At 48.7% G+C, this 71,720-nt stretch overlaps 1 protein-coding gene and 1 long non-coding RNA gene across 5 annotated transcripts in view; one reads left to right on the top strand and one right to left on the bottom strand.

Moving 5' to 3' along the window:
- LOC140421858 (uncharacterized) overlaps positions 1–793 on the bottom strand; it is a 2,049-nt gene extending 1,256 nt beyond the window's left edge. Inside the window, exon 1 of the long non-coding RNA XR_011947133.1 lies at positions 692–793. This is a non-coding gene — a long non-coding RNA (uncharacterized lncRNA). The remainder of the gene's footprint in view (positions 1–691) is intronic.
- Positions 794–27,109: 26,316 nt separating this feature from the next.
- On the top strand, positions 27,110–55,724 carry LOC140421830 (uncharacterized). 4 transcript variants are annotated; one of them, XM_072506793.1, is made up of 5 exons: positions 27,110–27,383; positions 34,622–34,776; positions 48,401–48,507; positions 50,685–50,798; positions 54,515–55,724. In XM_072506793.1, exon 5 carries the CDS (start codon positions 54,631–54,633, stop codon positions 55,582–55,584), a length of 954 nt encoding a protein of 317 aa, XP_072362894.1. In that variant the 5' UTR covers positions 27,110–27,383; positions 34,622–34,776; positions 48,401–48,507; positions 50,685–50,798; positions 54,515–54,630; the 3' UTR covers positions 55,585–55,724. The 4 variants fall into 4 exon arrangements, with proteins under 4 accessions (XP_072362894.1, XP_072362897.1, XP_072362893.1 ...); XM_072506796.1 differs by lacking the exon at positions 34,622–34,776; XM_072506792.1 differs by lacking the exons at positions 27,110–27,383; positions 34,622–34,776 and adding an exon at positions 47,577–47,638.
- The last annotated feature ends 15,996 nt before the right edge of the window (positions 55,725–71,720 follow it).

Below are 71,720 nucleotides of genomic sequence, written 5' to 3'. Positions count from 1 at the left end.
TTCTCCCCGTGTGTGCGTGGGTTTCCTCCGGGTGCTCCGGTTTCCTCCCACAGTCCAAAGATGCACAGGTTAGGTGGATTGGCCATGATAAATTGCCCCTATGGTAGATGGGAGTTGCTGGGTTACAGGGATAGGGTGGAGGTGTAGGCTCGTTGCAGACTCAATGGGCCAAATGGCCTCCTTCTGCACTGTAAATTCTATGATTGTACCTCTATGATTATTGAACATGATGTGGAGATGCCGGCGTTGGACGAGGGTGAGCACAGGACGAAGTCTTACAACACCAGGTTAAAGTTCAACATGAAGAACCTGAGGAAGGAGCAGTGCTCCGAAAGCTAGTGTTTGAAACAAACATGTTGGACTTTAACCTGGGATTATTGAACAATCAGTGAGTCAGCCTGAAATCTGCCTCAGAATGCCCAGGTGATTGATGGCAGCTCCGGACCAATAGGACGAGGAGGGGGGGAAGGGGGGACTGGAGGACCGACCAGGAGTAGCTAGTCTTCCAACCAATCGGAGTGAATGAGGGGCGGGCCCGCGGTGATTGAAGCATGCGCAGTGTGGGTAATGGCGAAGGAGAAGGACGTCTTTTTCAGATCGGAAATTGGTAAGAGGCGATAAACAATATGGAGGAAGCGAGAGATCGCGGGGGCAGGTGGAAACGTTGTGTAAAGTTGTTGAAATCGCAAACCTCGGAAAAGTTTGACCCCGTTTGGACCGAGCGGGGCTGAAGCTCCTCATCTTCGGCTCGGGTTAACGGCCACCATCTTTATTGGATGTGCATCAGGGCGCATGCGCGTTTGCCGTCTTTGCCGGGGCGATCTTTCAATGAGTGGGAGGAGCTTGTTCCCCATTGTCCAGAATGGAGAGAACTTGTCCATCAAACTGGATTAGTCTTTGAGTCCCAATTTCTTATTGATGATGCAAAGTGGTGGCAGAGGTGGAACGAAAAGGAAGCCAATCCTGGTCTCCGGATTTCACTGCCTCATTGGACATTCTTTCCATTGTGTCGAAAGCTCTGCGGCTCTGTTCAGTCACATGAAGACCCAAGGTAGAAATTCACAACCCTGAGTAGACGTCACCCTCAAATCGACGGGCTGCTGTTGACAAAAGGGTCAGTGTGCAGCGGGGGGCATGAGCGGTCATCCTGGACCCGGGAGCAGGAGGGGAGAATGTTGTGAATTTCTATCCTGGACTGATGGTGATTAATTTTGGAAACTCCTTTTACAGGGGATTAGTAGGGGAGGATTTACACACAGCAAACTCAAACCATGAGAAATGTTTATCTTTTCCGAATTTCATTTCTGGACTGACAGTGATACCTTTGGAAACTTCTTTCACAGGGGCTTAGAAAGGGATTCGCAGACAAGAAACTCACGACCAATCCTCACATCAAATTCTAACACCACTGTTTGAGTTACCAGGACCTGGAGATTATTAACCTTTGTGTGTAAGCATTGAGTTCCATATCATTATCACTCACTGCATAAAATGTCTACCTCCTATCTCCCCTGTAGATCTTGTTCACAATCTTAAATCTGTGTCCCGTAATCCTTTTACAATCTACTGATGGGAATAGTTTTTAAAAATCTTTTGCTGGGTTTGCCGTTGTCGTTTCTGGTGCCTGGGTCGATGCCGGGTGGTCCGTCCGGTTTCATTCCTTTTTCATGTTTTTGTTGTGGTTGAATCAGCTTGGACCAGTCCATTTAGGATCCAGAACACAATTGAAGTCTCCTCCAAGAATCAATTGATCTGTATCCAGGTCTGGGATGGATTCCAACAATTTATTTACAAATGTTTCTATGAAATCCCCTCATTTAAAAAAAAGATAGAGAAGCAGAATTAGGCCATTCTGCCCATCGAGTTTTCGAGTTTGCTCTGCCATTCGATCATGGCTGATATGTTTCTCATCCCCATTCATCTTGTATTGTAGCTCTCTTGAAATGAATGCGAACATTGCATTTGCCTTTCTAACTGCCAACTTTCCTTTATTTGTTCTTGGGATGTGGGTGTTGCCTTGGCCCAATGTTACTAATCGTAATCAGTTCGCAAAGCATAATTTATATCAAAAATATCCATTTCAATGGCGGGTTTGTTACCCAACATGTGTAGCAGCTGAGAATGTGCTCTATCCACATGACAGAAGCTCCTTGCACATGCTGTGACTGGAGCATGCGCTGTTCAGGCTGTGATTGGTGCATGCACAGTTCAGGTTGTCGCTGACGGTGCGAGGAGCGGGAAAGAAACAATCAAGCGACTTTCAGAATTGGAGCCGGTGGGTGGCCGGGGAACGATTGAAGCTGCGGAGTGAGCCGGGAGGCTTCATAAATACCCCGTGGAGGCTTCAACTCCCGAGTAAAATGTTAACGGTCCCGTCTTAAACAGCACCGAACAGAGTGAGAGCTGAGCGGTGACAGGCCCGGGTTACCGCCCGCCATCTTTACAGAGGACAAGGTGCCGCTGGGAAGGGGCTGGTTTAGCACAGTGGGCTAAGACAGCTGGCATGTAATGCAGAACAAGACCAGCAGCGCGGGTTCAATTCCCATTCCAGCCTCCCCGAACAGGCGCCGGAATGTGGCAACTAGAGGCTTTTCACAGGAACTTCATTGAAGCCTACTTGTGACAATAAGTGATTATTATTATTATTTTGCGCTGCGAGTCTGGACCGGATGCCAACTCTCCCAGATTGACTGGCTGGAGTCTCCAGGATTTTATTTGAATCATTTGTGGGAGTCACTGGCTGGGCCAACATTTATTGCCCATCCCTAATTTCCCTGGAACCGAGTGGCTTGCTCGGCCATCTCGGAGGGCATTTAAAGAGTCAACCACATTGCTGTGGGTTGGAATCGTGTCGGCCAGACTAGGTAAGGATGGCAGATTTTCTTTTCTCTTCATTCAGGGATGTGGGTGTCACTGGCTGGGCCAGCATTCACTGCCCAGCACTAATTGCCCTTGAACTGAGTGCATCTCAGAGAGCATTTTAAGGGTTAACCAGCTGACTGTAGATCTGGAATCACGTGCAGACCAGACCAGGTAAGGATAGAAGATTTCCTTCACTGAAGGACAGGAGTGAACCAGATGGGTCTTTGCAACAATCGACAATGGTTTCATGGTCATCAGTAAACTTTCAATGAATTCAAATTTTACCTTCTGCCTTGGTGAGATTCATACCTGGGTGTCTGGAAAATCATTGGGACAGTGCAAAACATTTTTGTGACTCTGGAACATGATTAGGAGAACGCTGGAAAATCATTTGGACAGTAAAAAAGATTTTTGAACAATTCTCTTAAGTAGATATAAAAATATTGAAAATGGGATGAAGGTTGATTGACTGACTGTCAATCACTGTCCTTTTTTAAAATAAATTTAGAGTGCCCAATTAATCTTTTCCAATTAAGGGGCAATTTAGCGTGTCCAATGCATCTACCCTGCACATCTTTGGGTTGTGGGGGTGAAACCCATACAAACGGGGAGAATGTGCAAATTCAACACAGACAGTGACCCAGACCCGTGATCGAACCTGGGACCTCGGCGCCGTGAGACAGCAGTGCTAACCACTGCACCACCATGCTGCCCTAGTCAAACACTGTCCTGTAAGGTAATGAGTCCTTTTGCTTCCCAGTTGGCCGAGGAAGGCAGTGTGTCACAAGGATGGATGCGTTGACCGATTAATGACTGGAGAATGGGGGCCAGGTCATGTGATCAAACCTCCAGGAATACATTTAATCAAAGTTGGCGAGGAGAGAGTGTTGTGAATTTCTATCCTAAACTGACAGTGAGGTATCTGTAAATTTACAGGACACTGGAAGTGGAGATTTAACAGACGGGAAACTCAAACCAAAGTCACATTGCAATCTGACAGAGTCACTTGATTCATTAGAACCTGAATATCAGCAGCATCTGGGTGTGGAAGGTAAAAGGTTTGTCTGTTCTGTCTGTGAGGGAAGATTTCAGGTCTCAGTGTGACTGGAAAACCCCCCGAGATTCACAAACTCTGGTTAGACCAAACCTGGAGAACTGTGTTCAGTTCTGGGCAACAAACCTGAGGAAGGAGAGAATGGCCTCGGAGGGAGTGTGACACAGACTTACCTGAGTGATATCTGAACCCCCGGGGTTAGATTACAAGGCGAGATTAGACAGAAATGTCAGAGTCAGCTGGCAGCACGGTGGCATAGTGGTTAGCACTGCTGCGTCACAGCGTCGATGTCCCAGATTCGATCCCGGCTCTGGGTCACTGTCCGTGTGGAGTTTTCACATTCTCCCCGTATTTGCGTGGGTTTCGCACCCACAACTTAAAGATGTGCAGGCGAGGTGGATTGACCACGCTAAATTGCCCCTTAATTGGAAAAAATGAACTGAGTACTCTAAATTTATTTTAAAATATATATTTTTTAAATAAAGGGCAGAGAAGGGCATTCGGTTCATGCTAGCTCTCTAATCGGCACGGTGGTTAGCACTGTTGCTTCACAGTGCCAGGAACCCAGGTTCGATTCCCGGCTTGGGTCACTGTCTGTGCGGAGTCTGCACATTCTCCCCATGTCTGCGTGGGTTTCCTCCGGGGGCTCCGGTTTCCTCCCACAAGTCCCGAAAGACGTGCTTGTTAGGTGAATTGGACATTCTGAATTCTCCCTCAGTGTACCCGAACAGGAGCCGCAGTGTGGCGACTAGGGGATTTTCACAGTAACTTCATTGCAGCATTAATGTAAGTCTACTTGTGACACTAATAAATATTATTATTATTATCTGCAACAATCCAGTCAGAGTCATTCTCCTGCTCTGTCTCTGTATCCTCACAGCTTCATTTCTCTCAGGGATATATCCAATTAAAAAAAAATAATAATTTATTGTGTCTATTTCCAAATTCCGTCATAGGCAGCAAGTTTAAGGTCATTGCCACTGGCTGTGTAAAAACATTCTTCCTCATACCTCCTGGACCATTTACATGCATAGATACAGAGCAACGTAGAAAATAGGAGCAGGAGGAGACCATTTGGCCCTTCGAGCCTGCTCCACCATTCATTACGATCAGAGCTGATTCGGCTCAATAGTCTAATCCCGCTTTTCCCCCATATCCTTTGATCCCCTTCACCCTAAGTGCTGTATCTAACTACTTCTTGAAAACATGCAATGTTTTGGCCTTAATTAGTTCCTGTGGCGACAAAATTCCACATGCTCACCACTCTCTGGGTGAAGAAATTTCTCCTCATCTCTGTCCAAAATGGTCTACCTCGTATCCTCAGACTGTGATCCCTATTTCTGGACACTCCCACTATCAGGAACATCCTTCCTGAATCTACTCTGTTTCGCCCTGTTTTTTTTTAACAGTAATTTGGTGTGCACAATTTTTTTTTGCAATTAAGGGGCAATTTTAGCATGTTCAATCTACCTAACCTGTACAATTTTGGATTTGTGGGGGTGAGACCCACGCAAACACAGGGCAAATGTGCAAACTCCACACAGACAGTGACCTGGGGCTGGGATCGAACCCGGGTCCTTGGCGACATGAGGCAGCAGTGCTAACCACTGCACCACCCATTTTGTATAGGCTTCTATGAGATCCCCCCGGATTCCTCTGAACTCCAGCGAATACAATCCTAACCGATTCAACCTAACCGGCACATCTTTGAACTGTGGGAGGAAGCCGGAGCACCCAGAGGAAACCCACACAGATACGGGGAGAAAGTGCAAACTCCACACAGTCAGGCTGGGAATTGAACCCAGGTCCCTGGTGCTGTGAGGCAGCAGTGCTGAGCACTATGCCACCCCCTGTCTTGCAATCCAGAGAGTATAAAAAATCCTCATCACCATCTGAAATGGGTGACCCCTTACTTTGCAACAGTGACGCCCTTGTTCCAAATTCTCCCACAAGAGGAAACATCCTCTCCACATCCACCCTGTCAAGACCCCTCAGGATCTTATATCGTTCAATCCAGGTTTTACCCCAAACTTTAAATCTGTGTCTCGGCTGCTTGTACGATCAGTGAATGGAAACAGTTTCTTTGTCCACCCGATGGAAATCCGGCATAATCTTGTGTCCCTGAATCAAATCTCCCCTCAACCTCCTTTGCTGGAACCATTCTGGTAAATCGCCTCTGCACGTTCTCAAGAACCTTCAGATCCTTCCTGAAGATTGGTGACCAGAGCTTTAGAAAGATTCATAGAATAGAATTAGAACCATAGAATTCCTACAGAGCAGAAGGGGGCCATTCGGCCCATCGAGTCTGCATTGATTCTTTGAAGGCCCACACTCCTACCCTATCCCTATAAGCCCACAGCCCCACCAAACCTGCACATCTCTGGACACTAAGGGACAATTTATCAAGGCCAATCCCCCACCGAACTTTCCCTTCTTTGGACTGATGGAGGAATCATGAGCACCGGGTGGAAATCCACGCAGACCCAGGGAGAATCCACACACACAGACATCAAGGGCGGAATTGAACCGAGTTCCTGGCGCTGTGAGGCAGCAGTGCTGACCACCATGCCACCAGGAGCGTAGTGTTGGTATCGATATTACTGTTTATGAGCTCAAGATCGAATTTGCTTTGTCAACATATGTCTTGTAGATATACAAAATCCCTCTTCGCCTCTTTCTCTCTCCTCCCAAAGAGGCCAGTTGGGTTTTTATGACAATCCAGCAGTTTTCATGGTCACTTTTTCTTTGATTCAGATTAGTTTCAGATTCCAGCATCCGCAGTAATTTGCTTTTATCCAGCATTTTCTCTTTCACTTTTTCCCAGTGCCGGCCCCACAAATGACCAGATTCATTCAGCTCAATTTCACAACCTGCCTTTGTGTTTTTTTGGGTTCTCTCTCACTCCCTATTTTCTGTTTTAAATCCGTTTCACAGGGTGTTCAAAGGTGAGGCTTCAAAGTCCGGAGACTCAAACCAAGCATCACATCAGGATCTGACAGAGTCCTCAATTTATCATATCCTGAATATCATCGTACTTTGAACATGGAAGGAAAAAGCATTGTTCACAGTGGGGAGAAACCGTACACGTGTTGTGTGTGTGGACGAGGGTTCAATCGATCATCAGGCCTCACGAGACACAAATGCAGTCACATGGAGGAGAAACCGTGGAAATGTGCGGACTGTGGAAAAGGATTCACTTCCCCATCCAAGTTGGAAACACATTGACGTAGTCACACTGGGGAGAGACCATTCACCTGCTCCAAGTGTGGGAAGGGATTCACTGAGTCATCCACTCTGTCCACACACCAGCGAGTTCACACTGGGGAGAGACCATTCACCTGCTCCAAGCGTGGGAAGGGATTTACTATTTCATCCCACCTGCTGAGACACCAGCGAGTTCACACTGATGAGAGACCGTTTCAGTGTCCAGACTGCGGGAAGTGCTATAAAAGTTCTGGGGATCTGATGAGCCATCAACGTATTCACACTGACGAGAGACCGTTTAGGTGCTCTCACTGTGGGACTGGGTTCAGACAATCATCTGACCTCATTGTACATCAGCGAATTCGCACCGGAGAGAGACCATTCGCCTGCTCCAAGTGTGGGAAGGGATTCACTAAGTCGTCCCAGCTGCAGAAGCACCAGCGAATTCACACTGGGGTGAGACCATTCGCCTGCTCCGACTGTGGGAAGGGATTCACTTGGCCATCTGCTCTGTCCACACACCAGCGAATTCACACTGGGGAGAGACCATTCGCCTGTTCCGAGTGTGGGAAGGGATTCACTCAGTCATCCCACCTGCTGAAACACCAACGAGGCCATAAGTAACCACAGTGACTGGATTTTGCTGTTAACTCACATTCAGGACTGAACCATGTTCATTTGTGTCTCTTTCTGCTGATAACAAACTCCAGACAATTTACAGGGGCTAATATTCTGGCTAAAAGTCAAATAAATTAGATTTGTGTTAAATACGCTGTGTGTTGAAACTTTCTAATATCTCTGACACAAGTTAGTTCCTTTTGAAGTTCTCTCGCTCTCCCCTATCTCTTCCATCCTCACCTCCAACAAGACGTGTGAGGAGCTTGTGGAGCTTCTTTGTGACTGAGATTGAGTAAATCCGATCAGCTGCCTCTGCTGCTTCCCTCCCTTCCACGCTCCCACCGGACCAAACGGTCTCTAAATTTCAACCTTTCCCGAGCCCTGAACTCACATCTTTCTCTAGCTTCTCACCCATCTCCCCTCATGCCCTCTCAGAGCTCATCTTGTCCATGAAACCCAGCTGCTGCTCCATCGACCCTATTCCCACTGAGCTGCCGATCAGCCAACTACGCGGTGTCCATGGATATTGTCAATATTTCTCTCTCTTCAGGTACTGTCTCTCTGTCCTTCAAATCTGCCATCATCACCCCCTCCTCAATAAAACAGACCCTTGACCCTGCCATCCTTATAAATTACTGCCCCATCTTCAACCTCCCTCTCCTCTCCAAACTCTTTCAACAAAATCCTTGCCCATCTTTCCCAGAACTCCCATGTTTGAATGTCTTCAATCAGGTCTCTGCTCTGTCACAGTGAAATACAAGAGACAAACAGAATCTTACCCGGAGAGAAAGACAGACAATCCGGGAGCTTGGATCCAACACGGATATGTTCATAAGACCAGAAGCAAGGGTAGCAGCACCGTCATTATCGAGAGACAACAATACCTGCTGGAGACAGACAGACAACCAAACAACACGAATCACAACACCAAGCTACCTAGACCCATATACCCGAGACAGGAAGGGAATTGGAGACGGAAGAACTCAAAGACACATTAACCACAAACAGATGGAATATCTGAGGGCACAACCAGGAGAACCAAAAAGTTACACCTGCTCCTTAAAATACACAAACACATAATAATAATCTTTATTATTGTCACATGTAGGCTTACGCAATGAAGTTACTGTGAAAATCACCGAGTCGCTACATTCTGGCACCTGTGTGGGAGGAAACCCACGCAGACATGGGGAGAATGTGCAGACTCTGCGTAGACAGTAACCCAAGTGGGAATCGAACTGGGGACCCAGGCGCTGTGAAGAAACAGTGCTAACCACTGTGCTATTGTCACGGAATTACCACCAGACACCAATCGGATGAGATTGAGAGAGAGAAAATTCGACTGAATGATAGAACTAACAGTGCGAAAGGAGGCTATTCGGCCCATCAAGCCTGCACTAGCCCTTGGAAAGAGCACCCCACTCAAACCCATGCCTCCACCCTATCCCCATAATCCAGTAACCCCACCGATCCTTTATTTGGCCACTAATGGCAATTTAGCATGGTCAATCCACCTAACCTGCACATCTTTGGACTGTGGGAGAAAACTGGAGCACCCAATGGGAACCCACGCAGACACAGAGAGAATGTGCAAACTCTACACAGTCATCCGAGGCCGGAATGGCTGAAGCATCAACACACTGCTCCTCGTAGTTGATGGTATAGTGGTTCAATAAATATAATTAGTAGATTAAAAAGGTGCGTAATGTCAAGTAAAAACAGAAAATGCGAGATTAACTCAACAGGTCTGACAGCATCATAGAATCCCTACAGTGCAGAAGGAGACCATTTGGCCCATCGAGCTTGCACCAACCCTACAAAAGAGCACCCCACCCAGGTGCACTTCCCCCCGCCCTCTCCCCGTAACACCACTTCATCTTTGGACACTAAGGGGCAATATAGTATAGCATATCCACCAAACCGGCACATCTTTCGACGGTGGGAGAAAACTGGAGCACCCGGAGGGAACCCACACAGACACGTGGAGAATGTGCACAGTTACCCAAGGCTGGAATTGAACCCAGGTCGCTGGTGCTGTGAGGCAGCAGTGCTAACTACTGTGCCACCATGCCACATCTGTGGCAAGAGAAACAGAGGTAACGTTTGTTGTTCCTTGTTGTACCAGTTCTGTAGAAGGGTCAATGGTCTCTAAAAGAGTCCATTGAAGTGAAAATAAAGTGTTTTACTCAGCGGTTTGACACAGGAAGAAGATTCAGTCTGTGTGAAGCTCAAACTTCATTCACACAAAGCCCGTAGACTGTTTGGCTGGAGCACAAGAGTCCATCAGGTCCTCCAAATCTTCCCATTGGTCAACACCTCTCAGGCAGGAAATGAGGTTTTGGAACCCGCGCCCACGTGGCCAACGGGAAAAACTCAAAATGATGCAGAATCTCAGCCAATGAGGGAGATCCGGGATCAGCACCGCCTCTCATTCACTCCGATTGGTTGGAGGACCAGCTATACCCACTCGGTCCTCCAGTCCAGCCCCCTCTTCCTGTTGGGCCGGAGGTGCCGTCAATCACTCCCCGGGCATTGTTTTGTGGAGCATGCGCAATGCGGCACATAGAACATACATTGCAGAAGGAGGCCATTCGGCCCATCGAGTCTGCACCGACCCACTTAAATCCTCACTTCCACCCTATCTCCGTAACCAACAACTTAAGCCCTCACTTCCACATTATCCCTGTAACCCAATATATCCTCACATTACTGGTCACTAAGGGCAATTTAGCAGAGCCGATCCACCTAGCCTGCATGTCTATGGACTGTGGGAGGAAACCGGAGCACCCGGAGGAAACCCACACAGACACAGGGAGAACGTACAGAGTCCTCACAGTGACCCAGCAGGGAATCGAACCTGGGACCCTGGTGCTGTGAAGCCACAGTGCTATCCACTAGTGCTACCATGCTGCCCTGATGAACCGGCTCATGTCCAGGGACAGACGCTAGTTTGTCTCATCTTCAGGCGGGAAGGAGGCGGATAAGGAGGCAGCGTTAAGGACAGTGGGTGGGAGAGGAGGCTTCACAAACACCCAGTGGAGGCCTCAAAGCTAAAACAAGAAAATTACCGCTTCCGAGTTTGCATCGAGCGGGAAGGTTTTCCTGCAGAGCCATTCCCCAGTTAACCACCACCATCCTCTGAGGGGGCAGTGTGCAGCAGGGCGCATGCCTGCAGCAGGACTGACAGTGATGGATTCTGGAAACTCCTTTTACAGGGGGTTACAAGGGGAGGATTTAAACACAGCAAAGTGAAATCAAACAAGACATTAAGACCTGAGAGAGTCACTTTATTAATCAGAACCTGGATATTATGGCTCTTTGAGTGTAAGCATTGAGTTCCAGGTCAGTACCACTCTCCACGGGGGTTCACTGTACCAGCAATCCACAGACACAGGCTAGTGTTCTGGGGACAAGGGTCCAAATCCCATCATGGCAATTGATGGAGTGTAAATTCAATTAAAAACCTGGAATTCAATGTTCATCTCCATATTGGTGACCGTGAAATCATTGTGGTGAGTTTGTGGGAAGAGTTAGCATGAGTATGGGACTGGGGTGTGCACCTTTGGGAAGCGAGAGCAATAATTATGCTCCGAGAACTAGAATTATCTGTTCTAAGTTTCTGTCCTGGACTAACCTATGCAAATTGGTTTTACAGGGTCTCAAGGAGTGGATTGGCAGACAGGAAACTCAAATCAAACATCACATCAAGATCTGACAGAGTCACTCAATTCATCAGGACCTGAATATCATCGGCTTTTGAATGTGGACGGAGAAATGTTTGTTCTGTCTGTGGGAAAGGTTTCAAACACCGGTGTGCCTGGGAAAGCATCGAGATGCACACACACCAGACTGAGAGTGTTCCAGTGAACTGACTGTGGGAAGAGCTTTAACCAGTTACAAAGCCTGAAAATAAATCACACCATTCACAGCGGGGAGAATCCGTACATGTGTTCTGTGTGTGGACGAGTTTTCAACCGATTGTCCAACCTGGGGAGACACAAGGACACCGACACCATGGACAAACCATGGAAATGTGGGGACTGTGGGAAGGGATTCATATCCCCGTCTGTGCTGGACATTCATCGCCTCAGTCACACCGGGGAAAGAACATTCACCTGCTCCGAGTGTGGGAAGAGGTTCACTCGACTAACCCACCTCACTACACACCAACTTGTTCACTCTGACACCAGACCTTTTAAATGTTCCGCCTGTGAGAAGAGCTTTAAAAGAAAAACAAATCTGCTGACACACCAGCGAGTTCACACCGGGGAGAGGCCGTACCCCTGCACTGAGTGTGGGAAGCGATTCACTCAGTTATCCAGCTGTCTGTTACACCAGCGAGTTCACACTGTGGAGAAACCATTTGCCTGTCCCAAGTGTGGGACGGCATTCACTCAGTTATGCAAACTGTTGGATCACCAGCGAGTTCACACTGGGGAGAGACATTCACCTGCTCCGTGTGTGGGAAGGGATTCACTCAGCAGTCCCTCCGGCTGAAACACCAGCGCATTCACACCAGGGAGGGAGCGTTCATCTGTTCCCTGTGTGGGAAGGGATTCATTCAGTCATCCACCCTGCAGACACACCAGCGAGTTCACAAGTGCCTCCAGGACTCTGCAGTTACTGATGTTAATCACATCCAGGACTGAACCATGTTCATTCTGACAGCTGGGGTTTGTTTGAGTTGATGTTAATAATCCCTGAAACTGAGATTAGAATAGATTGGTGCTTGATAGCCGGCACAGACACAATGGGACAAAGGGCCTTGTTTTGTGCTGTAAAACTCTAGAACTCGAACCCATCTCACTTCACACCAACATGTTCACTCTGACACAAGACATTTTATGTGTACCGACTGTGAGAAGAAATTTCGAAGCAAAATGGATCTGCTGACTCACCAACGCACTCACACTGGAGAGAGACCGTTCACTGCTCCGAGAGTGGGAAGAGATTTTTTTTCCGGTTGCGGTGCTGGTCTCCCCCCGCCACCCCCTCCTCCCCCCACCTCCCCCAACCCAAGACTGGAAATTCCCACCCAAGGTAAAGGACCTTTAAAGGGTGGCACAGTCACATACTGATTAGCACAGATGCTTCACAGCACTAGGGTCCCAGGTTCGATTCCGGTTTGGGTCACTGTCTGTGCGGAGTCCGCACGTTCTCCCCATGTCTGCGTGGGTTTCCTCCGGGTGCTCCTGCTTCCCCCCACAAATCCCGAAAGACGTGCTGTTCGGTAATTTTGACATTCTGTCATGTGAGAGTACCTTTAAGAACTGGGTGTTTATCAAATAGCTGCAGTGATATCAGAGTGTGGGTGGAGCTGGGCTGTCTGTCTTCACTGCAGCTATTTGATAAACACCCAGTTCTTAAAGGTACTCTCACATGACAATTCTGAATTCTCCCTCTGTGTACCTGAACAGGCTCCGGAATGTGCTGACTGGGGGCTTTTCACTGTAACTTCATTGCAGTGTTAATGTAAGACTACTTGTGACAATAAAGATTAGGATTATAAAAACAAATGTTCCAGCAAATTTCCATCCCGCCCGCGATGATTCCCGCAGCCGGAAATATGACCCCAACAAATGGGATGAAGCCAAATCTTTAAAAGTCAAAGTCTTTATTTCAAATTGTTGCGATGCTGTCAGGGGAAAGGGTTAACTTCTCTGCTTGTTTACAAAAGGAAAGAGGAAACATTCACAAAGCTTCCCACAGCTTGTGAGCTCCGAAACATAACTTCAAGGCTGAAGTTTATCTTCAGAGATTGAAACGTTTTGGTGCCTTTTCCAATTGGACCAGTAAATTGTGATTCACACTGAAAGGTTTACTTTCACTCAGTAATCAGAACATTTCACTTTCTCAGCACAAACGCTTTAGATCAAATCCCAATTGTTCTCTTCCCTTGTAGCTGGTGTGTGGAGAAGATCAAGTTCACTGTAGATCTGTCAGCACAGAAACCGCACTGTGCTTCTGGATAAACTCAGTCTGCAAGTAGATTAATCTTTTAAACATCATCCAAGTGATCTTCCCCTGACTCTAAGGAGTGAGATGTCCCTGTAGTTGATGCTGTCTCCTCTGTCACTGCTGTTTTTATTGCATCACACATGTTCCGTGGACCAGTCTCACAGCCCAAAAGGGGAGGGCAGGAAGGTGTGACAGTCGATGGGACTTTCTGTGTGTGAGCAGTTCAGCTGGAATTCCATCCTTGCTGGGCACCTTTCTGCTTGCTCAGCAATCAATGGCCTTTTCCAACACAAATGATGAGGGTTCCTTGTCCAACTCAACCATGACAGGAAGCTGCAGGAGAGTCAAACAGAGACTGGGAGATGCCCTTCTCACAGGGGTACAGCTCACTGTTGTGTTCAACCCAGCTCCTCCTCACTCTCTCACATGACTGACACTGAGCATGCTCAGAGCACACACCCACACTGCACCTGCGCACTGGCCTCGTACACTCACTGATCGGGAATTTTCTGCAGCGCGGGGGATTCTGGGTAACACAGCCGCCACAGAGCAATTAGTAAACAGGAAGATTCTATTTCCCAGTTAGCAAAACAGAAGATCCACAGTTCGGCAAGATGCTGGGCATGAAACACAATGAGAGGTTTGGATACTTTAATTAATACAGAAGCACACTATTCTGACATCATTTCGACATGGGCAGCAAGCAGGCTGATCTGCAGTATTTACAACACCTGGGACAGAGTAAATCATCTCATCAAACCAGTGATAGGTTTGTTTACTGTTCATAATTGTGACTGGGTCACTCACAATTCATGCAAAATGCAACTCCCCAGGTTCACTGACCCACTCCCTCCAAACCTGTTTTCGCTCCAAGAGTCTTGACATCTGCCTTAGTTTTTATCCAGCCATGATCAGCTCACACTGCCCAACAACCAGCCTCTCCTGCACTGGGGCACAGGGTTTCCATCACCAAAAATCTGTCCTACTCCAAGCACATCGACGCTACCACCAAGAAAGCACAACAGCGCCTATACTTCTTCAGGAAACTAAGGAAATTTGGCATGTCCACACTGACTCTTACCAACTTTTACAGATGCACCATAGAAAGCATCCTATCTGGCTGCATCACAGCCTGGTATGGCAACTGCTCGGCCCAAGACCGCAAGAAACTTCAGAGAGTAGTGAACACAGCCCAGTCCATCCCACAAACCTGCCTCCCATCACTGGCTCTATCCACATCTCCCGCTGCCTGGGGAAAGCGGGCAGCATAATTAAAGACCCCTCCCACCCAGCTTACTCACTCTTCCAACTTCTTCGATCGGGCAGGAGATACAAAAGTCTGAGAACACGCACAAACAGATTGAAAACAGCTTCTTCCCTGCTATTACCAGACTCCTAAACGACCCTTTTCTGGACTGACCTGATTAATACTACACTCCTGTATTCTGCACTCAATGCCTTTGTCTATATATTTACATTGTGTACCTTGTGTTGCCCTATTATGTATTTTCTTTTTAGTTTACTTTCTTTTCATATACAAAATGATCTGTTTGAGCTGCTCGCAGAATAATACTTTTCACTGTACCCCGGTGCACGTGACAATAAACAAATCCAATCCAATCCATGTCGAGGATCCATGCCTCTCTTGCATTGGTGCACTGCATTTCCCTCATAACACAGTGGCATAGAAAGGTGACAGCACAAAACAAAGGCACTCAACAAATTGTCTCTGTGCCAACTTTCTGCATCAGACACAATCCGCTGTCATTGGCCCTGAACTCTGCAGATATTTTTCTCCTCAGATTCACCGCCCTCTGGCTGAAGAAATTCCTCCTCATCTGTTTTAATTCCTCCTCATCATCTGAGGAAGGAACTGTGCCCCTAAAGCTAGTGAGTCTAAACAAGCCTGTTGGACTTTAACCTGGTGTTGTGAGACTTCTTACTCTGTTTTAAAGGATCGCCCTTTAGTCTGAGATTGTGTCCACTGCTTCTCCTTTATCCAACAAGTGGAAATATCTTCTCCATATCCACTCTACCCAGGCCTCGCAGTATCCCGTAGGTTTTAATAAGATCCCCCATATCCTTCTAAACTCCAACAAGTACAGACCCAGAGTCCTCAACCGTTCCTCATATGACAAGTTCTTCATTCCAGGGATCATTCTTGTAAACCTCCTCTGGACCTTTTCCAAGGCCAACACGTCCTTCTTAGATACGGGGCCCAAAACTGCTCATAATACTCCAAATGGGGTCTGATCAGATCCTTCTACAGCCTCAGAATTACATCCCTAGTCTTGTATTCTAGCCCTCTCGACATGAATACATTGCATTTGCCTTCCTAACTGCCGATGAACCTGCACGTTAACCTGAAGAGAATCTTGAACAAGGATTCCCAATTCCCTTTGTGCTTGTGATTTCCTCAGCATTTCCCCATTTAGAAAATAGTCTATCCCTGCTTCGAAAGTCCATAACCTCACACTTTTCCACATTGTATTCCATCTGCCACTTCTTTGCCCACTCTCCATTGCTTCTTTTTCTAATCACTTTAAATGAATGCCCTCTGTTTATAATCTTGCCCTAAATATGACTTGCTAGATCAAACGTCAATTGCAGATCCTTAGTTTTAATGTGGTCAAGTGCCTTTCCATTTGAGAACTGTTCAATAAAGTTATTTGAATTATGTGTAGCTAGGGCAGCACGTGGAGCAGTGGGACTACAGCGCTGAGGACCCGGGTTTGAATCCCGGCCCTGGGTCACTGTCAGTGTGGAGTTTGCACATTCTCCCCATGTCTGCATGGGTTTTACCCCCACAACCCAAAGATGTGTAAGTTAGGTGGATTGGCTATGCTAAATTGCCCCTTAATTGGGAAAAAAATAAGAATAACTGGGTACTCTGAATTTATTATTTTTTTTAAAAAGGATTATTTGTAGCTTCCCCACCAATCAGTGATCTTATTTTTATCGGGAATTAACTGACGTGTGTTCCTAACCTCTCTGTATCTAAATTTCCATTCACCATTTTTCTGTCCACCTGACCCAGTCCGTGGCTTTCTCCCTCATCGTCTAAAACACATCAGCACCTTTTGTATAATCCTGGTGCATACATTTCAGTCTAAATCATTGATATATACCGGAAACTGTGGAGCCCCACTGGAACAGACATCCAGGCATCATTCAGCCCTGGATGTGACTAACAGCAGCAACAACAGCTGAATCTAAACCCTGCTGTTGCCTGTGAACATGCTGATGTCTGTTCAGGTTGTTTGACTGAGTGAATCTCCTCCCACACACGGAGCGGTTGAATCGCCTCTCCCAAGTACCGCTCCCACGTTTGGGTGACACAGTAGCACAGTGGTTAGCACTGTTGCTTCACAGCTCCAGGGACCCAGGTTTGATTCCCGGCTTGTGTCACTGTCTGTGCGGTGTCTGCACGTTGTCCCAGTGTCTTCGTGGGTTTCCTCCAGGTGCTCAGGTTTCCCCCCACAGTCCAAAGATGTGCAGGTTAGATGAATTGGCCATGATAAATTGCCCTTAGTATCCAAAAAGGTTAGGTGGGGTTATGGGTTAGGTTGGAGGTAAGTTGGCTTAAGTAAGGTGCTCTTTGCAAGGGACGGTGCACTCGATGGGCCAAATGCCCTCCTTCTGCACTGTAAATGCTATGATTCTGTTTCAGTGTGAACTCGCTGGTGTTTCCGCAGACTTGGTTTTCTTTTAAATCTCTTTTCACAGTCGGAACAGTTAAAAGGTTTATGATCAGTGTGAACAAGTTGATGTGAAGTCAGGTCGGATGACCGAGTGAATTTCTTCTCACACACGGGGCAAGTGTACGGTCTCTCCCCAGTGTGAACTCGCTGGTGTTTCAGAAGGTCGGATGAACATGTGAATCTCTTCACACACACGGAGCAGGTGAATGGCCTCTCCCCAGTGTGAGTATGTTGATGTGACAGTAAATGCTTTCTGTGTTTATAGCTCTTCTCACAGTCAGCACATTTAAAAGGTCTCTGATCAGTGTGAACAAATTGGTGTATCACAAGGTCGGATGAACATGTGAATCTCTTCCCACACACGGAGCAGATGAACGGCCTCGCCCCAGAGTGAGTGCGTTGATGTATCAGTAAATTCTTTCTGTGTTTATAGCTCTTCTCACAGTCAGCACATTTAAACGGTCTCTGGTCAGAGTGAACCTGATGTTGAGCCCGGAGGTTTGACAAATCATTAAATCCCTTCCCATATTCCAGACAGGTGAACGGCCTCTCCCCAGTGTGAGTGCGTTGATGTAACAGTAAATTATTTCTGCTTTTAAAGCTCCTCTCACAGTCAGCACATTTAAAAGGTCTCTGATCAGTATGAACAATGTGGTGTGTCAGGAGGATTGATGACCGAGTGAATCCCTTCCCACACACGGAGCAGATGAACGGCCTCTCCCCAGTGTGAATACGTCGATGAGTTTGCATTTCAGACGGGTAATTGAATCCACTCCCACAGTCCCCACATTTCCACGGTTTCTCCATGGTTATCGACAAGTTATCCGGTGTAGGTGGGATGCAGATTTGAGGTCACTATCAGATCAGCCGTGATGTTATTAAATGGTGGACCAGGCTCACGGGGCTGAATGTCCTATTGCTGCTTCTTGATTCCTTTGGTGCGAATGTCCTTGTGTCTCTCCAACTTGGATCATCAGTTGAAGCCAGAGTACGGTGTCTCCCTGATGTAAATGCTGCAATTTAACATCACGGCTGATCTGATAGTGACCTCAAATCTGCATCCCACCTACACCGGATAACTTGTCGATAACCATGGAGAAACCGTGGAAATGTGGGGACTGTGGGAGTGGATTCAATTACCCGTCTGAAATGCAAACTCATCGACGTATTCACACTGGGGAGAGGCCGTTCATCTGCTCCGTGTGTGGGAAGGGATTCACTCGGTCATCAATCCTCCTGACACACCAACTTGTTCATACTGATCAGAGACCTTTTAAATGTGCTGACTGTGAGAGGAGCTTTAAAAGCAGAAATAATGTACTGTTACACCAACGCACTCACACTGGGGAGAGGCCATTCACCTGTCTGGAATATGGGAAGGGATTTAATGATTTGTCAAACCTCCTGTGATTGGTTAAAGCTCAGTTCCAGCTAACTATGGAAAATTACTTCGATGTCTGTGTCTCGGGGCTTTTCCAATCACAGTGATTTTTGAATTTTTTGCCGAAAGACAAAACAGACAAACATTTCTCCTTCCACGTTGAAAGGCCGGTCCTGATGAATCAAGTGACTCTGTCAGATCTCGACATGATGTTTACATCTGCAAATATTCTGTAAAAGGAGATTACATTGAATTACTGTGAATATATAAGACACAAACAGGCCATTCTGTCACACATTCTGCTGCTGTCCATACTCGGGCCCCACACCTCAGGAAGAACATACTGGCACTGGAGAGGGTTCAGCGGAGATTCACACGGATGATCCCAGGAATGGTAGGCCTAACATACGATGAACGTCTGAGGATCCTGGGATTATATTTATTGGAGTTTAGGAGATTGAGGGGAGATCTAATAGAAACTTACAAGATAATGAATGGCTTAGATAGGGTGGATGTAGGGAAGTTGTTTCCATTAGCAGGGGAGACTAGGACCCGGGGGCACAGCCTTAGAATAAAAGGGAGTCACTTTAGAACAGAGATGAGGAGAAATTTCTTCAGCCAGAGAGTGGTGGGTCTGTGGAATTCATTGCCACAGAGGGCGGTGGAGGCCGGGATGTTGAGTGTCTTTAAGACAGAAGTTGATGAATTCTTGATTTCTCGCGGAATTAAGGGCTATGGAGAGAGCGGGTAAATGGAGTTGAAATCAGCCATGATTAAATGGTGGAGTGGACTCGATGGGCCGAATGGCCTTACTTCCGCTCCTATGTCTTATGGTCTTATACATCTCCGACTGTCACACCTATCAAATCTCAGCCTTTCAGCTGACTTTCAATTCTGTTTTGTCTCATGTGCTTGCCCCGTTTCCTTTTGAAAACATCTCAGCACTTTCCTCAACTCCTTTCCATGGTAATGAGTTGCACATTCTGAACATGTGATAAAAAATTTGTCCAAATTGCGCCCTTGGATTTATTCGTAACTATCTTGTGTTTATGACTTGTTGTTTATTGGTGGTCACTGATTTTGGACTCTCTCACATCTCTCCTCTCGAAACTACTGATAATTTTCAAGATTTCTATCACGCCACTGTTTAATTTGTTGTTGTCGATAGAAAAAAGGCCCCTCTCACTTCCGGGTGCGGCTATGCAGAGCTAGGTCGCATATTCGGCAACTCCTGCTTGGAACGGACTTTTGGGCTCTTTTACAGGGCCCCCACGGCATTTGTTTGACATTTCCCGGTGTGGGAAGAGGGCAGCAATATTCCCCCGACAGTGTCCCCCAGGAAGGGTATGTCTCTTGGTTGCCAGACACACGCAGAAACAGTGAAAGATTTGGCTGCAACTACAGGATAAACAGGGCCTCTTCCAGCATGCAGGCGGGGGAAGGGCAAGCTTAAAGCTGCAAGCTGACCTGAGGGCCTGTATCAAAGGTGAATTCTAGCAGCAGAGGGAACAACTGTGAAAAGACCTCATCAAGGCCACTGAAGGGACTTCCGGTTGCGGTGATGCCTAGCTAGCCGCACGCTTCGGCGGCTCCAGCTCCGACGGACCTTCGGGCTCTTTTAAGAGCCTCAACGGGGAATTTTTCGACGACGCAACCCGGTGTGGGGCGTGTGAGAAGGGAGTCCCCCCCAAACGAAGGAGGAAAAAACCGGCGGCGGCGGCTGCAGCGCGAGGAATCGTCGACCAAAGGGTCAGAAAGAGAGAAGTACAAGATGGCGGCGGAGAAAGCGCAGGCGACATGGGGGCCTGAGCATGAAATTGTGAGACGGTGCGTGGAGCTGCTGAAGAGGGAGGTGCTGACCCCGTTGCTACAGGCAATTGAGGGGCTCAAGGAGACATTAAAGACCCAGGAGACAGAGCTCCGTGTGGTGGAGCAGAAGGTGACAGATATTGAGGACGAGATCCTGGGCCTGGCGGTTAAGACACAGACGCACGAGGCACTTCATAAAAAGTGTACTGAAAGGATCGAAGCCCTAGAAAATGGAGCGCGAAGGAAGAACCTTCGGATACTGGGTCTCCCTGAGGGTGTGGAAGGAGTGGACTGTGGAGCGTACGCAAGTACGATGCTGAGCTCACTGATGGGTGCTGAGGCCCCTACGGGCCCCTTGGAGGTGGAGTGGGCAAATCGGATTCCGGCGAGAAGACCAAAAGCGGGAGAACCACCCAGGGCGATAATCGTGCGATTTTACCGCCTTAAGGATAGAGAAGAGGTCCTGAGATGGGCTAAAAAGGTGCGGAGTAGCAGATGGGAGAATGCAGTGGTACGGGTATACCAGGATTGGAGTGCGGAGGTGGCGAGAAGGAGGGCGAGCTTCAACCGAGCCAAAGAGGTGTTGCATAAAAGGAAGGCGAAGTTCGGGATGCTGCAGCCGGCAAGACTATGGGTCACGTATCAGGAGAGACACCATTATTTCGAGACGGCGGAGGAAGCATGGACCTTCATCAAAGAAGAGAAATTGGATCGGAACTGAGGGACTGATGCTGCAGGAAATGTTATTGTTAATGTTACGGTGGAAGTTAATTGAGAAGTAAACAGGGAAGGGGGGAGACATTGGGGAAATGTGGGCGCCGGTGAGGGGGGAAAGACGGGACATAGTTGGAGAATGGGGAAGGGGAGGGGGAGGGGAAAGGGAGCTGCGCCATAAGAGGCGGGTCAGGTAAAGGGATGTTCCCGCACCAGAAAGAATAAGGCGAAAAGACAGGCGCAAGGCGGATGGGAGTTCCCCACATGGGGAGGTCGAGGAGTGAGCAGGAGTAGCCGGGGTCAGTTGAAGTCAGCTGACTTACGGAAGTAATATGGGGGGAGCAATCAAGCTAGAAAGAGATCTAGCGGGGAGGGGAGGAGGGAGGGAGAAGGGGGGGGGGACAACTGGGTTGCTGCTGCGGAAATCCAAAAGGAAATGGCTAAAGAGTGGGTGGGCGGGGATGGTGTGCGACGCTGGGGGAGCGAGCGGGAGCGCGGAGGCGGGATATGGGACTGGCCTAGAGAAGGTAATGGCTAGTCGACACGGGAGGGGGGCAGGTAGCCCCCTAGTGAGGCTGATCACGTGGAACGTGAGAGGCCTGAACGGACCGATAAAAAGGGCCCGAGTGCTCGCGCATTTGAAAGGACTAAGGGCAGACGTGGTTATGCTCCAAGAGACGCACCTAAAGGTGGCGGACCAAGTTAGGCTAAGGAAAGGATGGGTGGGACAGGTGTTCCACTCAGGACTGGACGCAAAGAATAGAGGGGTGGCCATTTTGGTGGGGAAACAGGTCGCATTTGAAGCAAAGAACATCGTAGCAGATAGCGGAGGTAGATATGTAATGGTGAGTGGCAGGCTGGAGGGAATGGAGGTCGTGTTGGTTAACGTGTATGCCCCAAACTGGGACGATGCGGGATTTATGAGACGGATGCTGGGGCGTATACCGGACCTGGAGGTAGGAAACTTGATTTTAGGAGGGGACTTTAATACGGTGCTGGACCCGGGGCTAGATAGATCCAGCTCAAGGACCGGAAGAAGGCCGGCAGCGGCCAAGGTACTTAAGGGGTTTATGGACCAAATGGGGGGAGTGGATCCATGGCGATTTCTTAGACCTAGGGCGAGGGAGTATTCCTTCTTCTCCCATGTCCATAAAGTGTACTCCCGGATAGATTTTTTTGTTTTGGGAAGGTCGTTGATCTCTAGGGTGGAAGAAGCTGAGTACTCAGCCATAGCGGTTTCGGATCATGCCCCACATTGGGTGGACCTGGAATTAGGAGAGGAAAGGGAGCAGAGAACACTCTGGCGATTAGATGTGGGACTGATGGCGGATGAGGGAGTGTGTGCAAGAGTGCGGGGGTGTATTGAGAGATACCTGGAGGTCAATGACGACGGCGAGGTCCCTGTGGGAGTGGTATGGGAAGCACTAAAAGCGGTGGTCAGAGGAGAGCTGATCTCCATTGGGGCCCACAAAAGGAAAACAGAGGCCAAGGAAAGGGAAAGATTACTGGGGGAGATTTTAAGGGTGGATAGGGAATTTGCAGAGACCCCGGAGGAGGAATTGTACAGGGAGAGGAGACGACTCCAGACGGAATTTGACCTTCTGACCACCAGAAAGGCGGAGGTACTGTGGAGGAAGGCACAGGGGAGGAGGTATGAATATGGGGAAAAGGCAAGTCGCCTGTTGGCTCATCAATTGCGAAAGAGGGCAGCAGCGAGGGAAATAGGAGGAATTAGAGACGAAAGGGGAGACACGGTGCGAAGGGCAGGAAAGATAAATGAGGTGTTCAAGACCTTCTATGAGGAACTGTATAGGTCTCAACCCCCAGAGGGAGAGGAGGGGATGCGGCAGTTCCTGGACCAATTGAGGTTCCCGAAAGTGGAGGAGCGGGGGGTGGTAGGCCTGGGGGCACCGATTGGGGTGGACGAGGTTATTAAGGGACTGGGAAGCATGCAAGCAGGGAAGGCCCCAGGACCAGACGGGTTCCCGGTGGAGTATTACAGAAAATATGTGGACTTGTTGGCCCCGTTGATGGTGAGGACGTTCAATGAGGCCAGGAAAGGGGGGACTCTACCCCCGACGATGTCGGAGGCGACGATATCGTTAATTTTGAAGAGGGATAAAGATCCGTTGCAGTGCGGGTCCTATAGACCCATTTCATTGTTGAACGTGGACGCCAAATTGTTGGCAAAGGTGCTGGCATCGAGGATAGAGGACTGTGTCCCGGGGGTGGTGCACGAAGATCAGACAGGGTTCGTAAAAGGGAGACAACTGAATGTTAACGTGCGACGACTATTAGGGGTGATAATGATGCCCCCAGTGGAGGGGGAGGCAGAGATAGTGGCGGCAATGGACGCAGAGAAGGCATTTGATAGGGTGGAGTGGGAGTATTTATGGGAAGTGTTAAGGAGGTTTGGGTTTGGGAACGGGTTTATTAGCTGGGTTAGACTTCTTTATGGGGCTCCAACGGCAAGCGTAGTTACAGGTCGACATAGATCGGAGTATTTCCGACTATATAGGGGAACAAGACAGGGATGCCCGCTGTCTCCATTGTTGTTCGCGTTGGCAATTGAACCTCTGGCCATGGCGTTGAGAGACTCCAGGAAATGGAGAGGGGTGATTAGAGGGGGAGAAGAACACCGAGTCTCGTTATATGCGGATGACCTATTGTTATACGTGTCGGACCCAGCGGGGGGAATGATAGAGGTTATGCGAATTTTGAGGGGGTTCGGGGATTTCTCGGGGTATAGGCTAAACATGGGAAAGAGTGAATTATTTGTGATACATCCAGGGGACCAGAGTAGAGAGATAGAAGGCTTGCCTCTAAGGAAAGTGGAAAGAAACTTCCGATACCTGGGGATTCAGATCGCTAGGAGCTGGGGAACCTTGCACAGACTTAATCTGACACGGTTGGTAGAACAAATGGAGGAGGACTTCAAGAGGTGGGACATGCAGCCTCTATCGCTGGCGGGCAGGGTGCAAGCAATTAAGATGATGGTCCTCCCGAGGTTCTTATTTGTATTTCAATGTCTCCCTATACTAATCACTAAGACCTTTTTTAATAAAATAGACAGGAGCATCACGAGCTTCGTGTGGGCAGGGAAAGTTCCGAGAGTAAGGAGGGGGTTCCTTCAGCGTAGTAGGGACAGAGGAGGATTGGCACTACCGAACTTGGGCGATTACTATTGGGCCGCCAATGTGGCAATGATACGTAAATGGATGATGGAGGGTGAGGGAGCGGCGTGGGAAAGACTGGAGAGAAAGTCCTGTAAAGGGACGAGTTTAGAGGCGCTGGTGACGGCGCCGCTACCGATCTCACCTAAAAAGTTTACCACGAACCCGGTGGTGGCGGCAACATTGAATATCTGGGGACAGTGGAGGCGACAGAGAGGGGTGCGGGGAGCCCTGGTGGGGTCCCCAATCAGGAACAACCATAGGTTCGCCCCAGGAAGAATGGATGGAGGATTTCAGAGCTGGTTCCAGTTGGGAATTAGGAGGGTGGGAGATTTATTTATAGATGGGACTTTTGCGAGCTTGGGAGCATTGGAGGAAAAGTATAAGTTGCCCCGGGGAAATTTCTTGAGATATATGCAGGTGAGGGCATTTACTAGACAACAGGTGAGGGAATTTCCATTGCTCCCGACACAGGGGATACAGGACAGGGTGCTTTCAGGGGTGTGGGTCGGAGAGGGCAAGGTGTCAGAGATTTACCGAGAGATGAGGGAAGAGGGGGAGGAGTCGGTGGGCGAACTAAAAGGAAAGTGGGAAGAAGAACTAGGGGAGGAGATAGAGGAGGGTATGTGGGCTGATGCCCTAAGCAGGGTAAATTCCTCTTCCTCATGCGCCAGGCTTAGCCTGATTCAATTTAAGGTGCTACATAGAGCACACATAACGGGAGCAAGATTGAGCAGGTTCTTTGGAGTGGAGGACAAATGTGGGAGGTGTGGCGGGAGCCCGGCAAACCACGCACATATGTTTTGGGCATGCCCGGCACTGGAAGGGTATTGGAAGGGAGTGACGGGAGTGATTTCGCGGGTGGTGAAGGCCCGGGTCAAACCAGGCTGGGGGTTAGCTCTATTTGGAGTTGCGGAAGAGCCGGGAGTGCAGGAGGCGAAAGAGGCCGACGTTGTGGCCTTTGCGTCCCTAGTAGCCCGGCGCAGGATCCTACTCATGTGGAAGGAGGCGAAACCCCCCGGACTGGAGGCCTGGGTAAATGATATGGCGGGGTTCATTAAACTGGAGCAGATAAAGTTTGCCCTGAGAGGATCAGCTCAAGGGTTCACCAGGCGGTGGCAGCCATTTCTCGACTACCTAGGGGAACGTTAGAGGGAAGACAGATGACCAGCAGCAGCAACCCAGGGGGGAGGGGAGGGGGGGGGGGAGGGGGGGTTTAGTTTAGGTCAAAGATAAAGGGGTTTTGTTACTTGTGTATTGTTTAAAATTTCTGTATTGTTATTGTTGCGTTTGCTTTGTAAGAGGAAAAATTGTTGTTTGGGAAAAAAATTTCAATAAAACATTTATAAAAAAAAAAAAGAAAAAAGGCCCCTCTCCATTTAATCTTTCCTGAGAGCTGTAATCTCATGTTCCAAAAGTCATCACTGTCAATGCAGGATAGAAATCACAAAGAGACAAACCTTTCTGTTGGATTGAGTTTATGATGTGTAAATTCTCCAATTCTAACTCCCTGTAAAAGGAGTTTACAAAAGCCATCACTGTCAGTCCAGGATAGAAATTCTGAACAGGCAATTCTAGTTTCTCTGGAACATTCTTTCCTCTCTTGTTCCCCCAAAGCTGTAAATCCCCGTCCCACACACTCTCCCTCCTCCCTGGGCTGAAATCCAAACCCATCTGCACCATTTCTTTCCTCCACTCCCAGTTTTCTCCCTCCCTCTCCTCTGCCTGGGTTCAGTTCTCCAGCTCCTGTCTGCAGACTGACAATAAAACCAATGGGTCTTATTGGGGGTTTGGGTCCTCCAGCGGGTGTTTGAGAATCCTCCACGCCCACATGCCAGGGTTTCCTTCCTTGCCAGAGATCAGAGTCCTCATTGATTTGAGTGCAAAGTGTAAGCTCTTATTTCTTGTCCCCCTCCCCCATCCTCTGATGTGAACCATCCTCCAGTGTCTGAAGCAGGATGGTGCCCGTTAACCTGGGCCTGTTTCCGGGAGGGAGGGAGAAGCTCCGCAGCTGCAAACCAGGGAGCTGACAATGATGGTGAAGGGTTTGCTCCAGCTCACAATGCCCGGGGACTGATTGACGGCAGGTTCGGACCAATAGGGAGAGGAGGCGTGGCTAAGGGACCGAACGAGAGCGGCTGGTCCTCCAACCAATCAGAATGAATGGGAGGTGGGGCAACGCCGGGGTGCTCGCTCCGTATGCATGCGCCCTGCCCCACACTTCGTCCACCCGGGCCTGTCTCGGGGAAAAGCCCGAGCAGCTTTCGCCGGTTCAGCTGCTGTATCCGAGCTTCGTATTCGGGGCTTGGAGCCTGAACGGAGTTTTTATGAAGCCACCGGACACATCCGCCACCTCCATCCCTCCCTCATGACTTACCCGGCGGTATCAGATCGACTGAGAATTTCCGCACAACCGCCTCAACCGGAGCTACTCCAGGGACTGCGCATGCTCCAGCCCACCATGCCCTGGGAGTGATTGACGGCAGCTCCGGGCCATTTGGAATAGGGGGCGGGACTGGAGAACAGAGCGGGAGCAGCTGGTCCCCCAACCAATCGGAGTGAATGAGGGGCGGGGCTGAGCCCGGATCGCCCTCATTGGCTGAAAGTCTGCATCATTTTGAAAGCTCATTTGTCTCCGACTCCAGGAGAAAACTGGAGCTTTGTGTTTGTGGCTTTAAACAGATTCTTCATGTTGTTCCAGGAGCGAAAACAGCGCCGGAGGAGAGAGCCGGGAGATTTAAAAAGCGCAGGAGGAGAGAGCCGGGACAGCGAAAACAGTGCCGGAGGAGAGAGCCGGGAGATTTAAAAAGCGCGGGAGGAGAAGCCGGGACAGCGAAAACAGCGCCGGAGGAGAGAGCCGGGAGATTTAAAAAGCGCGGGAGGAGAGAGCCGGGACAGTGCTGGGAGAGGTGAGTGCACAAAAGGTGTGGCAGGAGTGCCTTTAGTCACGGAGTGCTGATTGGAACAGGGTGCATCTGAGTTTAGGTGACTGACTGAGTGCTGATTGGAACAGAGTGCATCTGAGTTTAGGTGACTGACTCAGTGCTGATTGGAACAGAGTGCATCTGAGTTTAGGTGAGTGACTGAGTGCTGATTGGAACAGAGTGCATCTGAGTTTAGGTGAGTGACTGAGTGCTGATTGGAACAGAGTGCATCTGAGTTTAGGTGAGTGACTGAGTTCAGGTGAGTGGCCAGAGAGGGCTGTGTTTTTGTTGGTGTTCGGGTTTATCCTTGAGGTTCTATTAAAAAAAAAATGAATAACTCGTTGAATATGGCTGGACAGGTGATGTGCTGTTGCTGTATGATGATGGAACTGGTGGATCCCATTGAGACCGTCAGTGACCACATCTGCAGCAAGTGTTGGCTGCTCGAGGAATTTCGGCTCAGAATTGATGAGCTGGAGACCGAGCGACACACACTGCGGCACATCAGGGAGGGGGAACATTACCTGGGCGCTTTGTTTCAGGAGGCAGTCACACCCGGTAGAATAAGTTCTGTTAATTCGGACAGTGGTCAGGGACAGAGTGGTGTGACTGCAAGGGAGGCAGGTAGGGTGATCCTGAGTTTAGGAGTTGAGGAGCCTCAGCCCTTGACCTTGTCCAACAGGTATGAGGTACTTGCTCCCTGTGTGGATGAGGAAGAGGGCTGTAGGGAGGATGCATTGACTGACCACTGCACCGTGGTACAGGAAGCCATTCAAGAGGGGGGAGCAAAAAGACAAGTGGTAGTTGTAGGGGATTCTATAATTAGGGGGATTGATGGCATCTTTTGTAAGCCAGATCGAGAGTCCCACATGGTATGTTGCCTGCCCGGTGCCAGGGTGAGGGACATCTCTGATCGGCTTGAAAGGATTTTGGAGAGGGAGGGGGAGGATCCAGTTGTTGTGGTCCACGTTGGGACTAACAACATAGGTAAGACTAGGAAAGAGGACCTGTTTGGGGATTATCAAACACTAGGGACTAAATTAAAGAGCAGGTCCTCCAGGGTTATAATCTCTGGATTACTACCTGAGCCACGTGCCAATTGGCATAGGGTTGAGAAAATTAGAGAAGTTAACACGTGGCTAAAGGAGTGGTGCGGGAAAGAGGGATTCCATTTCATGGGGCATTGGCATCAGTACTGGGGAAGGAGGGACCTGTACCGTTGGGACGGTCTTCACCTGAACCATTCTGGGACTAGTGTTCTAGCGAATAGGATAAATAGGTTGGTCACAAGGACTTTAAACTAGCAAGTTGGGGGAAGGGAAGGGTAAAGCTATGGACAGAAGAATGGTTAATGGAGAGCAAGGCAGCAGGTTACGTGACAGGTTATTATGTAGAGATATGGGTTCAAAGACAAGGAAAATTAGGAGAAAGGGTAAGAGGAAAAATAAATTGCGAAAAGTTACTGATCAAGGTGTTAGGATTCATAACAAAGACATAAAAAACAGCATAAGTGTACTTTACCTGAATGCTCGTAGTATACGAAATAAGATAAATGAGTTGATGGCGCAAATCATCGTGAATGACTATGATTTAGTGGCCATTACTGAAACATGGTTAAAAGATGGTCACGACTGGGAGTTAAATATCCAAGGGTATCAGACTATACGAAAGGATAGAATGGATGGTGGTGTAGCTTTGTTGTTTAAGGATGGCATCCGGGCAATAGTAAGGGATGATATTGGTGCTATGGAGGACAAGGTTGAATCAATTTGGGTGGAAATCAGGAATAGTAAGGCGAAAAGGTCACTGATAGGAGTAGTCTATAGGCCAACAAATAGTAACAGGATGGTAGGGCAGACAATAAGCAAAGAAATAACGGATGCATGTAGAAATGGTACAGCGGTTATCATGGGGGATTTTAATCTGCATATCGATTGGTTTAACCAGGTTGGTAAAGGCAGCCTTGAGGAGGAGTTTATAGAATGTGCCCGGGATAATTTCCTGGAACAGTATGTAATGGAACCTACAAGGGAACAAGCGGTCCTAGATCTGGTCCTGTGTAATGAGGCAGGATTGATTGATGATCTCATAGTTCGGGATCCTCTTGGAAGGAGCGACCACAGTATGGTGGAATTTAAAATACAGTTGGAGAATGACAAGGTAAAATCAAACACTAGTGTTTTGTGCTTAAACAAAGGCGATTACAATGGGATGAGAGAAGAACTAGCTAAGGTAGACTGGGAGCAAAGACTTCATGGTGAAGCAGTTGAGGAACAGTGGAGAACCTTCCGAGCGATCTTTGACAGTGTTCAGAAAAGGTTCATACCGACAAAAAAGAAAGACGGTAGAAAGGGGAAAAATCGACCGTGGATATCTAAGGAGGTGAGGGAGAGTATCAAATTGAAGGAAAAAACATACAAAGTGGCAAAAATTAGTGGGAGACTAGAGGACTGGGAAGTCTTTAGGGGACAACAGAAAGCTACTACAAAAGCCATAAAGAAGAGTAAGGTAGACTATGAAAGTAAACTGGCTCAGAACATAAAAGCAGATAGTAAAAGCTTCTACAAATATATAAGACAAAAAAGAGTGGCTAAGGTAAATATTGGTCCTTTGGAAGATGAGAAGGGAGATTTAATAATAGGAGACGGAGAAATGGCTGAGGAGCTGAACAGGTTTTTGGGGTCAGTCTTCACAGTGGAGGACACAAATAACATGCCAGTGACTGATGGAAATAAGGATATGATAGGTGAGGACCTTGAGATGATTGTAATCACTAAGGAGGCAGTATTGGGCAAGCTAATGGGGCTAAAGGTAGACAAGTCTCCTGGCCCTGATGGGATGCATCCCAGAGTGTTAAAAGAGATGGCTAGGGAAATTGTAAACACACTAGTGATAATTTATCAAAATTCACTAGACTCTGGGGTGGTCCCAGAGGATAGGAAAGTAGCAAACGTGACACCACTGTTTAAAAAAGGAGGTTGGCAGAAAGCGGGTAATTATAGGCCGGTAAGCTTAACTTCGGTTGTAGGGAAAGTGCTGGAATTTATCATTAAGGAGAAAATAGCGGGGCACCTGGAGGGAAATTGCCCCATTGGGCAGACGCAGTATGGGTTCACAAAGGGTAGGTCGTGTCTGACTAATTTGGTAGAGTTTTTTGAGGACGCTACTAGTGCAGTAGATAACGGGGAGCCAATGGATGTGGTATATCTGGATTTCCAGAAAGCTTTTGACAAGGTGCCACACAAAAGGTTGCTGCATAAACTAAAGATGCATGGCATTGAGGGTAAAGTGGTAGCATGGGTAAAGGATTGGTTAACTAACAGAAAGCAGAGAGTGGGGATAAATGGGTGTTTCTCTGGTTGGCAACCTGTAACTAGTGGGGTCCCTCAAGGATCAGTGTTGGGCCCGCAGTTGTTCACAATTTACATAGACGATTTGGAGTTGGGGACCAAGTGCAATGTGTCAAAGTTTGCAGACGACACTAAGATGAGTGGTAAAGCAAAAAGTGCAGAGGATACTGGAAGTCTGCAGAAGGATTTGGATAGCTTAGGTGAATGGGCTAGGGTCTGGCAGATGGAATTCAATGTTGCCAAGTGTGAGGCTATCCATTTTGGGAGGAATAACAGCAGAATGGATTATTATTTAAACGGTAAGATGTTAAAACATGCTGCTGTGCAGAGGGACCTGGGTGTGCTGGTGCACGAGTCACAAAAAGTTGGTGTGCAGGTGCAACAGGTGATTAAGAAGGCTAATCGAGTTTTGTCTTTCATTGCTAGAGGGATGGAGTTTAAGACTAGTGAGGTTATGCTGCAATTGTATAGGGTGTTGGTGAGGCCGCATCTGGAGTATTGTGTTCAGTTTTGGTCTCCTTTCCTGAGAAAGGATATATTGGCACTGGAGGGAGTGCAGAGGAGATTCACTAGGTTGATCCCAGAGTTGAGGGGATTAGATTATGACGAGAGGTTGAGTAGGCTGGGACTGTACTCATTGGAGTTTAGAAGGATGCGGGGGGATCTTATTGAAACATATAAAATTATGAAGGGAATAGATAGGATAGATGCGGGCAGGTTGTTTCCACTGGTCGGGGAAAGCAGAACTAGGGGGCATAGCCTCAAAATAAGGGGAGGTAGATTTAGGACGGAGTGTAGGAGGAACCTCTTCACCCAAAAGGTTGTGAATCTCTGGAATTCCTTGCCCAGTGAAGCAGTTGTGGCTCCTTCTTTAAACGTTTTAAAGAAAAAGATAGATGCCTTTCTAAAGAATAAAGGGATTCGGGGATATGGTGTACGGGCCGGGGAGTGGAGCTGAGTCCACAAAGATCAGCCATGATCTCATTAAATGGCGGAGCAGGCTCGAGGGGCCAGATGGCTTACTCCTGTTCCTAGTTCTTGTGTTCTTGTGAAAGTGGGGCCTGTGGAATGTTAGGTTTTACACAGCACACCGTCAGCCTGCAGTTTCGCGCTGGGTAAAGAATCTGCAAACAAGGCAAGAGAATAAACAATTAATGGTAGGACCCTAGAGGATCAGAGGGACCTTGGTGGGCATATCCATCGGTCCCTGAAGACGGGAGGACAGGTAGATAGGGGGATTAAAAAGGAATATGGAATACTTGCCTTTATTAACTGAGGCATAGACTATAAGAGCAGGGAGGTTGTGATGGAGCTGTATAAAATGCTGGTTAGACCACAGCTGGAGTAGTGTGTGCAGTTCTGGAAGGAAGTGATTGCACTTGAGAGGATGCAGAGTAGATTCACCAGGATGGCCTGGGCTGGAGTATTTCAGCTAACAAGAGAGACTGGATCGGCTGGGATTGTTTTCCTTGGAGCAGAGAAGGCTGAGGGGGACCTGATTGAGGTATATAAAATTATTGAGTGAATTAGTGGTGAATAGATGGGGTGAATAGGAAGGAACCTTTCTCCGGAGTGGAAGGGTCAATAACCAGTGGGCATAGAAGGAAATTTTCCCCTTATCGGAGGGGTCAATAAGCAGGTGCATAGATTTCAGGTAATGGCAGGAGGTTTATAGGAGATGCGAAGAAAAACTTCTTCACCCAGAGCGTGGTGGGAATCTGGAACTCACTGTCTGAAAGTGTGGTAGAGAATGTAAACGTCACAACATTTAAGAAGTATTTTGATGAACATTTGAAATGCCATTGCATGGAAGGCTACGGATTAAGTGCTGGAAAATGGGATTAGAGTAAATAGGTGCTTGATGGCTGGTGGAGACCTGATGGGTCAAAGCGCCTCTTTCACTCCTGGAAAAACTCTCGGACTCTAATCGTACCATTCAAATCAATGGAATTCTCAGGAACCACATTGGGGAGGAAGGTTGCTGACACCTAATGATAAGCAGCACTCGCACAAGCAGCAAAACACATAACTTTGGTCAGACAAGATTTTCCCATTTGAAATCCATATTGATTATTCATTGTTATGTTTATCTTTTCCAGATTTTAAAAATTCCCTCCTTTACTCAGGATTCGATTATTTACCAATGTGAAGCTAATTGTTTCATAATTTCCTGGGCATGTTCTGGCCACCATTTTAATTATAGGAATTACATTACTGAGCTGCCAGTCTTTTAGAACTGAACCTTTTTAATGAATTATTAAATTTGAGCAGTAATGTCCCTCCCTGCGAATCTTTTAAAATACGTGGATGTAATCCATTCAGATCAGAGGCTTTATCCCCTTTGAGTTTGATTAGTGCAATCAATAATCACCTCATCATTCAATGTCCTGTTGACCTGTTCTATCTCCCTGGGAAACAATGATGCAAAGTAATTATTTAATATTTCTGTTATTTCTCCATCGTTCCTGGTGATATTATCCTGTCTGAACCTTAATGATCCCTCAATGCTCCTTCATGCTTCACAGCACCAGGGTCCCAGTTCGATTCCCGGCTTGGGTCGCTGTCTGTGCGGAGTCTGCATGTTCTCCCTGTGTCTGTGTGGGTTCCCTCCGGGTGCTCCGGTTTCCTCCCACAAGTCCCGGAAGACGTGCTGTTAGGCAATTTGGACATTCTGAATTCTCCCTGAGTGTACCCGAACAGGCACCAAAATGTGGTGATGAGGGGCATTTCACAGTAGCTTCATTGCAGTGTTAATGTAAGCCTCTATGTGACAATAAAGATTATTATTTACTTTCCTCCTAATGTTAACTGGCTGGAGTTTAATCTTCAAGATATATGTTGGTTTTTGTGATGGCAGGGTCCCTTTTTAAATCATCATCTGTGATCTTATCTTTCCATTTAAGACCTCCCAAAGAAACTGATGAACAATAAAATTGTGAATTTTTACTTCAGTCCTAAGTTGTTTTTGTAAAAAACTCTGCAATTCAGTGTCTGAATTAGAAAATGCTGATTAATCCTCACTGACAATCCTTACTGACTGACACATTCTTCACGGTGCCACCTCCATTATGAAAGTAAATTATCAAAGAAAATATAACAGGTCAATATTTTACAAGAACATCAATAAAACAAAAAATAATAATCTTTATTGACATAAGTAGGCTTACATTAACACTGCAATGAAGTTACTGTGAAAATCTCCAAGTCGCCACACTCCGGCACCTGTTCAGGTGAAAGCTCAATTCTCCTAACAAGCACGTCTTTTGGGGAGAACGTACAGACTGCATAGGCAGTGACCCAAGCGGGAATCGAACCCGGGACCCTGGTGCTGTGAAGCAACAGTGCTAATCACTGTGCTACCGTGCCGCCCTAATGATGCTGTTTGATGCACACGTTGTCACGATAGTGACCGATTGGCAGCAACCTCTTCGTTATGATCAATGCTTATTACGTAAGTGGAGAATGAACAGGAGTGGAGTAAATTCAGAGACAGGCAAGGCAGCCTCCAGTTATTAGCCTTGACCAGAACATCAGCTTTCTCAGCATTGTTTCTCCAGCATTATTAAAGCTCTCGAATGTCTCACAGGAAGATCCTGATGCATCCTCAGCCACCAATAGTAATTATATATAAAATCTAGGATTTGAAATACGTGAAGATTGGAGGTATGATCAATAAGTCTGCAGATGGAAAATTGTTGGTGTGGGAACTAGCGAGGACAAAAGCCTTAAATCACAGGATGATACAGATGGGCTGGTCATATGGGGGCGGAACAGTCGCAAATGTAATTTAACCAGGAAAAGTGGTAGTTCTTGTACAAAGTCAGTACAGACATGATGTGCCGAGTGACTTCCATCTGTGCTGGATAATTCTAGAAAACACTGAACATTCAGTATGACGAGCAAGAGGGAAGAAGATGGAGGAATTACTGATTCTCAAACTGAACCCAGGAAGAGTTTGCATCTTCTGGGGAAGAGAAAGGAAGAACCCATTGGGGATAAAAACCTTTAAGTTCTGCATTATTCCACAGGTGAGCAGCATTTAATCATTTTGAGAAATGAAGAATAGCAGAATACCCATTGACAATAATTTGTTTGATTATTTTCGCCATTGGTAACCCAAGTTATTTTGCATTAACTGTTTCAATGGTGCGGACATTACCCAACATTCCCTGCGTCTGTGAATGTACCCTATTCATTCCACGGAGCCCCGTGCGCAGACCCAATGCTGGGCTGTATCTGGAGCATGCGCAATGTCACTTTGCTCGGGGGTCTGCGAGTGCGGCAGCGGCTGTTTGGGGTGGTGAGAGTCGGTGAGGCGGAGGGAGGAATGGAGTCAGGGTGGGGAGGGAGTGAAAGCTTCATAAACACCCCCTGCTGGTCACAAGCCCGGAATAAGACGCTGCAAATCCCACGTTTGCAGCTGCGGAGCTTTTATCCGGTATCAGGCCCAGTTCTACGGCCGTCATCTTTGTTTAGTGGCGCGGCTGAGGAGCCATCTTGATGACGGAACAGAGGCGGTGCTTCAGGATCCCGGTGACCAGGAGAGAAAATCATTGTCTCGATGATTGACAGGCCTCTCCAGAGGGGCAAGGTGTTACTTCCATGTGTGGCAATCCGAAGAACAGAAGAAGAATAACATCAGAATTAGCAGCAGGAGTAGGCCATTCGGCCTATTGACACTGCTCTGCCATTCAATAAACGCTGATCCACATGTGCCATTAATTACATTTTCCTGTCTGCCCCCAAAACTTTTGACCCCCCCAGTAGATAAAAAAAGACAAACTCAGCTTTGAGTATATTCATTGACCCAGCGCTACTGCTCTCTGGGAAAGAGAATTCCACAAACTCAGCTTTGACAAAGAGTCATCCAGGCTCAAAACGTTAGCTCCCTTTTCTCCCCACAGATACTGTCAGACCTGCTGAGATTGTCCAGTATTTTCTGTTTTTGTTTCAGATTCCAGCATCCGCAGTAATTTGCTTTTATCCACAGACTGATGAGCCTCTGAAGGAAGACATTGTTCCTTATCTCAATGTCACATTGAAGAACTCTTATCTTTAAACTGTCCCCCTTAGTTCCTGAATCCCCATGTGGGAAAATATTCTTTCATCAAAACCCCACAGAATCACCTCTCATTCTTCTAAACTCCATCGGGTACAGACCAATCAGGCTCAATCTTGCTCCATAAAACAAACTCTCCTATCCCAGAAATCAGACTAGTGAAACTTCACTGAACTGCCTCCAAAGCAACTTCAAAAACAAGGTGGGAGTAAAGCCCTTTGGACTGCTTGTTTGCTGGGCTCCTCCCGGGTTGAGGGCCTGGCCCAGTCTTACCAACTGATAACATCTGCCTTCAGCAAGGACACAACCCTCCTTATTCTATCCGGTGTGCTTGTTCCGGGGCAGGGGGATCGAGTGGGCAGTGTGTTTGCTGAGCCTCCTCCCGGCCTGAAGACTCCACACAGGAGCAGGGAGGTGGATTCCATTGGGTGGTTGTTCCAGGGTGGGAGCGAGCACAGACTGGGTTTTTGCTGAGTGCTACTTTGGCCGAAGACCATGCGAACCAGCGCCACTTACCTCCTTGTGAACCTGCTTCTGGGCTTGGCGAAGCGCGTCATTTCTAGCTCCAGGCAGCAGGCAACCGAGGGGGTCATCTGATCAGACTGTTTTCCTCTTTTCCGTGGCTACATTCGCAGCTGGGTGTCACTAGAAAGGGAGCTGCAGTGTCCATGGGCACCATCAAAGCATTCCATGCCCGCAGGGTGGGCACCGCAGGGGTTGGGGTGCTTTATTGACCTCTTTAAATGCACTCTCATCAGATGTTTTTAAGTTTCTGCTGATCTTTGTTATGTTCGGGCAGTGCCCCTAACTGGAGCGGCCCTTTATACTTTGTCCTAAGTTTGTTTCCTTTATTCTATTTTGTTGGTGGACCTCAAAAGAGTGGCCAATCCACCTAGCCGCACATCTTTGGGTTGTGGGTGTGAGGCCTACGGAGACATGGGGAGAATGTGCAAACTCCACACGGCAGTGACCCGGGGCCGGGATCGAACCTTGTCCTCAGCACCGTGAGGCAGCAGTGCTAACCACTGCCACCATGCCACTCTTTGTCATGATGTTTCCATTCCTATTTTATCACACACCTCCCAGTGATACTCATTGTAACACAGAAACTTCAAAATATCATTGCTACCTTGCATCTTGCCCTCCTATTATTGTCTGATGATAACAGTAACAGAGTAACACACACCAGAATTGGAATATCAGATAGGTTGTTGTCTAATAATAATAGTACGAAGTCTTACAACACCAGGTTAAAGTCCAACAGGTTTGTTTCGATGTCACTAGCTTTCGGAGCGCTGCTCCTTCCTCAGGTGAATGCAGAGGTCTGTTCCAGAAACACATATATAGACAAATTCAAAGATGCCAAACAATGCTAGGAATGCGAGCATTAGCAGGTGATTAATCTTTACAGATCCAGAGATGGGGTAACCCCAGGTTAAAGAGGTGTGAATTGTATCAAGCCAGGACAGTTGGTAGGATTTTGCAGGCCAGATGGTGGGGGATGAATGTAATGCGACATGAATCCCAGGTCCCGGTTGAGGCCGCACTCATGTGTGTGGAACTTGGCTATAAGTTTCTGCTCGGCGATTCTGCGTTGTCGCGGGTCCTGAAGGCCGCCTTGGAGAACGCTTACCCGGAGATCAGAGGCTGAATGCCCTTGACTGCTGAAGTGTTCCCCGACTGGAAGGGAACATTCCTGCCTGGTGATTGTTGCGCGATGTCCGTTCATTCGTTGTCGCAGCGTCTGCATGGTCTCGCCAATGTTCCACGCTTCGGGACACCCTTTCCTGCAGCGTATGAGGTAGACAACGTTGGCCGAGTCGCACGAGTATGTACCGCGTACCTGGTGGGTGGTGTTCTCACGTGTAATAGTGGTATCCATGTCAATGATCTGGCACGTCTTGCAGAGATTGCCATGACAGGGTTGTGTGGTGTCGTGGTCACTGTTCTGAAGACTGGGTAGTTTGCTGCAAACAATGAGTCGATTTCGGCGGCGTGAGAGCAGCTGGTTAGTCAATTTCAGCGGGAGCATTGCGGAAGGAGGTTGCTGGGAGGTAAGTCAACCTTTAAAAGCACTTCTCTTTGCAGGGGCAGGCCAGTCGATTTCGGCGGCGTGAGAGCAGCTGGTTAGTCAATTTCAGCGGGAGCATTGCGGAAGGAGGTTGCTGGGAGGTAAGTCAACCTTTAAAAGCACTTCTCTTTGCAGGGGCAGGCCAGTCGATTTCGGCGGCGTGAGAGCAGCTGGTTAGTCAATTTCAGCGGGAGCATTGCGGAAGGAGGTTGCTGGGAGGTAAGTCAACCTTTAAAAGCACTTCTCTTTGCAGGGGCAGGCCAGTCGATTTCGGCGGGAGTGGAGCTGGCTGGTTAGTCAATTTCAGCAGGAGCTGAGAATTTTTCTTTTTTGTTTTAAATTAGTTTTTTAGGCGGGATCAGGAAGTCGACCCGCGGACGTCTGGGAAGACCCTCACCAATACATTCTGGTGGAGAGGAAACCCGAGACACTACACGTGTAGTGTCTCCCACCCGCCCTCCTCCTCTAACCTAATAATAAAACCCATTGGTCTGAGGTAAGTACCATATTTTTATTATATTATTATTATTTTTTATAAAAATTTAATTTAGTTGTTAGCCAGATCTTGGTAGAAAGTTAGAGGAATGGCAGGGAAGGGAGTGCAATGTTCCTCCTGCAGGATGTTTGAGGTGAGGGATGCAGTTAGTGTCCCTGCTGATTTTACCTGCAGGAAGTGCTGCCATCTCCAGCTCCTCCAAGACCGAGTTAGGGAACTGGAGCTGGAGTTGGAAGAACTTCGGATCATTCGGGAGGCAGAAGGGGTCATAGATAGCAGCTTCAGGGAATTAGTTACACCAAAGATTGGAGATAGGTGGGTAACTGTAAGAGGGACTGGGAAAAAACAGTCAGTGCAGGGATCCCCTGCGGTCGTTCCCCTGAGAAACAAGTATACCGCTTTGGATACTTGTGGGGGGGGGGACTTACCAGGGGTAAGCCATGGGGTACGGGCCTCTGGCACGGAGTCTGTCCCTGTTGCTCAGAAGGGAAGGGGGGAGAGGAGCAGAGCATTAGTAATTGGGGACTCTATAGTCAGGGGCACAGATAGGAGATTTTGTGGGAGCGTGAGAGACTCACGTTTGGTATGTTGCCTCCCAGGTGCAAGGGTACGTGATGTCTCGGATCGTGTTTTCCGGGTCCTTAGGGGGGAGGGGGAGCAGCCCCAAGTCGTGGTCCACATTGGCACCAACGACATAGGTAGGAAAGGAGACAAGGATGTCAGGCAGGCTTTCAGGGAGCTAGGATGGAAGCTCAGAACTAGAACAAACAGAGTTGTTATCTCTGGGTTGTTGCCCGTGCCACGTGATAGTGAGATGAGGAATAGGGAGAGAGAGCATTTAAACACGTGGCTACAGGGATGGTGCAGGCGGGAGGGTTTCAGATTTTTGGATAACTGGGGCTCTTTCTGGGGAAGGTGGGACCTCTACAGACAGGATGGTCTACATCTGAACCTGAGGGGCACAAATATCCTGGGGGGGAGATTTGTTAGTGCTCTTTGGGGGGGTTTAAACTAATGCAGCAGGGGCATGGGAACCTGGATTGTAGTTTTAGGGTAAGGGAGAATGAGAGTATAGAGGTCAGGAGCACAGATTTGACGTCGCAGGAGGGGGCCAGCGTTCAGGTAGGTGGTTTGAAGTGTGTCTACTTCAATGCCAGGAGTATACGAAACAAGGTAGGGGAACTGGCAGCGTGGGTTGGTACCTGGGACTTCGATGTTGTGGCCATTTCGGAGACATGGATAGAGCAGGGACAGGAATGGATGTTGCAGGTTCCGGGGTTTAGGTGTTTTAGTAAGCTCAGAGAAGGAGGCAAAAGAGGGGGAGGTGTGGCGCTGCTAGTCAAGAGCAGTATTACGGTGGCGGAGAGGATGCTAGATGGGGACTCTTCTTCCGAGGTAGTATTGGCTGAAGTTAGAAACAGGAAAGGAGAGGTCACCCTGTTGGGAGTTTTTTATAGGCCTCCTAATAGTTCTAGGGATGTAGAGGAAAGGATGGCGAAGATGATTCTGGATATGAGCGAAAGTAACAGGGTAGTTATTATGGGAGACTTTAACTTTCCAAATATTGACTGGAAAATATATAGTTCGAGTACAATAGATGGGTCGTTTTTTGTACAGTGTGTGCAGGAGGGTTTCCTGAAACAATATGTTGACAGGCCAACAAGAGGCGAGGCCACGTTGGATTTGGTTTTGGGTAATGAACCAGGCCAGGTGTTGGATTTGGAGGTAGGAGAGCACTTTGGGGACAGTGACCACAATTCGGTGACGTTTACGTTAATGATGGAAAGGGATAAGTATACACCGCAGGGCAAGAGTTATAGCTGGGGGAAGGGCAATTGTGATGCCATTAGACGTGACTTGGGGGGGATAAGGTGGAGAAGTAGGCTGCAAGTGTTGGGCACACTGGATAAGTGGGGCTTGTTCAAGGATCAGCTACTGCGTGTTCTTGATAAGTATGTACCGGTCAGACAGGGAGGAAGGCGTCGAGCGAGGGAACCGTGGTTTACCAAGGAAGTGGAATCTCTTGTTAAGAGGAAGAAGAAGGCCTATGTGAAGATGAAGTGTGAAGTTTCGGTTGGGGCGATGGATAGTTACAAGGTAGCGAGGAAGGATCTAAAGAGAGAGCTAAGACGAGCAAGGAGGGGACATGAGAAGTATTTGGCAGGAAGGATCAAGGAAAACCCAAAAGCTTTCTATAGGTATGTCAGGAATAAGCGAATGACTAGGGAAAGAGTAGGACCAGTCAAGGACAGGGATGGGAAATTGTGTGTGGAGTCTGAAGAGATAGGCGAGACACTAAATGAATATTTTTCATCAGTATTCACTCAGGAAAAAGATAATGTTGTGGAGGAGAATGCTGAGCCTCAGGCTAATAGAATAGATGGCATTGAGGTACGTAGGGAAGAGGTGTTGGCAATTCTGGACAGGCTGAAAATAGATAAGTCCCCGGGACCTGATGGGATTTATCCTAGGATTCTATGGGAGGCCAGGGAAGAGATTGCTGGACCTTTGGCTTTGATTTTTATGTCATCATTGGCTACAGGAATAGTGCCAGAGGACTGGAGGACAGCAAATGTGGTCCCTTTGTTCAAAAAGGGGAGCAGAGACAACCCCGGCAACTATAGACCGGTGAGCCTCACGTCTGTAGTGGGTAAAGTCTTGGAGGGGATTATAAGGGACAAGATTTATAATCATCTAGATAGGAATAATATGATCAGGGATAGTCAGCATGGCTTTGTGAAGGGTAGGTCATGCCTCACAAACCTTATTGAGTTCTTTGAGAAGGTGACTGAACAGGTAGACGAGGGTAGAGCAGTTGATGTGGTGTATATGGATTTCAGCAAAGCGTTTGATAAGGTTCCCCACGGTAGGCTATTGCAAAAAATACGGAGGCTGGGGATTGAGGGTGATTTAGAGATGTGGATCAGAAATTGGCTAGCTGAAAGAAGACAGAGGGTGGTGGTTGATGGGAAATGTTCAGAATGGAGTACAGTCACAAGTGGAGTACCACAAGGATCTGTTCTGGGGCCGTTGCTGTTTGTCATTTTTATCAATGACCTAGAGGAAGGCGCAGAAGGGTGGGTGAGTAAATTTGCAGACGATACTAAAGTCGGTGGTGTTGTCGATAGTGTGGAAGGATGTAGCAGGTTACAGAGGGATATAGATAAGCTGCAGAGCTGGGCTGAGAGGTGGCAAATGGAGTTTAATGTAGAGAAGTGTGAGGTGATTCACTTTGGAAGGAATAACAGGAATGCGGAATATTTGGCTAATGGTAAAGTTCTTGAAAGTGTGGATGAGCAGAGGGATCTAGGTGTCCATGTACATAGATCCCTGAAAGTTGCCACCCAGGTTGATAGGGTTGTGAAGAAGGCCTATGGAGTGTTGGCCTTTATTGGTAGAGGGATTGAGTTCCGGAGTCAGGAGGTCATGTTGCAGCTGTACAGAACTCTGGTACGGCCGCATTTGGAGTATTGCGTACAGTTCTGGTCACCGCATTATAGGAAGGACGTGGAGGCTTTGGAGCGGGTGCAGAGGAGATTTACCAGGATGTTGCCTGGTATGGAGGGAAAATCTTATGAGGAAAGGCTGACGGACTTGAGGTTGTTTTCGTTGGAGAGAAGAAGGTTAAGAGGAGACTTAATAGAGGCATACAAAATGATCAGGGGGTTGGATAGGGTGGACAGTGAGAGCCTTCTCCCGCGGATGGATATGGCTGGCACGAGGGGACATAACTTTAAACTGAGGGGTAATAGATATAGGACAGAGGTCAGAGGTAGGTTCTTTACGCAAAGAGTAGTGAGGCCGTGGAATGCCCTACCTGCTACAGTAGTGAACTCGCCAACATTGAGGGCATTTAAAAGTTTATTGGATAAACATATGGATGATAATGGCATAGTGTAGGTTAGATGGCTTTTGTTTCGGTGCAACATCGTGGGCCGAAGGGCCTGTACTGCGCTGTATTGTTCTATGTTCTATGTTCTAATGGTTCGTTTGAGGTTGCGCGGTTGTTTGAAGGCAAGTAGTGGGGGTGTGGGGATGACCTTGGCAAGATGTTCATCGTCATCAATGACGTGTTGAAGGCTGTGAAGAAGATGACGTAGTTTCTCCGCTCCGGGGAAGTACTGGACGACGAAGGGTATTCTGTCGGTTGTGTCCCATGTTTGTCTTCTGAGGAGGTCGGTCCGGTTTTTCACTGTGGCTCGTTGGAACTGTTGATCGATGAGTCGAGTGCCATATCCCGTTCGTACGAGGGCATCTTTCAACGTCTGTAGATGTCTGTTACGCTCCTCCTCGTCTGAGCAGATCCTGTGTATACGGAGCGCTTGTCCATAGGGGATGGCTTCTTTAATGTGTTTAGGGTGGAAGCTGGAGAAGTGGAGCATCATGAGGTTATCCGTGGGTTTGCGGTAAAGCGACGTGCTGAGGTGACCGTCCTTGATGGAGACGAGTGTGTCCAAGAATGCAACTGATTTTGGCGAGTAGTCCATGGTGAGTCTGATGGTTGGATGGAACTTATTAATGTCATTGTGTCGTCGTTTCAGTGATTCTTCGCCGTGGGTCCAAAGGAAAAAAATGTCATCGATGTATCTGGTGTATAACGTCGGTTGAAGGTCCTGTGCGGTGAGTAGGTCCTGTTCAAACTTGTGCATGAAGATGTTGGCGTATTGGGGTGCGAATTTGGTCCCCATGGCTGTTCCGTGCGTCTGGATGAAGAACTTGTTGTCGAAGGTGAAGACGTTGTGATCCAGAATGAAGCGGATGAGTTGCAGAATTGCGTCTGGAGATTGGCAGTTGTCGGTGTTGAGTACTGAGGCTGTTGCAGCAATGCCGTCGTCATGGGGGATGCTGGTGTAGAGTGCCGAGACGTCCATTGTGACGAGGAATGTTCCTGGTTCAACTGGTCCATGGGTGCTGAGTTTCTGTAGGAAGTCCGTCGTGTCGCGACAGAAGCTGGGTGTACCTTGTACGATGGGTTTCAAGATGCCCTCGATGTAGCCAGAGAGGTTCTCACACAGGGTCCCATTGCCTGAAACGATAGGGCGGCCTGGTGTGTTGGCCTTATGTATTTTCGGGAGGCAGTAGAGATCTCCAATGCGGGGAGTACGTGGGATGAGAGCACGTAGGGTGCTCTGAAGATCTGGATCCAAGGTCTTGATCAGTCTGTTAAGTTGGCGGATGTGTTCCTTGGTCGGATCTGCGGGTAACTGTCTGTAGTGTTCTTGGTTGTTCAGTTGTCGGTATACTTCTTTGCAGTAGCCCGTTCTGTTCAGTACGACAGTGGCCCCCCCTTTGTCTGCTGGTTTGATGACGATGCTGCGGTTGGTCTTGAGAGCGCGGATGGCATTGCGTTGTGCTTGGGTGACGTTCGGGGCTGTCTTGTGAATGCGACTGATGAATCTGGCATTGACACGACTCCTGACGGCTTGAGCATACATGTCGAGTCTAAGGCAGCGGCCTTCCGGAGGGGTCCAATTCGACCCTTTCCTCTTCGGTTGCCGCACCGCAGATCTCTCGGTCTGCTGTTCCGGTTCATTGGTAGTCTGCTTGGGTTCGCTGTTGGCCTCTTGGGGTCTGTGGAAGAATTCCCGGAGCCTCATTCGCCTGATGAATTCCTCCGTGTCTGCCGCGAGACTGATGGGGTCCATTTTGGTGGTGGTGCAGAAATTGAGCCCTCTGCTGAGGACTTCGATTTCGTCTGGTTGAAGGGTGTAGTCTGACAAGTTGACAATAGATTTCCCTGTATTGTTTTCTACTGTGACACCGGGGGTGGCTTGGTTGCTGCTGGTGGTGATGCCAAGTTTCTCAAGCTTTCTGTTCTTGGTATGCATATAGGTGGCATAGTATTGTTGTCTCATCTGTTTGGCGGTGTTCCGCAGCTGGTCTGCTGCGTCCTGAGCGCAAGTTGAGAATATGGCCTCTATCTTGGTTTCCAGGTTGCGTCGTCTGCTGTAGAGCTGGCGGACGAGGTGGTTGAGGAGTGTGAGAGAGGTGCGACGGCAGAGTCTCTCAGCGAAGCCTGTATTGTAGGTCAACTTGAGTGGGTTTGTGATCTGTAGCCCTTTCGGGATCTTGTCTGCTTTCTTGCATCTTTGTAGAAACTTAATGTCAGTGTCTATATGCGCGATTTTCCTGGAGATCCTCTCCACTTTGAGCCGGCGGTTTGTGGTGTCGATGGTAGCCATGATGTGGAGATGCCGGCGTTGGACTGGGGTGAGCACAGTACGAAGTCTTACAACACCAGGTTAAAGTCCAACAGGTTTGTTTCGATGTCAGTAGCTTTTGGAGCGCTGCTCCTTCCTCAGGTGAATGCAGAGGTCTGTTCCAGAAACACATATATAGACAAATTCAAAGATGCCAAACAATGCTAGGAATGCGAGCATTAGCAGGTGATTAAATCTTTACAGATCCAGAGATGGGGGTAACCCCAGGTTGAAGAGGTGTGAATTGTATCAAGCCAGGACAGTTGGTAGGATTTTGCAGGCCAGATGGTGGGGGATGAATGTAATGCGACATGAATCCCAGCTCCCGGTTGAGGCCGCACTCATGTGTGCGGAACTTGGCTATAAGTTTCTGCTCGGCGATTCTGCGTTGTCGCGGGTCCTGAAGGCCACCTTGGAGAACGCTTACCCGGAGATCAGAGGCTGAATGCCCTTGACTGCTGAAGTGTTCCCCGACGGGAAGGGAACATTCCTGCCTGGGGATTGTTGCGCGATGTCCGTTCATTCGTTGTCGCAGCGTCTGCATTACAGCCAGTTACCCGCAGATCCGACCAAGGAACACATCCGCTAACTTAACAGGTTGATCAAGACCTTGGATCCAGATCTTCAGAGCACCCTACGTGCTCTCATCCCACGTACTCCCCGCATTGGAGATCTCTACTGCCTCCCGAAAATACATAAGGCCAACACACCAGGCCGCCCTATCGTTTCAGGCAATGGGACCCTGTGTGAGAACCTCTCTGGCTACATCGAGGGCATCTTGAAACCCATCGTACAAGGTACACCCAGCTTCTGTCGCGACACGACGGACTTCCTACAGAAACTCAGCACCCATGGACCAGTTGAACCAGGAACATTCCTCGTCACAATGGATGTCTCGGCACTCTACACCAGCATCCCCCATGACGACGGCATTGCTGCAACAGCCTCAGTACTCAACACCGACAACTGCCAATCTCCAGACGCAATTCTGCAACTCATCCGCTTCATTCTGGATCACAACGTCTTCACCTTCGACAACAAGTTCTTCATCCAGACGCACGGAACAGCCATGGGGACCAAATTCGCACCCCAATACGCCAACATCTTCATGCACAAGTTTGAACAGGACCTACTCACCGCACAGGACCTTCAACCGACGTTATACACCAGATACATCAATGACATTTTTTTCCTTTGGACCCACGGCGAAGAATCACTGAAACGACGACACAATGACATTAATAAGTTCCATCCAACCATCAGACTCACCATGGACTACTCGCCAAAATCAGTTGCATTCTTGGACACACTCGTCTCCATCAAGGACGGTCACCTCAGCACGTCGCTTTACCGCAAACCCACGGATAACCTCATGATGCTCCACTTCTCCAGCTTCCACCCTAAACACATTAAAGAAGCCATCCCCTATGGACAAGCGCTCCGTATACACAGGATCTGCTCAGACGAGGAGGAGCGTAACAGACATCTACAGACGTTGAAAGATGCCCTCGTACGAACGGGATATGGCACTCGACTCATCGATCGACAGTTCCAACGCGCCACAGCGAAAAACCGGACCGACCTCCTCAGAAGGCAAACATGGGACACAACCGACAGAATACCCTTCGTCGTCCAGTACTTCCCCGGAGCGGAGAAACTACGTCATCTTCTTCACAGCCTTCAACACGTCATTGATGACGATAAACATCTTGCCAAAGTCATCCCCACACCCCCACTACTTGCCTTCAAACAACCGCGCAACCTCAAACGAACCATTGTTTGCAGCAAACTACCCAGTCTTCAGAACAGTGACCACGACACCACACAACCCTGTCATGGCAATCTCTGCAAGACGTGCCAGATCATTGACATGGATACCACTATTACACGTGAGAACACCACCCACCAGGTACGCGGTACATACTCGTGTGACTCGGCCAACGTTGTCTACCTCATACGCTGCAGGAAAGGATGTCCCGAAGCGTGGTACATTGGCGAGACCATGCAGACGCTGCGACTACGAATGAACGGACATCGCGCAACAATCACCAGGCAGGAATGTTCCCTTCCAGTCGGGGAACACTTCAGCAGTCAAGGGTATTCAGCCTCTGATCTCCGGGTAAGCGTTCTCCAAGGCGGCCTTCAGGACCCGCGACAACGCAGAATCGCCGAGCAGAAACTTATAGCCAAGTTCCGCACACATGAGTGCGGCCTCAACCGGGACCTGGGATTCATGTCGCATTACAGTCATCCCCCACCAGCTGGCCTGCAAAATCCTACCAACTGCCCTGGCTTGATACAATTCACACCTCTTTAACCTGGGGTTACCCCATCTCTGGATCTGTAAAGATTTAATCACCTGCTAATGCTCGCATTCCTAGCATTGTTTGGCATCTTTGAATTTGTCTATATATGTGTTTCTGGAACAGACCTCTGCATTCACCTGAGGAAGGAGCAGCGCTCCGAAAGCTAGTGACATCGAAACAAACCTGTTGGACTTTAACCTGGTGTTGTAAGACTTCGTACTGTGCTCACCCCAGTCCAACGCCGGCATCGCCACATAATAATAATAGTGACAGAGTAACAGACGTCAGAATTGGAATAACAGGCAGGTTATTGGCTAATCATGACAGAGTTACGGGGGTGGCTCGGTAGTTCGCACTGTTGCCTCAAGCACCAGGTACCTGGGTTTGATTCCGACCTTGGGTCACTGTCTGTGTGGAGTTTGCACATTCTTCCCGTGGCTGCGAAGATTTCCTCCCACAGTCCAAAGATGTGCAGGTTAGGTGGATTGTCAGTGCTAAATTGTCCCTGGGTGGGGTTACGGGTGGGGGTTTGGCCAAGGTAGGGTGATCTTTCAGAGCACCATCTGGATGTCACAATGCCCGGGTGATTGACGGCAGCTCCGGACCAATAGGAAGAGGGGCGGGACTGGAGGACCAAACGGGAGCGATTGGTCCTCCAGCCAATCGGAGTGAATGAAGGGCGGGGCCCACTGTGGTGGAAGCATGCGCAGTGAGGGTAATGGCGAAGGAGAAGAGCGTATCTTTCAGATCCGAATTTGGTAAGAGGCGTTTAACAATATGGAGGGAGCGAGAAATCGCGGGAGTGGGCGGAAACGTTGTATAAAGCTGCTGTAAGCTGTAATCCTAGGAAAAGAGGTTCCGGGAACCCGTTTGTACCGAGCGGAGCTCCAGCTCCTCGTCTTCGGCTCGGTTAAACGGCCGCCATCTTTATTGGATGTGCATCACGGCGCATGCGCGTTTGTCATTTTTGTCGGGGAATGTTTCAATGAGTGGGAGGAGCTTGTTCCCCATTGTTCAGAATGGAGACAACTTGTCCATCAAACTGGATTAGTCTTTGAGTCTCAATGTCTTATTGATGATGCAAAGTGGTGTCAGAGATGGAAAGAAAAGGAAGCAAATTCTGCTCTCCAGATTTCACTGTCTTATTAGTCATCCTGTCCCATGTGTCCAAAACTCTGTGGCTCTGTTCAGCCACATGAAGACCCAGGGCAGAAATTCACAACCCTGAGTAGACGTCACCCTCAAATCGAGGGACTGCTGATGACGAGGGTCAGTGTGCAGCCGGGGCAGGGGGGGCGGGGGGGGGGGACATGAACGGTCATCCTGGACCAGGGAGCAGGAGGGGAGAATGTTGTGAATTTCTATCCTGGACTGACAGTGATTAATTTTGGAAACTCCTTTTACAGGGGATTAGAAGCGGAGGATTTACACACAGCAAACTCAAACCATGAGAAATGTTTTATCTTTCCTGAATTTTATTTCTGGACTGACAGTGATGCCTTTGTAAACTTCTTTCACAGGGGCTTAGAAAGGGATTTGCAGACAAGAAACTCACGACCAATCCTCACATCAAATTCTAACACCACTGTTCGAGTTACCAGGATCTGGAGATTATTGACATTTGTGTGTAAGCATTGAGTTCCATATCATTATAACTCACTGAATAAAATGTCTGTTTAGCACAGGGCTAAATCGCTGGCTCTGAAAGCAGGCCAGTAGCACGGTTCAATTCCTGTAACAGCCTCCCCGAACAGGCGCCGGAATGTGGCGACTAGGGACTTTTCACAGTAACTTCATTGAAGCCTACTTGTGACAATAAGTGATTTTCATTTCATGTCTCCCTCCTATCTCCCCTGTAGATCTTGTTCACAGTCTTAAATTTGTGTCCCGTAATCCTTTTACAATCTACTAATGGGAACAGTATTTAAAAATCTTTTGCTGGGTTTGCCGTTGTCGTTTCTGGTGCCTGGGTCGATGCCGGGTGGTCCGTCTGGTTTCATTCCTTTGACATGTTTTTGTTGTGGTTGAATCAGCTTGGACCAGTCCATTTAGGATCCAGAACACAAATGAAGTCTCCTCCAAGAATCAATTGATCTCGATCCAGGTCTGGGATGGATTCCAATAATTTTTTTTACAAATATTTCTATGAGATCCGCTCATTAAAAAAAAGATGGAGAAGCAGAATTAGGCCATTCAGCCCATCGAGTTTTCGAGTTTGCTCTACCATTCGATCATCCCCATTCATCTTGTATTGTAGCTCTCTTGAAATGAATGCGAACATTGCATTTGCCTTTCGAACTGCCAACTTTCCTTTATTTGTTCTTGGGATGTGGGTGTTGCCTTGGCCCAATGTTACTAATCGTAATCAGTTCGCATAATTTATATCAAAAGTATCCATTTCAATGGCGGGTTTATTACCCAACATGTGTGGCAGCCGAGAATGCTCTATCCACATGACAGAAGCTCCTCGCACATGCGCAGTGTCCGGATGTGACTGGAGCATGTGCTGTTCGGGCAGTGACCGGCGCATGCACAGTTCAGATTGTCACTGATGGTGCGAGGAGCGGGAAAGAAACAGTCGAGCGACTTTCAGAATTGGAGCCGGTGGGTGGCCGGGGAACGATTGAAGCTGCGGAGTGAGCCGGGAGGCTTCATAAATACCCCGTGGAGGCTTCAACTCCCGAGTAAAATGTTAATGGTCCAGTCTTAAACAGCACCGAACAGAGTGAGAGCTGAGCGGTGACAGGCCCGGGTTACCGGCTGCCATCTTGACAGAGGACAATGCACTGCAGGGAAGGGGCTGGTTTAGTGGACAGCTGGCTTGTAATGCAGAACAAGACCAGCAGCACAGGTTCAGTTCCCGTTCCAGCCTCCCTGAACAGGGCGCCGGAATGTGGTGACTAGAGGCTTTTCACAGTAACTTCATTGAAGCCGATTGGTGACAGAAAGTGATTATTATTATGCGTTGCAAGTCTGGACCGGATGCTAACTCTCCCGGATTGACTGACTGGAGTCTCCAGGATTTTATTTTATTCATTTGTGGGAATCACTGGCTGGGCCAACATTTATTGCCCATCCCTAAGTTCCCTTGAACTGAGCGGCTTGCTCGGCCATCTCAGAGGGCATTTAAAGAGTCAACCACATTGCTGTGGTTTGGAATCGTGGCGGCCAGACCAGGTCAGGATGGCAGATTTTCTTTTCTATTCATTCATGGGATATGGGTGTCGCTGGCTGGGCCAGCATTCACTGCCCATCCCTAATTGCCCTTGAACTGAGGGCATCTCAGAGAGCATTTTAAGGGTCAACCAGCTGACTGTGGATCTGGAATCACATGTAGGCCAGACCAGGTAAGGATAGAAGATTTCCTTCACTGAAGGACATGAGTGAACCCGATGGGTCTTTGCAACAATCAGCAATGGTTTCATGGTCATCAGTAAACTTTCAATGAATTCAAATTTTACCTTCTGCCTTGGTGAGATTCATACCTGGGTGTTTCGAAAATCAGTGGGACAGTAAAGAAGATTTTTAAACATTTCTCTTCAGTGGATATAAAAATATTGAAAATGGGGTAAAGGTTATTTGGCTGACAATCACAGTCCTGTAAGGTAACAAATCCTTTTGCTTCCCAATTGGCCGAGGAAGGCAGTGTGTCACAAGGATGGATGTGTTGACCGATTAATGGCTGGAGGATGGGGGCAGGTCATGTGATCAAACCTCCAGGAATACATTTAATCAAAGTTGGTGAGGAGAGAATGTTGTGATTTTCTATCCTAAACTGACAGTGAGGTTTCCATAAATTTACAGGATATTAGAAGAGGAGGTTTAACAGACGGGAAACGCAAACCAAACGTCACATCGCAATCTGACAGTCACTCGGTTCATCAGAAACTGAATTTCAGCAGCATCTGGGTGTGGAAGGTAAAAGATTTGTCTGTTCTGTCTGTGAGGCAAGATTTCAGGTCTCAGTGTGACTGGAAAAGCCCCAAGATTCACAAACCCTGGTTAGGCCTGAGGAAGGATAGAATGGCCTTGGAGCGAGTGTAGCACAGATTAACCTGAGTGATATATGATCCCCCCGGGGTTAAATTACAAGGCGAGATTAGACAAAAATGTCAGAGTCAGCTGGCAGCACAGTGGTGCAGTGAGTAGCACTGCTGCCTCATAGCGCCGAGGTCACAGGTTCGATCCTGGCTTTGGATCACTGTCCGTGTTGAGTTTGCACATTCTCTCCGTGTTTGCGTGGGGTTCGCTCACAAAACCCAAATATGTGCAGGTTAGGTGGATTGACCACGATAAATTGCCCCTTAATTGGAAAAAATGAATTGGTTACTCTAAATTTATTTTTAAAAATGTAATAAAAACATTATGGGCAGAGAAGGGCATTCGGTCTATTGAGTCCATGCTAACTCTCTAATCGGCACGGTGCTTAGCACTGTTGCTTCACAGCGCAGGGACCCGGGCTCGCTTTCCGGCTTGGGTCACTGTCTGTGCAGAGTCTGCACGGTCTCCCCGTGTCTGTTGTGGGTTTCCTCCGGGTGCTGTGATTTCCTCCCACAAGTCCCGAAAGACGTGCTTGTTAGGTGAATTGGACATTTTGAATTCTCGCTCAGTGTATCCGAATAGGTGCCGGAGTGTGGCGACTTGGGGATTTTCACAGTAATTTCATTGCAGTGTTAATGTAAGCTGACTTGTGACACTAATAAAGGTTATTATTATCTGGAGCAATCCAGTTAGAGTCATTCTCCTGCTCTGTCTCTGTATCCTCACAGCTTCATTTCTCTCAGGGATCTATCCAATTAAAAAAAATAAAAATCATTTATTGTGTCTATTTCCAAACTCCGTCACGGAGCAAGTTTAAGGTCATTGCCACTGGCTGTGTAAAAACATTCTTCCTCATACCTCCTGGACCATTTACATGCATAGATACAGAGCAACGTAGAAAATAGGAGCAGGAGGAGACCATTTAGCCCTTCGAGCCTGCTCCACCATTCATTATGATCAGAGCTGATTCGGCTCAATAGTCTAATCCCGCTTTCCCCCATATCCTTTGATCCCCTTCACCCTAAGTGCTGTATCTAACTACTTCTTGAAAACATGCAGGGTTTTGGCCTTAATTAGTTCCTGTGGCGACGAATTCCATAGGCTCATCACTCTCTGGGTGAAGAAATTTCTCCTCATCTCTGTCTTAAATGGTCTCCCCGTATCCTCAGACTGTGATCCCTATTTCTGGACACACGCACTATCGGCAACATCCTTCCTGAATCTACTCTGTCTCGCCCTGTTTTTTTAACATAAATTTTGAGTGCCCAATTCTTTTTTTTGCAATTAAAGGCAATTTTAGCGTGGCCAATCTATCTACCCTGCACATCTTTGGATTTGTGGGGGTGAGACCCACACAAACACAGGGAGAATGTGCAAACTCCACACAGACAGTGACCCGGGGCTGGGATTGAACTCGGGTCCTTGGTGACATGAGGCAGCAGTGCTAACCACTGTGCCACTCACTTTTTATAGGTTTCTGTGAGATCCCCCTCATTCTTCTGAACTCCAGCGATTACAATCCTAACCTGCACGTCTTTGAACTGTGGGAGGAAACCGGGGCACCCGGAGGAAGCCCACACAGACACGGGGAGAAAGTGCAAACTCTACACAGTCAGGGTGGGAATTGAACCCAGGTCCCTGGTGCTGTGAGGCAGCAGTGCTAAGCACTATGCCACCCCCTCTCTTGCAACCCTCAAGAGAAAAATTATCCTTATCTCCATCTGAAATGGGTGACCCCTCACTTTGCAACAGTGACCCCCTTGTTCCAGATTCTCTCACAAGAGGAAACATCCTCTCCACATCCACCCTGTCAAAACCTCTCAGCATCTTATACAGTTCAATCCAGGTTTTACCCAAAACTTTAAATCTGTGTCCCGACTGCTTGTACGATCAGTGAATGGAAACAGAGTTTCTTTGTCCACCTGATCGAAACCTGGCATAATCTTGTGTCCCTGAATCAAATCTCCCCTCAATCTCCTTTGTTGGATCCATTCTGGTAAATCTCCTCTGCACCATCTCCAAGAACCTTCACATTCAGATAGAGTTGCAGATAGCGAGGAGGACTGTCAGAAAATACAGCAAAATATAGATAGATTGGAGAGTTGGGAAGAGAAATGGCAGTTGGAGTTCAATCCAGGTAAATGCGAGGTGATGCATTTTGGAAGATCCAATTCAAGAGCAGACTATACGGTCAATGGAAGAGTCCTGGGGAAAATTGATGTACAGAGAGATCTGGGAGTTCAGGTCCATTGTACCCTGAAGGTGGCAACGCAGGTCGATAGAGTGGTCAAGAAGGCATACAACATGCTTGCCTTCATCAGACGCGGTATTGAGTACAAGAGTCGGCAGGTCATGTTACAGTTGTATAGGACTTTGGTTAGGCCACATTTGGAATACTGTGTGCAGTTCTGGTCGTCACATTACCAGAAGGATGTGGATGCTTTAGAGAGGGTGCGGAGGAGGTTCACCAGGATGTTGCCTGGTATGGAGGGTGCTAGCTATGAAGAAAGGTTGAGTAGATTAGGATTGTTTTCATTGGAAAGACAGAGGTTGAGGGGGGACCTGATTGAGGTCTACAAAATTATGAGAGGTAAGGACAGGGTGGATAGCAACAAGATTTTTCAAGAGTGGGGGTGTCAATTACAAGGGGTCACGATTTCAAGGTGAGAGGGGGAAAGTTTAAGGGAGATGTGCGTGGAAAGTTTTTTACGTAGAGGGTGGTGGGTGCCTGGAACGCTTTGCCAGCGGAGGTGGTAGAGGCGGCCACGATAGCATCATTTAAGATGCATCTAGACAGATATATGAACGGGCGGGGGACAGAGAGAAGTAGATCCTTGGAAAGAAACGACAGGTTTAGATAAAGGATCTGGATCGGCGCAGGCTGGGAGGGCCGAAGGGCCTGTTCCTGTGCTGTAATTTTTCTTTGTTCTTCCTGAAGAGTGGTGACCAGAGCTTCATAAAGATTCACAGAATAGAATTCCTACAGTGCAGAAGGGGGCCATTCGGCCCATTGAGGCTGCACTGATTCTCTGAAAGGGCACCCTGCCTGGGCCCACCCCTCCTACCCTGTCCCTGTAACCCCATAGCCCCACCTAACCTGTGCATCCCTGGACACTAAGGGGCAATTTATCAAGGCCAATCCACATAATGTTCCCTTCTTTGGACTGTGGGAGGAAACCTGAGCACCAGTGAAAACCCACGCAGACACGATGAGACAATGCAAACTCCATACACAGTCACCAAGGTCGGAATTGAACCCGGGTCCCTGGTGCTGCGAGGTAGCAGTGCTAACCACTGTGTCACCAGAAGCATAGTTTTGGTATCAATATTACTGTTTATGAAGCTGAAGATCGAGTTTGCTATGCCATCTATCCTCTTTAATCTGTCATGTAGATATACAAAATCCCTCTTCACCTTTTTCTCCCTCTTCCCGAAGAGGCCAGTTGTGTTTTTACAACCATCCAGCAGTTTTCATGGTCACTTTTTCCAAGTGCCGGCCCCACAAATGACCAGATTCATTCAGCTCAATTTCACAACCTGCCTTTGTGTTTTTGTGGATTCTCCCTCACTCCCTATTTTCTGTTTTCAATCAGTTTCACAGGGTGTTCGAAGGGGAGGCTTCAAAGTCCAGATATGCAAACCAAATATCACATCAGGATCTGACAGAGTTTCCAATTTATCATATCCTGAATATCATCGTACTTTGAACATGGAAGGAAAAAGCATCGTTCACAGTGGGGAGAAACCATACACGTGTTGTGTGTGTGGACGAGGATTCGCTCGATCATCAGGCCTCACGAGACACAAATGCAGTCACGCTGAGGAGAAACCGTGGAAATGTGCGGACTGTGGGAAAGGATTCACTGTCCCATCCATGCTGGAAATTCATCGACGCAGTCACACAGGGGAGAGACCATTCACCTGCTCCAAGTGTGGGAAGGGATTCACTCGGTCATCCCACCTGTTGAGTCACCAGCGAGTTCACACTGACGAGAGACCGTTTCAATGTTCAGACTGCGGCAAGTGCTATAAAAGTTCTGGGGAACTGATGAACCATCAACGTGTTCACACTGATGAGAAACCGTTTCAATGTCCAGACTGCGGGAAGTGCTGTAAAAGTTCTGGGAATCTCATGAGCCATCAACGTGTTCACATTGACGAGAAACCGTTTAGGTGCTCTCACTGCGGGACTGGGTTCAGACACTCATCTCAGCTCACTGTACATCAGCGAATTCACACTGGGGAGAGGCCATTCACCTGCTCCAAGTGTGGGAAGGGATTCGCTCAGTCATCGGCCCTGCTGAGTCACCAGCGAGTTCACACTGGGGAGAGACCATTCACCTGTTCAGAGTGCGGGAAGGGATTCACAATGTCTTCCAACCTACAGCAGCACCAGCGAGTTCACACTGATGAGAGACCGTTCCAATGTCCAGACTGCGGGAAGTGCTATAAAAGTTCTGGGGAACTGATGATCCATCAACGTGTTCACACTGACGAGAGACCGTTTAGGTGTTCTCAGTGTGGGACTGGGTTCAGACGATCATCTAACCTCACTGTACATCAGCGAAGTCACACTGGGGAGAGGCTATTCGGCTGCGCCGAGTGTGGGAAGGGATTCACCACTTCATACCACCTGCAGCAGCACCAACGAGGCCACAAGTAATTACAGTGATTGGGTTTTGCTGTTCCTCACATTCAGGACTGAACCATGTCCATTTGTGTCTCTTTCTGCTGATAAACTCCAGCCCATTTACAGGGGCTAAGATTCTGGCTAAAAGTCAACTAAATTAGATTTGTGTTAAATACGCAGTGTGTTGAAACTTTTTAATATCTGTGACACTAGTTAGCTCCTTTTGAAGTACTCTCGCTCTCCCCTGACTCTTCCATCCTCACCTCCAACAAGAAGTGTGAGGAGCTTGTGGAGCTTCTTTGTGACTGAGATTGAGTAAATCCGATCAGCTGCCTCTGCTGCTTCCCTCCCTTCCACGAGCCCACCGGACCAAACTGTCTCTAAATTTCATCCTTTCCTGAGCCCTGAACCCACAACTTTCTCTAGTTTCTCTCCCATCTCCCCTCATGCCCTCTCAGAGCTCATCTTTCCATGAGACCCAGCTGCTGCTCCATCGACCCTATTCCCACTGAGCTGCCGATCAGCCAACTACCATGTGTCCATGGATATTGTCAACATTTCTCTCTCTTCAGGTACTGTCCCTCTGTCCTTCAAATCTGCCATCATCACCCCATTCTCCATAAAACAAACCCTTGACCCTGCCATCCTTACAAATTACTGCCCCATCTTCAACCTCCCTCTCCTAACTATTTGAACTTGTTGTCACCTCCCAAATCCTTGCCCATCTTTCCCAGAACTCCCATGTTTGAATCCCTTCAATCAGGTCTCTGCCCTGTCTCAATAGTGAAATACAAGAGAGAAACAGAATCTTACCCGGAGAGAAAGACAGACAATCCGGGAGCTTTGATCCAACGTGGATATTTCATAGAATTAGAATTTATTTCATTGGATTTACAGTGCAGAAGGAGGCCATTCGTCCCATCGAGTCTGCACCGGCTCTTTGAAAGAGCACCCTACCCAAGCCCACCCCTCCACCCCTATCCCCATAACCCAGTAACCCCACCCAACACCAAGGGCAATTTTGGACACTAAGGGCAATTTAGCATAGCCAATCCACCTAACCTGCACATCTTTGGACTGTGGGAGGAAACCGGAGCACCCGGAGGAAACCCACACAGACACAGGGAGAACGTGCAGACTCCGCACAGACAGTGACCCAAGCCGGGAATCGAACCTGGGACCCTGGAGCTGTGAAGCAGTTGTGCTCACCACAATGCTACCGTGCTGCTCGTCAAATATGTTCATAACACCAGAAGACAAGGGTAGCAGCACAGTTATTATCGAGAGACAACAATACCTGCTAGAGAAAGGCAGACAACTAAACAACACGCATCACAACATCAAGCTACCTAGACCCATATACCCGAGACAGGAAGGAGATTTGGAGATGGATTGGAAGAACTCAGACTCCAGTCACATTAACCAAAAACAGGTGGAATATCTGAGGGGACAACAGGCAGAACCAAGGAAGTTCTACCTGCTCCTTAAAATACACAAACACCCAAACACATGGACAGTACCAGGGAAATACCACCAGACAGACCCATCAGATCAGAGTGTGAGAGAGAAAATCCTACAAAGTAGCTGAAACATCAACACGCTGCTCCTAGTAGTTGATGGTACAGTGGTTCGATGAATATAATTAGTGGATTAAAAATGTGTGTAATGTAGAGTAAAAACAGAAAATGTGAGATTAACTCAACAGGTCTGGCAGCATCATAGAATCTCTATAGTGCAGAAGGAGGCCATTCGGCCCATCAGGTTTGCACCAACCCTACAAAAGAGCACCCCACCCAGGTGCACTTCCCCTGCCCTCTCCCCGTAATCCCACTTCACCTTTGGACACTAAGGGGAAATTTAGCATAGTCAATCCATCAAACCTGCACATGGGAGAAAACTGGAGCTCGCGGAGGGAACCCACGCAGACACGGGGAGAATGTACAAAGTCTACACAGTCACCCAAGGCCGGAATATAACACTGGTCGCTGATGTTGTGAGGCAGCAGTGCTAACTACTTTGCCACATCTGTGGCAAGAGAAACAGGGTTAACATTTGTTGTTCCTTGTTGTAACAGTTCTGTAGAGGGTCAATGGACTCTTTTTAAAAAAAAGTTCTCTGAAGAGGAAAAAAAGTGGTCAGAGGTTTGACTGAGGAAGAAGTTTCAGTCTGTGTGAAGCTCAATCATCATTCTCACACAGCCCGCAGTCTGATTAGCTGGAGGACCAAGTCCATCCGGTCCTCCAAATCTTCCCATTGGTCAACACCTCTCAGGCAGGAAATGAGGTTGTGGAACCCATGGCCAATAGGAAGAACTCAAAGTGATGGAGATTCTCAGCCAATGAGGGAGATACGGGCTCAGCCCCATCCCTCATTCACTCCGATTGTTTGGAGGACCAGCTGCTCTCACTCGGTCCTCCACCCCCACCCCCTCACCCAATTGGTTCGGAGCTGCCATCAATCACTCCCGGGTATTGTGAACTGGAGCAAACCCTTCACAATCATTATGTGGAGATGCCGGCGTTGGATTGGGGTGAGCACAGAGTCTGACAACACCAGGTTAAAGTCCAACAGGTTTGTTTCAAATCACTAGCTTTCGGAGCACTGCTCCTTCCTCAGGTGAATGAAGAGGTATGTTCCAGAAACATACGGAAGGGCAGCACGGTAGCATTGTGGGTAGCACAATTGCTTCACAGCGCCAGGGTCCCAGGTTCGATTCCGACTTGGGTCTCTGTCTGTGCGGAGTCTGCACATCCTCCCAGTGTGCGCGTGGGTTTCCTCCGGGTGCTCCGGTTTCCTCCCACAGTCCAAAGATGTGCAGGTTAGGTGGATTGGCCATGGCAAATTGCCCTTAGTGTCCAAAATTGCCCTTAGTGTTGGGTGGGGTTTACTGGGTTATGGGGATAGGGTGGAGGTGTTGACGTTGGGTAGGGCGCTCTTTCCAAGAGCCGGTGCAGACTCGATGGGCCGAATGGCCTCTATCTATCTAACATATATATATATAGACAAAGTCAAAAATGGAAGTCGATACTTTGAGTGCGAGTCTTTGCAGGTAATTAAGTCAAATAATAATATAATCACTTATTGTCACAAGTAGGCATCAATGAAGTTACTGTGAAAAGCCCCTAGTTGCCACATTCCAGCACCTGTTCGGGGAGGCCGGTACAGGAATTGAACCCGCACTGCTGGCATTGTTCTGCATTGCAAGCCAGCTATTTAGCCCACTGTGCTAAACTAGCCCCTCACCCTTAAAGTCTACAGGTCCAGACAGAGCCACTGGAGAGAGGGGTAACCCCAGGTTAAAGAAGTGTGAATTGTCTCAAGCCAAGACAGTTGGTAGGATTTCGCTAGCCCAGGCCAGATGGTGGGGGATGAATGTAATGCGACATGAATCCCAGGTTCCGGTTGAGGCCGCACTCATGTGTGCGGAACTTGGCTACAAGTTTCTGCTCGGCGATTCTGCGTTGTCGCGCACCCTGAAGGCCGCCTTGTAGAACGCTTACCCGAAGATCAGAAGCTGAATGCCCTTGACTGCTGAAGTGTTCCCCGACTGGAAGGGAACATTCCTGCCCGGCGATTGTCGCGCGATGTCTGTGCATCCGTTGTCTCAGCGCCTGCATGGTCTCGCCAATGTACCATGCTTCGAGATATCCTTTCCTGCAGCGTCTGAGATAGACAACGTTGGCCGAGTCGCACGAGTATGTACCGCGTACCTGGTGGGTGGTGTTCTCACGTGTAATAGTGGTATCCATGTCAATGATCTGGCACGTCTTGCAGAGATTGCCATGGCAGGGTTGTGTGGTGTCGTGGTCACTGTTCTGAAGACTGGGTAGTTTGCTGCAAACAATGGTTTGTTTGAGGTTGCGCAGTTGTTTAAAGGGAAGTAGTGGGGGTGGGGGGATGGCCTTGGCAAGATGTTTGTCTTCATCGATGACGTGTTGATGGCGGCGAAGAAGCTATTACACGGTAATTACCTGCAAAGACTCGCATTCAAAATATCGACTTGCATTTTTGACTTTGTCTATATATATATATATATAAAAATATTTCTGGAATCTACCTCTTCATTCACCTGAGGAAGGAGCAGTGCTCCGAAAGCTAGTGATTCGAAACAAACCTGTTGTGACTTTAATCTGGTGTTATAAGACTTCTTACTGTGTTCAGAATCATTGTCAGCTCCCTGGTTTGCAGCTGCGGGGCTTCTCCCTCCCGGGAACAGGCCCAGGTTAACGGGCACCATCCTGCTTCAGACACAGAGGATGGTTCACAGCAGAGGATGGGGGAGGGGGACAATAAATAAGAGCTTCCACTTTACACTCAAATCAATGAGGACTCGGATCTCTGGCAAGGAAGGAAACGCTGGCAGGTGGGTGGGGAGGATTCACAAATACCCGCTGGAGGTCCCAAACCCCCAATAAGACCCATTGGTTTTATTGTCAGTCTGCAGACAGGAGCTGGAGAACTGAACCCAGGCAGAGGAGAGGGAGGGAGAAAACTGGGAGTGGAGGAAAGAGATGGGGAGATGGGTTTGGATTTCAGCCCAGGGAGGAGGGTGTGTGGAACGGGGATTTACAGCTTTGGGGGAACAAGAGAGGAAAAAATATTCCAGAGAAACTAGAATTATCTGTTCAGAATTTCTATTCTGTACTGACAGTGATGGATTTTGTAAACTCCTTTTACAGGGTATTAAAAGGGGAGGATTCAAAGACTGGAAACTCAAATCAAATATTACAACAGCATTTGGCGGAGTTAATGGCTTCATGAGTAGCTGTTAATCAACAGCCATTGAATGTGAAGGAGAAACGTTCAATGTTCTATTTGAGAAATGTTTGTCTGTTCTATCTGTGGGAGTACAGTACAAACAGCAATGTGATTGGGAAAGCACAGAGACACAGGCACATCTGAGTGATAGTGTTCCAGGACACTGACTGTGCAAAGTGCTTGAACCAAATACACAGCCTGCACCATTCGCATGGAGGAGGAAACATCCATGTATTCTGTATGGACAAGGCTTCAACTGGTTGTCCGAACTGGAGAGATACAAGGACACCTGGATCATGAAGACATGGAAATGTGGAGACTGTGGGAAGGGATTCAATTATCGATGCCTGCTGGAAACCCACCGACGTATTCACACGGGAGAGACCATTCACCTGCTTGGAATGTGGGAAAGGATTTACTCAATCAGCTGGCCTCATGTTACACCAGCAAATTCATGCAGAAGACAAACCATTCAGCTGCACGTCCTGTGAAAAAAAGGTTCAGGCATTCCTCTTCCCTCATTGCACACCTATACACTCACACTGGGGAGCGACCGTTCACCTGCTGCACTTGTGGGAAGGGATTCACGTGTTCTTCCGCCAACACAACAGTGAGTTCACACGGGGGAAAGAGGCCATTCACCTGCTACAATTATGGGAAGGGATTCACTCAGTTATTCAACCTTTGTACACACCAGCGGGTTCACACTGGGGAGAGGCTGTTCACCTGTTCTGTGTGTGGGAAGTGATTCACTCAGTCAGCCAGTCTCATGTTACACCAGCGAGTTCATACTGAGGAGAGACCATTTACCTATTGTGTGTGAAAAGGGATTTACTCAGTCAGCTAGACTCATATTACACCAACAAATTCACTCTGAGGACAGAGCATTCAGCTGCATATCCTGTGGAAAGAGGTTCACGTCTTTATCTAATCTCACTGTACACAGTCGTGGTCACACCGGGAGAGACCGTTTACCTGCTCAGTTTGTGGGAAGGGATTCACTCAATTATCCAGTCTGCTCAGACACCAGTGAAGTTACTATGGAGAAGCTATTCAGCTGGTGTTTCATTGGAAAGACACTCAGGAAATCATCCACCTTCAGTGCACACCAACAAATTCACAAAGGGCCGAGACCGACCATCGACGCTGTGGGAAGGGATTCACTCAGTCACAATATGAGCTGCGACACCAGCAAGTTGACAAGTGGGTGCAGGGATTGGATTTTGCTGTTTGTGCTGCTGTTAATCACATCCAGCATTGATGGTCTGACCATATCGGGTTTGATTCTGCTGATAACCAAACCATAGAGCTGGCTGCAGTTTAATATTTTCAGATGTCACTGATTTTCAGGGCTGCGATGTCCCATTTTCAAAGCACACCGTCTGTGATATTCTCCTTCATTCAAGAACTCTTTAACAGGATCATCCTAAACGACGTTTGATACAAAATCTACAATTCAGAGTTTGAAAGGTTCCACTGATTAACATCTCCAATTAGAAAGTGCTGATTAATCCTTGCTGACAATTGTTACTCACACATTCCTCACAGTAACATGTCCATTGTGAAATTACATTATCAAGGAGCATTAAACTAAACTGAAATATTTCACAGGCACATCAATAAAAACTTAATCAATCAACATTGATATTGAGTTTCATCATTTCTGACACAGCAGCAGCAGCCAGGGTTAGGGGGACAGAGCGGGGGAGTGGGCCGAGGTAGAGTGCTCTTTCACAGGGTCACTGCAGACCCGATGGCCTCCTACACTGGAAAGATCCGACGGGATTCGATGGTAAAAGGTGGAACCCACAACACAGACTGGTTTGAGAGCCACTCAGCAGAGATGAACCTGTCATTGAAGCAAAAAGCAAAGCCTACCTGATGTACAACATAAACCCGACAGCTAGAACACTGCATCGCTTGAAAGCAGCCAAGACAGTAATGTAAAAGACGGAGAGATTGTGCAATTAAACACTGGATCAGCCAACGTCAATTATTCTAAACTGCCTGTGATAACGGAAATCTAGGGCTGCACAGTGGCTCAGTGGTTAGCAATGCCGTCTATGGGTCTTCCGGGTGCGGCTATGCAGAGCTAGGTCGTATATTCGGTAGCTCCCGCTTGGAACGGACTTTTGGGCTCTTTTACAGGGCCCCCACGCATTTGTTTGACATTTCCCGGTGTGGCAAGAAGACTGCAGCATTCCCCTGACAGTGTCCCCCAGGAATGTTGTGTCTTTTGGCTGCCAAACCCGGCAGAAACAGTAAAGGATTTGGCTTTGGCTGCAGGTTTAGACAAGGGCCTCTTCCAGCACGCAGGCGGGGGAAGGGCAAGCTTAAAGCTGCAATCTGACTTGACTCTATCAAAGGCGAATTCTAGCAGCAGAGGAAACAACTGTGAAAGGATCTACCAGGGCCATTGAAGAAGCAGGGACGAGGCTTCCGGTGGCGGCCATGGAGGAGGAGGTCGCGCATGCGGCAGCTCCCATCTGGAACTGACTCTAGACCTTTTTCAGGAGTTTCCATAGACTTTTTAAATGGACCAGAAGTGTAACGACCAAAGGAGCGGCACTGGAGCAAAGGGAGAAGCGAGGGAAAGAAAACAAAATGGCGGCGGCCAGGGACAAAGGGGAGCTGCAGGAGTTCATCAAGCGCTGCTTCGAGGATCAGCGCGAGGAGATGCGCAAAGAGATGTTGGCGCCTATGTTTTCGGCAATTGAAGGACTCGGGATCACCCAGAGGGTCCACGAAGCTAAGGTCCAGGAGGTACAGAAAAGAGTCAGTCAGAACGAGGACGAGCTCGTGAGCCTGGCGGTGAGAGTGGAGCAGAACGAGGCGCTACACAAGAGGTGGGCGGGAAGGGTCGAAGACCTGGAGAACAGGTCTGCGAATCCTGGGTCTCCCTGAGGGAGTGGAGGGGGCTGATGCCGGGGCATACGCGAGCACGATGCTCGAAGCGATGATGGGCACGAAGGCCCCTTCGAGGCCGCTGGAGTTGGATGGGGCACATCGGGTGCTGGCGAAGAAGCCCCAGGCAAGTGAACCGCCAAGGGCGATGGTGGTGAGGTTCCACCGGTTCACGGACAGAGAGTGGGTCCCGAGATGGGCCAAGAAGGAGCGGAGCAGTAAGTGGGACAATGCAGACATCCGAATATACCCGGACTGGAGCACGGAGGTTGCAAAGCGGAGAGCGAGTTTCAACCGGGCCAAAGTGGCGTACCGGAAAGAAGTGAAATTCGGAATGCTGCAGCCAGCGCGACTGTGGGTCACATACAAGGGCCAACACTATTACTTCGAAACGCCTGAAGAGGCGTGGACCTTTGTACAAGCCGAAAAGTTGGACTCTAACTGAGGGTTTGTGAGGGTAGGGGGGATGTTTGAGGTTTGATGTGTGATGGTTGTATATAGGGGGTCAATCACGCGCAGGAAATGTTACATGGGCTGGGGGTGAGAAACAAGGCCGCGACAGGAGCTGCGCCAGAGGGGGCGGAGCGGGCTTTGGAAAGCGCGGGGTGTTTTCCCGCACGCGGGAAGAAAGGCGGGAAGGGGAACGAAGGAATGCATATGGATTGGGAGACTCCCACGCGGGGAGGTCAGTGGGCCAGCGGGGGAAGCCGGGGTCAGCAGGCGTCAGCTGACTTACGGGAGTGACATGGGGGGAGCAAAAAAGCTAGACAGGGGTCTAGCGGGGGGGGAGGGGATGGGGGAGAAGGGGGGGGGGGGAAAGGTTGCTGCTGCACTGGCCGAAAGGGAATGGGACACAGAAGAGGTGGTCGGAACGGGGATCCCCCCTCTGGGGGACTGGAGGGTAAGGGAGGCGTGGACACGGGACTGGCCCAGAAAAGGAGATGGCTAGTCGGCGGGGCGTGGGGGGGGGGGGGTAAGAGCCCCTCCAATCCGGCTGATAACGTGGAATGTGAGGGGCCTGAATGGGCCGGTGAAGAGGGCTCGAGTGTTCGCGCACTTAAAGGGACTGAAGGCGGACGTGGCCATGCTCCAAGACACACCTGAAGGTGGCGGACCAGGTCAGGCTAAGAAAGGGATGGGTAGGACAGGTATTCCACTCGGGACTGGACGCGAAGAATAGAGGGGTGGCAATATCAGTGGGAAAGCGGGTGTCATTTGAGGCCAAGACTATTGTAGCGGACAATGGAGGGCGATATGTAATGGTGAGCGGTAGGCTGCAAGGGATGTGGGTGGTGTTGGTAAACGTATACGCCCCGAACTGGGATGATGCAGGATTCATGAAGCGCATGTTTGGGCGCATTCCGGACCTGGAGAGAGGAGGCCTGATAATGGGAGGGGACTTCAATACAGCGTTGGATCCAGCACTGGACCGCTCCAAATCAGGGACTGGAAAGAGGCCGACGGCGGCCAAGGTACTTAGGGGGTTTATGGATCAGATGGGGGGAGTGGACCCATGGCGGTTTGCAAGGCCACAGGCCAGGGAATTTTCTTTCTTCTCCCATGTACACAAAGCCCACTCCCGGATAAATTTCTTTGTTCTGGGTAGGGCGCTCATCCCGAGGGTGGAGGGGACGGAGTATTCAGCTATAGCCGTTTCAGACCATGCCCCGCACTGGGTGGAACTGGAGCTGGGAGAGGAGAGGGACCAACGCCCGTTGTGGCGGCTGGACGTGGGACTGCTGGCGGACGAGGTGGTGTGTGGGAAGGCGAGGGGGTGTATCAAAAGGTACTTGGAGGCCAACGACAACAGGGAGGTGAGGGTGGGGGTGGTATGGGAGGCATTGAAGGCGGTGATCAGGGGAGAGCTAATTTCCATTAGGGCTCATAGGGAGAAGACAGAGGGTATGGAAAGGGAGAGGTTAGTGGGGGAGATTTTGAGAGTGGACAGGAGATACGCAGAGGCCCCGGAAGAAAGATTACTTGGGGAAAGACGAAGGCTCCAGACGGAGTTTGACCTGTTGACCACAGGGAAGGCGGAGGCACAGTGGAGGAAAGCGCAGGGGGCGACCTACGAGTATGGGGAAAAGGCTAGTCGGATGCTGGCACACCAGCTCCGTAAGAGGATGGCAGCGAGGGAAATAGGGGGAGTCAAAGATGGAAGGGGAGCCACGGTTCGGAGTGCGACGAAAATAAACGAGGTATTCAAGGCCTTTTATGAAGAGCTGTACAGATCCCAGCCCCCAGCGGGGGAAGAGGGGATGAGACGATTCCTAGATCAGCTGAGATTCCCGAGGGTGGAGGAGCAAGAGGTGGCTGGTTTGGGGGCACCAATTGGGTTGGAGGAGCTGAGCAAGGGTTTGGGGAGCATGCAGGCGGGGAAGGCCCTGGGACCGGACGGATTCCCGGTGGAGTTCTACAGGAAGTACGCAGACCTGTTGGCCCCGCTACTGGTGAGGATCTTTAATGAGGCAAGAGAGGAGGGGAACCTGCCCCCGACAATGTCGGAAGCGACAGTTTCTTTGATCCTAAAGCGGGACAAGGACCCACTGCAATGTGGATCGTACAGGCCGATCTCGCTCCTCAATGTGGATGCAAAGTTGCTGGCAAAAGTGCTGGCCACGAGGATCGAGGACTGTGTCCCGGGGGTAATCCACGAGGACCAGACGGGATTTGTAAAGGGCAGGCAACTAAACACCAATGTGCGGCGGCTCTTAAACGTGATAATGATGCCATCGGAGGAGGGAGAGGCGGAGATAGTGGCAGCTATGGACGCGGAGAAGGCCTTTGACCGAGTAGAGTGGGAGTACCTCTGGGAGGTGCTGCGCAGATTTGGGTTCGGGGGTAGGGTTTATCAATTGGGTTAAGCGCCTTTACAGAGCCCCGATGGTAGTGACGAACCGGCGGAGGTCGGAGTACTTTCGACTGTACCGAGGGACGAGGCAGGAGTGCCCCCTGTCCCCCCTGTTCGCATTGGCGATCGAACCATTGGCCATGTCATTGAGGGAGTCTAATAAATGGAAGGGGGTGGTCCGAGGGGGAGAAGAGCATCGGGTGTCGCTAAATGCGGATGACCTGTTGCTGTACGTGGCGGATCCAATGGAGGGGATGGTGGAGGTCATGCAGACTCTCAGGGAATTTGGGGAGTTTTCGGGCTATAAGCTCAATGTAGGGAAGAGTGAGCTCTTTGTATTACAGACGGAGGACCAAGAAAGAGGGATGGGGACCTACCGCTGAGGAGGGCGGAGGGGAGATTTTGGTATCTGGGGATCCAGTTAGCCAGGAGTTGGGGGACCCTACATAAACTGAATCTGACGAGGTTGGTGGAGCAAATGGAGGAGGATTTCAAAAGATGGGACATGTTACCGCTCTTGCTGGCAGGTAGAGTGCAGTCGGTCAAAATGGTGGTCCTTCCGAGGTTTCTGTTTGTGTTTCAGTGCCTTCCCATCGTGATCACCAAGGCCTTTTTTTAAGAGAGTAGGCAGGCGTATTACGGGGTTTGTGTGGGCGAATAAGACCCCGAGAGTAAGGAGAGGGTTCCTGGAACGCAGTAGGGACAGAGGAGGGTTGGCGCTGCCAAACCTGGGGAGCTACTACTGGGCAGCAAATGTGGCGATGATCCGCAAGTGGGTTATGGAGGGAGAGGGGGCGGCATGGAAGAGGATGGCGATGGCGTCCTGTAAAGGAACGAGCCTGGGGGCGTTGGTGACGGCACCGCTGCCGCTCTCGCCGACAAAGTATACCACGAGCCCGGTGGTGGCGGCAACGCTAAGGATCTGGGGCCAGTGGAGACGGCACCGGGGTGCAATGGGAGCATCGGTGTGGTCCCCGATCAGGGGTAACCACCGGTTTGTCCCGGGGAAGATGGACGGGGGGGTTCCAGAGCTGGCATCGGGCAGGGATTGGAAGAATGGGGGACCTGTTCATCGACGGGACGTTTGCGAGCCTAGGGGTACTGGAGGAGAAGTTCGAGTTACCCCCGGGAAATGCCTTTAGATATATGCAGGTGAGGGCTTTTGTGAGGCGATAGGTGAGGGAATTCCCGTTGCTCCCGGCACAAGAAGTTCAAGATAGGGTGATCTCGGGTGTATGGGTCGGGGAGGGCAAGGTGTCGGAAATACACCAGGAGTTGAAAGAAGAGGGGGAAGCGCTGGTAGAAGAGTTGAAGGGTAAATGGGAGGAGGAGCTGGGGGAGGAGATCGAGGAAGGTCTGTGGGCTGATGCCCTAGGTAGGGTTAATTCCTCCTCCTCGTGTGCCAGGCTCAGCCTGATACAATTTAAGGTGGTCCACAGAGCGCACTTGACGGGGGCGAGGTTGAGTAGGTTCTTTGGGGTAGAGGACAGATGTGGAAGGTGCTCAGGGAGCCCGGCAAACCATGTCCATATGTTTTGGTCATGCCCGGCACTGGAGGGGTTCTGGAGAGGAGTGGCGGGAGCAATATCTCAGGTGGTGAAAGTCCGGGTCAAGCCAAGCTGGGGGCTAGCAATATTTGGAGTAGTGGACGAACCGGGAGTGCAGAAGACGAAAGAGGCCGGCATTCTGGCCTTTGCGTCCCTAGTAGCCCGGCGAAGGATCTTGCTAATGTGGAAGGAGGCGAAGCCCCCCAGCCTGGAGGCCTGGATAAATGATATGGCTGGGTTCATAAAGTTGGAGAGGATTCAGTTCGCCTTGAGAGGGTCTGCGCAGGGGTTCTACAGGCGGTGGCAACCGTTCCTAGACTATCTTGCGGAGCGTTAGAGGAAGGTCGGTCAGCAGCAGCAGCAACCTCGGGCAGGGGGGGGGGGGGGGGGGGGAGAAGGGGGGGGGGCACACGTCCTGGGAGGGGGGCGGGAGAGGGGGGACTGCCTGGGTGGGTGGATGAGCAAGAGATAACATGAAGGGTTGGGGAAACTGGCACGTACGGGTGAGGGCCAGTGTACAAAGCTGTGTAAATATATCATTTTGCCATGTATATACCTTGCTCTGCGCGATTTCTCGTTTTTTTTTTGTTATGGGGCGGGGGGGGGGGGGGGGGGGGGTTATTGTTTGTAAGGGAGAAAAATTGTGTTAAAAAACTTTAATAAATATTTTTTTTTTTAAAAAGCAATGCCGTCTATGGCGCTGAGGACACTGTGTGGAGTTTGCACATTCTCCGTGTCTGCATGGGTCTCATTCCCACAACCCAAAGATGTGCGGTTAGGTGGATTGGCCACACTAAATTGCCCCTTAATTGGAACAAAAGGAATTTGGGTACTCTAAATTTATATTAAAAAAGATAACGGAAATCTATGTCTAATGGGAAGAGAGCTCGGGGTCTGACCATCACCAAAGTTGTGCCCCTGAAATCCCAGATGGTGCCATCCTGACAGATGTTAACAGCAGTGACAAGAGGAGATTGCAACAACTACAGGGACAACGCTCCTCAGCATCACTGGGAAGACCTTCAAGTTTAAAAGATTCATCTACTTGCAGACTGAGTGTATACAGAAGCACATTGTGGTTTCTGTACTGACAGATTTACAGTGAACATGATCTTCACTCACCAGCTACAAGGGAAGAGAACAATTGAGATTTTATCGAAAGAGTCTGTGCTGAGAAAAGTGTTGTTCTAATTACGGAGTGAAAATAAATCTTTAAGTATGAATTGCAATTTATTTGTACAATTGCAAAAGGCAGAGAAAAGTTGGATTCTCTTAAGTTAAACTTCAGCCTTAATGTTGTGCATTGGGTTTCACAAGCTTTTGGAAGCTCCACCCTCTTTAAGTTTTTTTGGTCTAAGAAGGTTGAAGCTTTGGATTACCTGTCAAAGCTGATCGTTTTACTTTTATTTTTCTTTAGTTTTATTTGAGTCATTTGGAAAAGTGCCTGAAGGAAGAGGAGAAAACACATTTGGGCAAAGCAGAAAAAGTTGCCAAAAGAATTGAGTAAACATAGTTTAAAAGTGTTTGATTCATTTCATATTTGAAAATAAAGTTACGTATAGTCAATACAGCTGAGCACATTTGAGAACATTTGTTCCAACACCTTTGAGAGCAGAGAAGTTAACCCTTTCCACTGACAGCACAGTGACGATTTGAACTGAAGACTTCGCCTTTTCAAGATTTGGCTTTATCCCGTTTGGTATCTTTCAAGACAAAGTGTTTAAGAATGGAAAATATCGGAGTCATCTCCAAACTGATTGCAAGTTCCTGCCCTTCTGTCTCTGAATATATTATGTGAATATTAAATTGGACAGTATAGTTCCCCAGTTGTTCCTTTATAGTCTGTGACATTCTGAATTATGACAGTATTAACCTTCTTCCTAACCTCTCCTAACCCTTCTGCCCGTTCACCAACTGAAACCAGGGACTCCTTGTTCTCATGGTGACATTTCCTTCATAGAATTTACAGTGCAGAAGGAGGCCATTCGGCCCATCGAATCAGCACTGCCCTTGGAAAGAGTACCCTACCTAAGCCCTCATCTCCAGCCTATCCCTGTGACCCAGAAACCCCACCCAGCCTTTTTGTTTTGGACACTAAGGGCAATTTATCATGGCCAATCAACCAAACCCGCACATCTTTGGACTGTGGGAGGAAACCGGAGCAGCCGGAGGAAATCCACGGAGACATGGGGACAACGTGCAGACTTGGCACAGACAGTGACCCAGCGGGGAATCAAACCTGGGATCCTGGAGTTGTGAAGCAACTGTGCTAACCACTGTGCTGCCTAGTTATTCCTTTAAATCAGCCCCTGAATTGTTTGTGGATTGTTTCATCATGTTGACACATTTCAGTGACAAATATTGAAATGTTTTCTCCACACCCACAGGATTTAATTTGTTTACAGCCACAAACAGAAAGGTCCAGATTTCTCCTGGAGTTTGAGACAGCACGGTAGCACAGCGGTTAGCACAGTTGCTTCACAGCTCCAGGGTCCCAGGTTCAATTCCCAGCTTGGGCCACTGTGTGGAGTCTGCATGTTCTCCCCGTGTGTGCGTGGGTTTCCTCCGGGTGCTCCGGTTTCCTCACACAGTCCAAAGATGTGCAGGTTAGGTAGATTGGCCATGCTATAGTGCCCTAACTGTCCAAAAAGGTTAAATGGGGTTACGGGGATAAGGTGGACGTGTGGGCTTGTCTGGGGTGCTCTTTCGGAGGGTCGATCCAGACTCGATGGGCCGAATGGCCTCTTTCTGCTCTAAGTTCCATAAAATCAGCTTTCAAATTGATGCAGAATTTCAGCCAATGAGGGAGTCCGGGCTCAGCCCTGCCCCCACATTCACTGATCTGTTGGAGGAGCAGCTGCTTCTGCTCGGTTCTCCAGCCCCGCCCTCTCTTCCCATTGGTCCGGAGGTGCAGTCAATCACTCCCTGGGCATTGTGATCTGGAGCATGCGCACTGCCGATACTGTAGCGATGTTGGGGTGAAATTATTATTTTTAAAACAAATTTAGAGTACCCAATTCATTTTATCCAATTAGAACATAAGAACTAGGAGCAGGAGTAGGCCATCTGGCCCCTCGAGCCTGCTCCACCATTCAATGAGATCATGGCTGATCTTTTGTGGACTCAGCTCCACTTTCCAGCCCGAACACCATAACCCTTAATCCCTTTATTCTTCAAAAAACTATCTATCTTTATCTTAAAAACATTTAATGAAGGAGCCTCTACTGCTTCACTGGGCAAGGAATTCCATAGATTCACAACCCTTTGGGCGAAGAAGTTCCTCCTAAACTCAGTCCTAAATCTACTTCCGCTTATTTTGAGGCTATGCCCCCTAGTTCTGCTTTCACCCGCCAGTGGAAACAACCTGCCCTCATCTATCCTATCTATTCCCTTCATAATCTTGTATGTTTCTATAAGATCCACCCTCATTCTTCTAAATTCCAACGAGTACAGTCCCAGTCTACTCAACCTCTCCTCGTAATCCAACCCCTTCAGCTCTGGGATTAACCTAGTGAATCTCCTCTGCACACCCTCCAGTGCCAGTACGTCCTTTCTCAAGTAAGGAGACCAAAACTGAACACAATACTCCAGGTGTGGCCTCACTAACACCTTATACAATTGCAGCATAACCTCCCTAGTCTTAAACTCCATCCCTCTAGCAATGAAGGACAAAATTCCATTTGCCTTCTTAATCACCTGTTGCACCTGAAAACCAACTTTCTGCGACTCATGCACTAGCACACCCAGGTCTCTCTGCACAGCAGCATGTTTTAATATTTTATCATTTAAATAATAATCCCTTTTGCTGTTATTCCTACCAAAATGGATAACCTCACATTTGTCAACATTGTATTCCATCTGCCAGACCCTAGCCCATTCACGTAGCCTATCCAAATCCCTCTGCAGACTTCCAGTATCCTCTGCACTTTTTGCTTTACCACTTATCTTAGTGTCGTCTGCAAACTTGGACACATTGCCCTTGGTCCCCAACTCCAAATCATCTATGTAAATTGTGAACAGTTGTGGGCCCAACACTGATCCCTGAGGGACACCACTAGCTACTGATTGCCAACCAGAGAAACACCCATTAATCCCCACTCTTTGCTTTC

This window comes from Scyliorhinus torazame, chromosome 5 (assembly GCF_047496885.1).
Source record: "Scyliorhinus torazame isolate Kashiwa2021f chromosome 5, sScyTor2.1, whole genome shotgun sequence".
Taxonomy (NCBI): domain Eukaryota; kingdom Metazoa; phylum Chordata; class Chondrichthyes; order Carcharhiniformes; family Scyliorhinidae; genus Scyliorhinus; species Scyliorhinus torazame.
This window is presented reverse-complemented; position numbering and strand designations above follow the sequence as displayed.

Coding starts and splice junctions, on each gene's coding strand:
- LOC140421830 (XM_072506796.1), top strand. CDS start 54,631: ATGGAAGGAAAAAGCATCGTTCACAGTGGGGAGAAACCATACACGTGT.